Raw genomic sequence first — 72,089 nt, 5'->3', positions numbered from 1 at the left:
TATCCCTTAGAAAGTTATTTATTCTTCTCAATTAGAAATCCTGCTTCTATCCAGCTATCCTGCTCCTCGACCATGTCTCTTTCTCTTTACCTGTTTATCAAACTGTGGATTAACTTAGAAAATTGAAGGATTTCTTTAGTGCTCCAAATCTAGTATGCCCATTTGACAGTGGACAGCATGCAATCAGATTTAACATTTTGAGAAATAGCTTGATGTTTTGCATAGGATCACTGGAATAAATAGGATAGGATTGTGTTGATTGAGGAATAAATATAATTAAGCGTATACTCTTTGCTTCCAGGGTTGAAACATTTTGAGAAAGTATTTGAATTCTTTATATTGGCGAAAAACAAACTAGCCCTGGGGTATATATTAACACCAAAATCTCAGAAGCCAAGTCCGATTGAACTAAGCCTAGTAGCCTACTATTACTAAATGTCCTTGAGAACACCAAACATTTCTGTAATGGGGGAAATTAAATAAACAAGTTAATATTTTCCAATAATTTAGAAGTTCTCAATTCAGTTCAGATAACCATTCTTTTTATGTAGAAAGATGATTATACTACATAAGTATATGTGGAAAGCACAGTAGCAGCGAACCCCAAAACCACCATACTGGTACAATGCATAGGGGGATGGCCACTATTGCAATATTATTTTTATACAGGTTATACAATTTATACTATATATAAATAAATGCTCAAAAATTTAAAAAGCAACTAAAGTTTCATGATATATTTGTAATTAATAATAAAACATCATAGATCTTAAGCCAAACATACAAGTGAATAACAACTGCAGGAAATGAAACCAACATGGCCAGAAACAGAACCAAGGTGACTGGAAATGGGCCTGAGTTACTGGAAAATGGCTGGGGAAGAGGTCTCCAAATATGGTGGGGCATCCTTCAGAGTTGAGAGAGGGTGGGAAAGGAATGAAAGCCCTAACTTTTCCAGGTCTGAAAAGTGGGTTAAATCCCATTTTTACCCTAGAATAACACTGGGAAAAAAGGAGGGTGGGGGGTTAATCCCTATTTAGCATGTGATTTTCCACGATATCACCCACTATTTCAGCCACAACGGCTGTGACCAAAAAATGCTCTGTGATGGCTTTCCAGGAGCAGGCAAGGACCACTCTGTGCCACAACAGCACCATAGAACTCCTATTGCAGGCTATTAATAACTCTGTTGGGCAGTAAAACTATTCTTCCTTTTGTTTATATAGGCTTGCAACTTTCAGTTGTTTTTTTTGTTTCCTTCCAAAAATTTTATGATCTCATTTTTTCATTGATAAGCTCATGCTTTCTTCTTCTTGTTATAATAGAAGGTACTGATAGAAAGGAAGAGAATAATCATCTATACGGGGACAAAATATTCTCCTGAAAAGAGAAAAGAAAACGGATAAATATCAAACTAGAACAATAAATAAAAAAAGAAGCGAATAAAGTTTTCCAATCTCTGCATATTTGTGTGAAAGAGAAGCCAAAAAAACAATCGTATCCCATATTAAAGTTAAGGGTAGAGAGAGATCTTTGAATATATGGCATTTCTCTCTGAACATATAATCATAACCTCCTTTTTCCTGCCAAAACCTTTTAAACGTCTCATTGGAAATTGCACCAAGATGAGAGGATGCACCCAAATCCCAAAGAGATAATTCTACCAGAAGGTGGCTAGCTTACAAATTTCACATTGATACTTACTAGGGGAAAGGACTGTGTGAAGCCTAAAAATTTTGGAAGTGGAAGATATTGTTTATGCTAATGCTGTTAACTATAATTTTAATATGAAGGACCTTTGAGTTTTAGATTTACAGTTGGATTTATCAAGCAGAAACTATTGGTGCTTGGGATAGTGGATTAAGAACTGGGGGGGAAATTACATAAAGAAAACACTAGAAAAATTTGAAGGCCAAATTGTCATATATAGATTCATGTTTGAGATTTTTTAGAACCAAATAACCAAAAGGACGCTGGGTGTTTCTAAACTTTCATAAAATTTTGATCACAGATAAAACCTTTGATCCTAAAAGATATGTCGTGATTAATAAGTGTAAGCTTTTTTATCTTTGCATGCCTAAAAGTTATGGTAACAATTTATTGATAAAATGTGGAACAGTAAAATGATGTAAAGATATATTGGAGGTCGAGTTCTTGTTAAATATTTTAAGTTTCAAAAAGAATTTCAATAGTTGTTTCTTTTCAGATCTACCTGTTATTGATCTCCTTTTTCCTTTGAGTAAATCTTTATTGGCATTGACAGCGAAAGAGATGGGGAGGATGTCTGGGTGCATTTTCTTGTTTTGGTTCACAGAAAGGTGGGAAGCGCATTGTACCTGCATCTCGCATTCCTGACAGTAATGGGTCAGCCTCTCAGCCCAATGGACCTCAAGTGGCTGGGTTGACCAATCAAGCCACAGGACTAGCTCCTTCTCTTTTGGCCCCACCTTCTTCTCCCGCATCCTTTACACATTCTGCTCTTCCTTCCACTGTGCAATCACCTAGTTGTTTCTTATCATTATCTGCTAACTCACCTGGCGGTCCTTCATCTACAATGTTTGCCACTGGACCATATGCTCATGAACCACAACTGGTGTCTCCTCCAGTCTTCTCAAATTTCACTACTGAGCCATCTACTGCTCCTCGCACTCCTCCACCAGAGTTGGCTCACTTAACAACTCCCTCTTCCCCAGATGTACCTTTTGCTCATTTTCTCTCGTCTTCAGTGGACCTTAAAAATAGTGACAAAAGTAACTACATAACTGCAAATGATCTTCAAGCTACATACTCACTCTACCCTGGAAGTCCAGCCAGCAGCCTTATATCACCAATATCAAGGAACTCTGGTGACTGTTTATCATCCTCTTTTCCTGAGCGGGAGTTCCACCCACAGTGGGATTCATCACTATCTCCTGAGAATGGAAAATATCAGAGGACTGGGTCTGGGAGGGTGTCTGGGCATGACAGCAATGCTGTCACTATGGCATCCCAAGATACAAATTTCTTTTGCCCTGCTACCTATGCACAATTCTATTTAGACCAAAATCCATTTCCTCATAATGGTGGGAGATTAAGTGTTTCAAAAGATTCAGATGTTCAATCTACTGGTGGAAATGGACATCAGAGTAGGCATACTAGAAGTCCTAAGCAAGATGTGGAAGAAATAGAAGCTTACCGAGCATCTTTTGGTTTCAGTGCAGATGAGATTATAACTACCCCTCAATATGTGGAAATTTCTGATGTAATGGAGGACTCGTTTACCATGATGCCTTTCACTTCTAGTAAATCAACAATGGAAGAGAGCATAGGGCCTTCATTTATGAAAGAATTCAAAGCTCAGGAGACACAAGTAGCATTGCAGAGTCTGAAAAATCTTAGATTAGATCCAGGTCCAGTTGGCAAGGAAGCAATTATTCAAGCCCCTATATGTCAAGGATATGAAGGTATGCTGTAAATACTTGATCTGAATATAATTTGTTTCATTTCATCTAGAGAAGTCGTTGAAATTAAAAAAAAATAAAAAATAGAGTAATTCAATTCTAAATTAATTATGATTTGGTTTCAATATTATATATACTATCACTTAAATAATTAGATCCATGGTGTGCTTTGCTGTGCTTTACTTTTAATTAGCTAAGAATGTTATAACAGTTATTTTTTCTCCAGTGAGATTTAAGGCATTGGTCATCTTTGTATATTATCTGTAAAAGATGCAGGATAATTTTGTGTGAATGATTTCGTCCATTTTACTGAGTAGGATGTCATGTCGTTTTCTGTATCTGCCTATAAGCAAATATGTTTCTTGCATATGTCAGATCATAAATCACAAGGACATTGTAGCAACAGCTCTGGACTAAGTACACCGGATAACCATACTCTCATAGATGATGAGGATATATTCTCAAAATTGGGGTCATCCAGAATCTGTAGGAAATATCAAACGGGATTGTCGTGCTCTGATGCGGAGGTTGACTACAGGAGGGGAAGAAACTTACGAGAAGGAAAGGGAATGTAATATGGCATGACTAAGAATCAGTTAATCAGTTGAGAACAGATCGTCTGTTATCTGTGTATTAATTTGTAGCTTCCTTTTCAAAAAAAAAAAAAAAAAAAAAAAAAACAGGAAAGAAACTACTTGGGGTTGTCGAATAGATGGAATGATCTAACCCAGATCTAACCGATTTCTGTCCCTCGTGTTTGACCAGATCTTACTGATCAATGAATGTAGTCTCTAATTTTCTTCAAGCGAGTTCAGAATATGCTTTGAGGGAATGAAATATGATTTTAAACAAGGCCCCCTGATCACATGCTTTTGCTCCAACTAAAGTGTTTTCGAACTTATGCAAACCTATACTTTTTACCGTCCATTGGTGCTCTATAACGCGGTATACCAAGCTGTTTCTTTCGTGGAGAAGAAAATTTAACTACTCAAACGTCTCTTTATCCAATCGTGCACAAGTGTGCGGAATAGTTTTACAAATTTTTTTTTTTTGGCTAAAAGTTTTACAAAATTTTTGTAAGGAACGTAAGTAGCTAACTTGGTGTACCAGATGTTAACATCTTTCTTTCTAATGACTGAGTTTCAATTATCTTCAGAAAGTTGAAAAGTAAACTTGAAAAATGCATACATTAGACAAAAGTAGGAGCATAATCTGGTTAGGTTTACGGGGAGGGCGGGGGAAGTTTTCCAAATCAGTTAAAATGAATTAGTTTAGTTTCGGTTAGTGTTTACATTTTCTTAGGGTAATTGTACTTTTATACTCCATATTTGGCGACTGTATCTAAATTTTTGGCATATTAAACTTTTCTATAAATGTTTATCCAATTGCTAATAGAATCCGCTCACGTGGTCTTGCTTGATCTACATAGTATAATGTTTATTTTTTAAATTTTTAAGTTTTCTATCAACGTTCTTAGTATAAACTTCACTTACATGGAGAATTAAGAATCTTACTTCCCTCCCCTATTTTCTTTCTTCTCCTAATTTCTAGTCTATCCAAACAGTGTTAAGGAATCATTTCTATTTTGGTTCTAACTAAGCAATTTTCAATGCTTCTTTGAACGCAAGCGTGGTGTCTTTTTCACATGGCATTGAAATTGATGGAGTTTTACCTCAACCCCAAAAATATCTTGCTCCCTTCAGTTCCTGTGAGCATCTTTCATTTTTTTTTAATTTCTTTATTTAACTATTATTGGTGTTATTCACATGTCATAAATGCTTCATTAATTCCTTGCATTCTTGATCAGGTGTGCAGAAAATTGGTCTTTGGAGGCTACCAAGACAGTTGCAATTGCTAATTATTCAAGATTTGTTAGCTTATTCAATGGATCGTATCGAAATGCTTTCTAAGCCTAGTGCATTTGTATTGTCTATAAATATAAAATCGAAGACTTGTTTTGAAAATTAAGAAGAAAAAAAAGGACCAAGAGTGAAAATAAAGTCCAACACATGCGCGGCTGTGCGATTGCTTAATAACAAAGATCAAACGAGTGATGAATTTGGGTTTGCTTACTAAGAAAAACGTGGCGGTCCAATAACATGGTTAAGCCTTTCGAGCAGTGAGAGAGAGGGAGAGTCAGAGACGTTGATCAACAGAAAAGGAGAATTGAGGGAGGAAGATATACAAACTCTAATCCCGAAGAATGGAGAAACTGTTGGAAGCGTAATCCTAAGATAAAGAAAACATGAATGATGTCATCAAAAATCAATTATGACAAGTATTAACCATGTACAAGCAATATGCCAAAAGAAACAGTTCAACCAGGTACGAAAAATCAATACTTTTTTGCAAATCAAATACAAATAAAATGTGTCGTCATTAATATTTTTAGAAGAACTCTTGCAATATTTAAAAACAAATAATTTACTTAACCAAATTTAAGTTCAAAAGTGTAATTACAAGTGAAGAAAGTATTAGTACTTATAAAAAATTATGACTCAATTATTTTAACATATTTTTTCTTTCAAATTTTTTAAAATATAAAAATTAAAATATTATATTTTAAAAAATTTGAAAGAAAAAATATGTTAAAATAATTTAGTCTAATAGGTTTTTATCTAAATTTCTACTTATATTTATGTATTTATTAATGACAATTTTTTTTAAAGATATTTGTTTGAAAAATTAAAATCAAGAACTCTGTGAAAAAGGAATTATAAGGAAATTAAAAGTAAAAAGTTTTTGAAAGGTATTTAAAAAATTAAAGTAAACTTCTAACAATTTTAATTTTAGAATTTTAGAATTTTTGAATGATAAATAAATTTATACATCATCATCTTTTATGTAATTTAAAATTTTATTATTATTTTTAGATACAAAAAGGTAAAAAAATATTTAGCAGTTAAAAATAAAAAAAAGTAATTCATATGTGTAAAATACTTAAATAGTGTAAGTACTTTTACGATTTTATAATATATAAGTGATAGATTAATATTATAATAAATCGTTGTGTGATTAAAAATATTATAGCAATTTATGATTTATTTTATCTCAAAAATAAAATATTATAAAATTTATATTTAAAAATATTTATTTTAATTAAAAGAGTGTAAAAGATAATTTTATAATTAAAGGTATTCATTTCAATTTTAAAATAAAGTATAGAAATATTTATTTTGAGAAAAAAAATATGAAAACACTACAAGCTTGATTTTAAAATTGACAAATGATAAAATAATTTATGCATCACCGTTATTACTCATTATATGAATTTTTAAAAAATATATATCTTAACTTTTAAAATAGAACAATCAAAAAAATATTTAATTTTTTGAAATAAAATAAAGAATAATTCATATGCATAAGATACTTAATAGATACTGTAGCAAAATTTGTACCCTTACGATGATATAACATGTGAATAATAGATTAATATATATGTCACTATTATAAATTGTTGCAAAAATTAATGTGAATTAATTAAGAAAAATAAAAAATATAAGAAATTTTATTATATTTATTTGAAATTTTACTTTAAAATAGACTTGTTTATTTTATTTTGTTATAATAGTATGAGAAAATTTTATGTCTTAAAATTTATGACATATAAATGGTAGAATAATCTATGTATTACTATAATAAATTGTTATGCTCATATTTTCTCATTTTATGTTACTAAAGATTTGATAAATGAAGTAGTTTAAGCTAATTTCATATGACATGTTCCATAAAAATGAATTTAAAGGATAAATTAACTTTATCAAATTAAGATTCATAAAAAAATTAAAATATAAATGACATTAGTGATCATATTTGATGGCAATAAAAATTGATAATTTAATTTATTTATTAATTAAAATTACTAAGTACTCATATTTTATAATCTAGGTACTATTAAAGTAATATTTAGAACTTCACACTTATCACAATTTCTTTTACTTGGGCTAATACTAATTTTAGTGAAAAGCTACTGAATTAAGATAGTTTATGTAACCCAAAACTTACATAAAGAAAAACTTTTTACATAATGATGAGGTTTACCCTAAACCTCTTGAATTTCAAACCTACTAGGGCTAAGATGTAGCTCAAGTTACGAAACTCATAATTGGATGTTTCATAAATGAGAAGGAAATTTTGGGCACAGTCTGAAGTTTCTTTGGAAGAAAAGGTTATGAATCATAAAATTTAGAATTGAAGAAAATGAACTTGTTACCTTGAGAACTGAATAAGACGGAGGAATTATGGTAAGGATGGCACCACAAACAAGGATGCTTGATAAGCCACAGAAATAGTTATAAGAATGAGTGAATTCTTGATAAGATTAAGATAAAAAATTTGCAAGGAAGAACCCTAGCAGAGAAAATACTCTCTATATTCTGATTTCAATCATGTAATTGTTATTCCTTTAAATGATTTCCAAGTGTTTTTATACAATTCAGTTTAGGGGTTTGTCCACGTGGACTTGACATATGAAAAAAACAAAAAATGCCTTAGCACAAACATAATGTATATGTCCTAGTGGTTAAGTGTACATATCTTAACCATAAGTGCATGGGTTTAAGTCTCATTATAGACAATAATATATATATATATATATATATATATATATATTACACATAATATCAAAATAAATAATAATAATAACAATAATAAAAATTTTTCCAACTTCATATTAAAGTTTTGTGCTCTTCTCTGCTCAAAAGTACATGACCAAATACATAGGCGTGTACTTGCCTATGTAGATCTCTGTTTAGAAGTACATAGCTATGTACTTGCCCATGTAGATCCCTGGTCTTGTTTAGTTTACTTTCAGAAAAATACATGAGCAGATACATAGACATGTACTTGTCGTGTAGACCTCTCATTCCAATTGGACTATGCATGTGTATGCCATATAATTCAAGTGTTGGGCCTCACATTGAGGTTGGGCTTCTAATAAAGAGTTCAACGTGTTTCATGACTTCTCGGACCTTCCTTGTTCTATCTCTTGCCATGGGCCCTCCTAAGCCTTGTAATGGATCTTGGGTTTCTTGTAATGCATGAGCTTGAGCTTAGAATTGGGCTTCACTCTTGATGTTATCATCATTCCCTCATTCTTTGGAAGCATTTGTCCTCAAATATTTTAATTCGTCACCTGCATCATATAAAGACAAATCAGTTGCATTAAAAGTTGTCCTTACTTCATACTCAATTGACAATGATGAATCCACATTTTATGGGATTTTTACTTTTCATTTTGATGTTTCTTAATAGAAAAAGTAAACTTAGGAAGAGTAAATAACATAAAAACATCATTTTGGTCAAATATCATAGGTTTTTTAATTTTTTGTTAATTTACATTGATTTACATATATATAGTTTGCAATTTTGATCATTTGAATAATTGTGCAGGAATTTCTAGATTTTTTTCATGGATTTTTAGCATTTGAGAAAGTTTGAGACAAAAGTGATCACTTTGGATCCCATAGTGAACACTACAGCAAGCTAAATCCAGAAGGGCAGACTAAAGTGATCACCATGAACCCATAGTAACAACTACATAGACCCATTTTGAAGAAGTGTTACGCGTGCTTACTTTGGATCCATAGTAGACACTTTGGAGCAGCCAAAGTTATCACTCTGATACCAAAGTGATAACTCCAGAGAGGCCCAACAACACTAGATTTGCGCGTGGCTACTATGGGGCGAGAGTAATTACTATGGAGCGCTGCACGTTATCACTATGAAACCATAGTAGTTACTATGGACGAAAATTTCTGCACTATAAATAGAATTTGAGAAATTAGGGTACAGAGCTTTTTCATAACTTTGGATTCTTTTGGCCACTTTGGGAGCATTTTGCAGAGCTTAGGATCCTTAGGCAACAGCCAAGGCCAATCTTAGGGTTTGATTTACAATTTCTCTTCATTTTCCTTTAATTCTTGCATTACTGATATTGATTTCCCTTTGTTTTCATCTTGAATTTGTAAGACCCATCCTTATAGAGGGCTAAACTTTCTTGTAATCCTTAGTGAGTTCATGGATTCTTGAATTCCTGGGTATGAATGTCAATATAATTTTTTTTTCTTAATGAATTTACATTTCTCAACTCTTTGAATTGAATTAATGGTTGAATGAGGGGGACATTGCTTAATTAACCCTACTTCATTTTAATGAAATTCTTAACTTGGTTTGCTTAATCCTAAGTTAATTTCTAAGATTACATAATCTTAGGAAAAAGAGTTGGAGCCCATGTAAATTGTTTAATTCGTATGAGACTTTAAGGTTAATTCTTGCTTTTTGAGTTACCCTAATTCAGAGAAAGAGGAAAAATATTGAATCTTGAGAGGGATAGGGATAGAATTACATGAACAAACTAAGAATTGCACATTTCATTGACTGGACTCATTAATTTCATCACTTGCCTTTACATTAAAATTAGAATCACACAAAACTCCCTTGTTTTAATTGCTTTTATAGTGAATGTTTACAACATGTTCAATATATGTTACAAACCAAAGTCATTCGAGATAACCTAGGCTTGCATCCTAGACTACATAAATTTTTCTGCATATTTGATGAAGGTTAACAACAAATCTTTTTGCAAACAAGAAAATTATCGATCCTCAAATTGGCGCCGTTGCCAGGGACTTTGGTGTTAATTTTACATTGAATTTGTTAGTTACTCTGTTTTAGTGTTCTGTTTTTAATTTTTCTGCATTTTGCTCTGTTTTTGTTGCACAATTCTGCAGAATTTGTGAGTGTGTTACGTTTTTCTTGCCATAGTTTGCAACTTCTTTCTATTTTTGCTGTTTAGTGTTATTGCTTTATTTTATTGCACATAGACACTAGTTTTATGCATAATTGTCATCTGAATTTTTCTGTATTTTTGTTGTTTCATTTAGTTTACTTCTTTCCATTGTTCACAGCACGCATAACATTGAACAATTTATTATCCATTTTCCTTTCTATTTGATTATGGCATGAAATGACTTGAATTCATTTATATATGGATTGTATGGTTGCTGAGTAAAAAGCTGATGCATGTTGTGTGAGTTTGGTGGGTTTTGGAATGATGTAGAACTACAGGGTATCTCGCTGTAGTGAGAACAAGTCGTCTAGAGTGAGGCTCTCTGGAGCCCTCTCACTGTAGCGAGAAGTGGATAAGGTCATCTGATTTTTTCTGTATTTTAGCTATTTCATTTGGTTTACTTCTTTCCATTGTTCATAGTTAGTTTTTAGTGCATGACCAGATTGAATCCTGGAGACTTGTATCCACTTGATGCAGAGATTGATAGGACATTTCATAGTAGCATTAGAACACATAGTAACAGTTCTGAACATTTTGAGGAACCTTCATCTCCTTCATCTATCTATTCATCACCTCATTCATTAGAATCTGAAATTGAAAAAATGGCTGACAATGAAAGAACATTAAAGGAACTGGCTGCACCAGATGTAACATATCAAACTTTATGCATACAGTATCCTGACATTGATGCTCTTTTTGTACTAAAGACTGGACTGATACACTTGTTGCCTAGATTTCATGGTCTTGCAGGTGAAGATTCGCACAAACACCTCAAGGAGTTCCACATTGTTTGTTCAACCATAAGGCCACAAGGTGTGCCTGAGGAGCATGTCAAATTGAAGGGCTTTCCGTTCTCTATGATGGATGCAGCCAAGGATTGGCTTTACTATCTTCCTCCAGGATCTATTGCTAGTTGGGATAACTTGAAGAAACTTTTCCTGGAGAAATTTTTTCCAGCATCACGAGCTGCATCCATAAGGAAGGAAATCTATGGGATAAGGCAGTTTGAAAGAGAAACCCTTTATGGATATTGGGAAAGGTTCAAGAGACTATGTGCTAGCTGCCCTCACTACCAAATTAGTGATTAATTGTCGATACAATACTTTTATGAGGGATTGCACCCTATGGACTGAAGCATGATAGATGCCGTAAGTGGAGGGGCGTTGGTAGACAAAACTCCAGTTGTAGCCCGCAACTTGATTGAGATCATGGCTGCCAACTCCCAACAATTTGCAACAAGGCAAAATTCTTGTGTTACTAGAAACGTAAGTGAAGTACAAGTTGCTGAATCTAGTAAGCTGGAACACAAGCTTGATGAATTAGCATCCATGGTGAAGCAATTGGCTTCCATGCAAAAGAGTGTTGTTGCATCTTCACCTTCTCCACCATCCATTATTACACTGATAGCTGCCCCATACTACAAGAGTCTGACACTCTAGAAGGTAATCCTCAGGCTTATGCTGCAACATTTACACTAATAAAATTCCTTTTCCAAATTTATAGCAACAACCCAATTGAGATCTATCTTCCAATAGATACAACCCAGGCTGGAGGAACCATCCAAATTTGAGATGGGGGAGCAATTCTCAACAGCACAACCAACAGCAAGGCACTCAATATCAAACACATCATGCTGGCCCAAATAGATCCCATCAATCCCAACATCAACCACAACAAGCCCAACACCATCACCATCACCAACCATCTTCTTCACAACCAAGTGCATCCCAGAAAAATGAACCATCATTGGAGGAGCTCATGAAGCAATTAACCATGAACAACATCACTTTCCTGTAGAGAACCGAGTCTAGTATCAAAACACTAGAGAATCAAATGGGACAGTTAGCTTCCTTTCTGAACCAGATGCAATCTCAAGGCTCAGGGAACCTCCCTGCACAAACTGTTGTGACCCAAAAATGTCAGTGCAATCACCCTGAGATCTGGAAAAGTGATCAAGAGCCCACAATGCCCAAGGAGAAGGAAGACTCAAGCTGTACTCCAGCTATAGTTGGTCAAAATGAAGAGGAAATGACTCAAGAACAACCTGAACCTACACCTGCCCAACCAAAGGTGGCAGAAAATGTTGAAAGACCAATTCTTCTACCATTTTCTCAGAGAGTTATCTAGCCAAGCAAAAAGATTGAGGAGACCGAGAAAGAGATTTTTGAGACCTTCGGGAAGGTAGAGGTGAACATACCTCTGCTAGATGCAATCAAGCAAATACCCAAGTACGCTAAGTTTTTGAAAGACTTATGCACCCACAGGAGATGACTTAAGGGTAATGAAAAGGTAAATATGGGTAGGAATGTTTCTGTACTCTTTGAAAAACAAAAGTCCACAATGCTTGAGAAATGTAAGGACTCCGAAACATTCACTATCTCATGCATTATTAGTAATAATAGGATTAAGAATGCCATGCTAGATTTGGGAGCATCTATAAATGTCATGCCTTTATCCATTTTTACTTCACTGTCTCTTGGCCTTCTGCAGCCTACAGGTGTGGTTATTGAGTTAGCCAATGATGATGGGTTTTTTCCTTTTGAGTGTTTAAAAGATTTGTCGCAAATCCTCATCAAAATTTAAACAAATTAATGTAGTACTAGGGTTACCCTAGATTGTCTCCCGTGAACATTGGCTATTAATCTTCATTAAACATGTTGAAGGCATTAATTGAACAAACAATTAAAATGAGGGGTTTTGTGGTTTCAAATCAAAATAAAGAGCAATGAGCAAACAAGTTTAATTAATTCAAACAATAGAAAACAACAATCCTTAGTTTATCCACAAAGATTCTATCCTCATTCCACTCAAGATTTAACATTCATCCTCTCTCCCATGAATTAGGTTAATTTAACAAGCAAAAATCAACCTTATTGTCCTAACGAAATTACGCAATTTCCTAGGCTCTAATCTCTCATCCCAAAGTTACGCAACCTTAGAATTAAACCTAGGATTAAGCAATCCCTAGTTTAGAATCTCTTTAAAACGAATTAGGGTTAATTAAACAATATTCTCCTCATTCACCATTAATTCAATTCAAGAGACAAGGAAGAAGTAATTCATAAGAAGAAAGAAATCATATTATCATTAAAATCAAGGAACTTAAGAATTCGTGTGAACTTACTAAGGATTACACAAAATTTAGCCCTCCATGGAAATGGGGGTCAAAAACGTAGTTGAAAAATGCAGAAAACTCATTAACATTAATGTAAAAGTAAGAGAAATGAGAAACCAAACCCTAGGTTGGACCCTTGGCTGTCACCTAAGGTTGCCCTAAGCTCTGGAAAATGTCCTAAATTTAGTAAAGAAGAGAAAAGTTTCAAAAAGTATAAGAACTCCCTACCCTAATTTGGTAAAAATCTATTTATACTAAAGTTGGCGCCCTCCAAAATAATTACTTTCATTCTTTCATAGTAAACACGCGCAACATCAGTTGAATTTTTCCTCTCTGGAGTGATTACTATGAACTTTCATAGTAACCACGCGCAACATCAGTTGAGTTTGGCCTCTTTGGAGTGATTACTATGAAAGTTCATAGTAACCACGCGCAACACTGGGACATTTTAGACTTTCTGGAGTTGTCACGCGCAGGTTTAGTGGATTCTAGGCTGCTGTAGTTGTCACTTTAAGCTTTGAAAGAGATCACTTTGGTCCCATTACTGGAAGTGGCTTGCTGTAGTTGTCACTATCAATCTTGAAAGTAGTTACCTTCACCTCAAATTCTTCAAAAATCCAATAATTCTTCAAAATAAGCTTGGGGATTCCTGCCACATTATTCAAATGATCAAAACATGTAAAATAAACTATCTAAATCAATGTAAATTAACCAAAAACTAAGAAACCTATATTATTTAGCCTAATTGGAATATTTATCTTATTTACACTATCTAAGTCTATTCTTTTCTATAAAAAGTAATAAATGATATTTAAAATTTAGTAAAATGTGGATTCATCACAACCCTAAACTTAAACTTTTGCTTGTCCTCAAGCAAACCAAAATTCAAGGACTTAAGTAAAAAGGGTTGGACTTATCCAAAAAAAATTTTCTCAAAATTTTTCTATTCCAATCTTTCAACTCTAATATACACTTTCTCCATTTCAAAATCATGGAGTCATTCAACAAAGAAAGCACACTCATATCAATTAATTTTATGCAAAGTCTCATACAAGTTAAACAAAAATTCAACAAGGTTCATCATACTTCACACAATGCAAATAAATTATCTAGCTCACAAGGTGGTGTTTCACTCTTCACTCGTCAATGTTTCAGGCTAGGTATTTTCTCTCAATACATGCAAATTGGTCTACCCTACCATATGCTTACCCATACTCTCAATCTCATTTGCCTTAATACAAGGATTTACCTATCAAAAGGACTTGGTTGGTCACAAATAGGGATATGTAAGGTTCAATTTGATCAAGGAGGGTCAAAAGCTCAAGTGGATTTTCAAGATAAGGGAACCCTTTTGAGTGAGTGAATACAACAATTAGAATGAAATGCATCAAATGAGGTAGCCTAAGAGGTTCAAGCATTTTTTTCACCTTGTTTTTCATCATTTTTCATTATGTGAAGATCTCTTCAATCTCTTGGACCTTGCTTCATTTTATTTTCTTTTCTTTTTCATTCTTTCTTTTATGATTTCTTGGACTTTGGCAACCACTTTTTTTTTTACGTGTATTAGTAACATGTATGATGTCCACCACCCCAAACTTGAGAGTTGCTTGCCCTCAAGCAACTACCATCAAAATCAACACCCCAAACTTAGTGTTTGCATTCACTCTTGATGTTACTCAAAAGAAATACGTTCTTGATGGAAGAAAAAATGTTTGGCAGACTAAGTTTGACAAAAGAAAGGGATGTAATGCATTGAGGTGCAAAGGTGGACAATGGTGAGTGGGGTGTGTGTGTGTAAAGGAAGTCTCAATCATCTAGATAAAAAATTGCATAATGCATATTCAACTAAGAAATAGGGCAAGTTCTAGAAGATAGATGCAAAATTACATGAAACATAAACATAGAAAGGAAATTAAGGGCTCAATTTTCTACCATGGTAAAAATGGTGATAACTACTTAACATCATGTGAGGATAATTCACCTTGCAAGAAAAGATATTCAGCATGGCATGGAGAGAAAATTATTTACAAAAGTAGAGTATGTTCATGACTTGAATGAAAATTGCAGTAAAGGTCTAGAATTAGAATTACAAAATTGGATTTAATGAAAAAGAAAAAGAACAAAGATATATTTTTATATTTTGATGTATAATTGTGCAGGAAAAATGAGGTTAAGAGTATATGAAATAGAGGCAAAGAACTTCACCCCCCTTTCATGAATGATAGTGCCTCAACTCAAGGGCAAGAAAACCATGATGCTCCTCTTGATGGAACTGAGGGCATTCTCTGCACAAAGAGACAATAAATTCAGCACCAGCAGAACATAATAACTCAAACTCAGATAATATATATATAGCATAAAAGAGTTAAGTTGTTGTTCAGAGTAGAAGCAATAAAGGAAAATTAAAGGCAGGGAAAATAAATGAAAAAGTGTCTTAATTATAGGGAAATTAGCAGAAAAAATATGTACAATGAAAAAGAAGGTTAAATAAATAAGAGAAATAGAAATTTTAAGCTAAATTGCATCCTCATCAGAGCTGGAGGAGAGATCATCATTAGCTGCATCAGTGTCGGTGTCCTCATCATCTTGCTCCTCTGTTGCTGCTGGATCTGGTACTTGCTCCCCCTCTGAGCTACTATCTTCCTCTTCCTCCTCCTTTTCTGCTGTAGGTGTGAAAGGGGGAAGATCATTCTAAGCAGCTGCTCGAAGATAAGGGGCTGAGAAGGTGGGGGCATAGTAGATCTGTTCAACAGTCATCCCCACCTTCTTCCCTATGTTGAACAACATAGTCTCTGTGAGGGTCATAGCATCTTGTCGCAAAGCCATTTCCTTCAGCTGGTCCTTCATGTTGGAAGGGAAGCCTTTCTTTCCTGCAGCTTGGGGAGGCATCTTTGGGCTGAGCTCTTCTTAGCTTTAAACAACTCCTTCACTATAGCTGTGGTGATGCAGGGAACTGCTCTGATTTTCTGCTGATATTCCCCAAAGTCAACTCCAGCATCCTGACAGAGCATAGTGATGATGGAGGGAAAATCCATAGAATCCTTCTTCCTAGCTAGGATCTCCATGATGGCATTGCTAATAACATCGCCAACATGGATGGGCATCCCTGTCATGATAGCATAAACTAGCTCTGCTCTCTTCACTGCCAAGGTAGATGAATGCATGACTGGCATGAAGGAGCTCAGGATGAAGATGCTCCAGACTTTGGCAGGTGGAAGGAGGTGCTTTGTAGTCAGATTCTTGGGCTAAAGCTTCATGTCAAATTCCCAATTCTCTCCAGCCTTGCATATTTCTTGAAGGATTGGCTTGTAGTCTTTCTCCTCCAAGTAGCTGAAAGTAGTGTAATCCAGCTGTCCAGGCCTCTTTTCAGAAAGAGGAATGTTGAGGATCCTCTGGATGTTGGCAGGGTTGAAGTCCCTTGCCTCTTACCATGGAGTACCTGTAGGGGAAATCATCTCCCTTAACCCTGAAGGCATTGGCATAGAAATCCTGGGGTGATATCCTTCCACCCATGCCCAGCACATGTAGTGAACAAATCTCATCCCCTTTTCTAAATTTTCTGCTTAAATTGAGGGTACCTCCCTTTTTGCAGGTCAAAATTCCTGTCTTGCACAATGTGTCGCCTGAGAATATTGGCTTTGAAGAAATTCTCGTGAGCCAGGGACCTAAATCTGGGATCATGTGCAGGCTGAGGCCTAGATGAAGAAGCAGCAGCTGTCTTGGCCCTTTTGGCCCTGGGTTCGTTCTTTCTAGGAGTGTTGGCCATTAATCTGCACATAGAAAAAGGAATAAATGAGTGATAGTGCAGAATTAACCATGTAGCAAGAATTGCACACCATTTGAAAATGAAAGAGAGAAAATGCAAGCAATTTACAGCATTGTTGCAGAAGAAAGTAGCTACTATGATAAATAAAAGTAGTTACTTTGGCAATAAAGCATGACAGAATGCAGAGGTAATGTGTGGGCATAATTTCACAGCAAATGTGCAGGAATAAGAGAAAATTGAGACAAACAGAGTAGTTTTGCATACAAAAGTAACTACTATGCTAGTAGATAGTAACTACTTTGACAGTGACAGAACAGACATTTAGGCACTTGCTGAGTGGTCACTATGAAATGGACTATGCCAGTTTTTGCAATATTGAAATGATAAAAGTGGCCACTATGATTTCAGTGAAGCTTAGCAACATGAAAATAGCATGTAGACACATAACACTTGCAAGTTCAAGCAACAAATTAGGTCCAGTGTAGAAGGAAATAGTTTTCAGCTCAAAGTGATCACTATGTGTTGGCAGGTAACTACTATGACAGCAAAAACAATTTCAAAATGAAATCCATAATTCATGTGTTTAAAATGCAGAAAAGCACATGTCATATATTGAATCATGGTCTGAAAAAGAGGTTCATTTGATAGTAGTTGAATGTAAAATTTAAACACAGAGTGCATTTGGATCCAACAAACTAATTACCAACTTCTGAATCAATCAGTGACATGTAATGTATAGAGAACAGCTATGCATAGGATGAATTCAACTAGATTAGCTAAGGTAAAAAGCATGTGCAACAATATGGGTCTAATTTCAAATCAAATTTCTAGAATTCAGAGCAAGGAGTGAGTGAAAATGTAATTACATGGTAGTGCAACTGAATCAGATCAGCAATGAGTGTATGAAATGTGCAGAACACAATATATTCACAGAGAGTGGTTACTATGAATGTTCATAGTGACTACTCCAGAGCAAAAACACTTCAAATTCACAAGGAAAAATGCAAATTGATTTCTAATCATGAGAATTGGAATTTCAATGCATAGAAATCACATTCCAGACTAAAACGAACATAGGGGAAGCAGAATTTCAGCATTATATACATAGTAATCACTACGAATTATGAAAGTAGCTACCCTAGGGTTCAAGCATGTCAATTTACACACACAGAGTCAAATTAATCACCCTACTAACTTAAAATCATGTAATTATCCCTGCAGAAACTAATTCTAACCAGTAATTTCAACTAAAATTAGTTCTAATAAAAAATCCCCAATTGAAAAATGAAGAACCCTAACGCAGAGAGTGAGGAAAAGGAAATTATCTGGATTGGAGTTCAAATCAAGTGCAAAAGTGCAGGGAATTGACGTTCAAATGCAAGGAATTGAATTCGAGGGAGTGAGTGCTCAGGAAATTTGAAGAAGAGTGAAAATTTCTCAGAAATGAAGAGTGAGAGTGAATGTGAAAGGGTCCCTATTTATATGAAAATGTTGGGCGTGGTTACTCTCAAGAATCATAGTAGACACGCGCAAGGGGTTTAGCAAAAATGGGGTGTGCATGGCTACTATGAACTTTCATAGTAATCACTCCAGAGATGCCTTTCTTAGCTATTTCAAAAGAGGTTGCTCGTGGTTACTATGAACTTTCACAGTAACTACGCGCATCAAATGTTCAAAAATGGTTTCTATAGTGGTTACTATAAAAGTTCAAAGTGACCACTACAGAGACGTCCTTCATGTGTATTTTCCCAGAGTGCTGCGCATGGATGAACTTTTATAGTAGTTATGCGCAGACCAATGAATTTAAAAGCCTTCAAAGTGATCGCTATGGAAATTGAAAGTGAAAACTACAGAGAGCAAAGTCACATGCCTTGGTAGAAAGTGACCACTATCCATGAATATATGCATAAATTGAGTCCAAATAAAGCAATTTTTCCTCTACAAAAATTATGAACAAATCATCAATCAAATAATGAGTCAAGTGTTGAACAAAATGTTTGTGCAGCATGAACTAAACAACATGACTAGTAACACAGCTCAAATGAAAGAATGCTTATTGAAATCAAAAGAGAACTAGAAAGTGCTATAAAAACTGTGAGTTGCCTCTCACAAAGCGCTTCTTTAACATCACTAGCTTGACGTTTTATGGAGCTCTCATTCCAAAATAACTAAAGAATCAAGAACAGCTGGAGGTTGCTCTAGGAAAACTTCCTCAACATTAGCCTTAAGTGTAGGATTCCCATGGAAAAGCTTTAGGCGATGGCCATTCACTTTAAAAACTTTGTTTGTGGATTCACTTTTTACTTCCACTGCTCCATAGGGAGAAATGAAAGTCACAATGAAAGGTCTGATCCACCTAGATCTAAGTTTTCCAAACATGAGCTTCAAACGGGAATTGAACAGCAAAACCTTTTGACCTATGAAAAACTCTTTCCTTGCTATTTTTGCATCATTAAAAGCCTTTGTTTTCTTCTTATAAATTCTGGAGTTTTCATATGATTCAAGGCGAAGTTCTTCTAATTCTTGCAAGTGCAATTTTCTTTGTTCTCCAGCTTTGTCTATGTCCATATTGCAGGCTCGCACTTCATTTTTTTTTTTAAGGAAAAATATGGTGAAAGAGTGCTTGAATCTCACTTGCTGCATCATTTAATACACTCCACTCTTAGTTGTTGTACTCACTCACTCAAAGGAATTTCCTCCTTTTAAAAACTCACTTGAGCTTTTGACCCTCCTTGATCAAAATTGAACCTAACTTAATCCACTTATGACCAACAAAGTCCTCTTGATAGGTGGTTCATTGTATCTAAGCAAAGGAGATTGAGAATATGGGCAAGTATATGGTAGGGTGAGGCAAAATGCATGAATTGAGAGAAAACACTTAGCCTGAAACATTGATGAGTGAAGAGTGAAACATCATCCTATGAGCTAGATAATTTCTTTGCATTGTGTGGATTGCATGAAACCTTGCTGAATTTTTACTTCAGTTTAGTGGGACTTTGCTTGAAAATAATTGGTTTGGGCATGATTTCTTTGTTGAATGAATCCATGATTTTGAAAACATTGAAAGTGTCAATTAGAGTCTGATCTTGGAATAAAAATTTTGAAAGAAATATTTTGGATAAATCTAACCCTCTTGCAAGTAACTTTCTTGAATTTTGGTTTGCTTGAGGACAAATAAAAGTTTAAGTTTGGGGTTGTGATGAATCCACATTTCATTGGATTTTTACTTGTCATTTTGATGTTTCTTAATAGAAAAAGTAAACTTAGGAGGTGTAAATAACATAAAAACATCATTTTGGTCAAATATCATAGGTTTCTTAATTTTTGGTTAATTTACATTAATTTACATAAATATAGTTTGCAATTTTGATCATTTGAATAATTGTACAAGAATTTCTAGATTTTTTCCATAGATTTTTAGCATTTGAGAAAGTTTGAGACGAAAGTGATCACTTTGAATCCCATAGTGAACAATACATCAAGCTAAATCCAGAAGGGCAGACTAAAGTGATCACCATGAACCCATAGTAACAACTACAGAGACCCATTTTGAAGAAGTCTTGTGCGTGCTTACTTTGGATCCATAGTAGACACTCTGAAGCAGCCAAAGTTATCACTCTGATACCAAAGTGATAACTCCAGAGAGGCCCAACAGCACCAAATTTGCGCGTGGCTACTATGGGTTGAGAGTAACTACTATGGAGCAGTGTGCGTTATCACTATGATACCAAAGTGATAACTTCAGAGAGGCCCAAATCACAAGACTTGCGCGTGGCTACTACGGAGCGATAGTAACTACTATAGAGCGCTGTGCATTATCACTATGAAACCATAGTAGTTACTATGTGTGAAAAATTTTGCACTATAAATAGAATTTGAGAAATTTGGGTACGAAGCTTTTTCATAACTTTAGATTCTTTTTGCCACTTTGGGAGAATTTTGCAGAGCTTAGGATCCTTGGGTGACGACTAAGGCCAATCTTAGGATTTGATTTACAATTTCTCTTCATTTTCCTTTAATTCTTGCATTAATGATATTGATTTCCCTTTGTTTTGATCTTGAATTTGTAAGAGCCATCCTTATGAAGGGATAAACTTTCTTGTAATCCTTAGTGAGTTCATGGATTCTTGAATTCTTGGGTATGAATGTCAATATAATTCTCTTTTCTTCATGAATTTACATTTCTCAACTCTTTGAATTGAATGAATGGTTGAATGAGGGGGACATTGCTTAATTAACCCTAATTCATTTTAATGAAATTCTTAACTTGGTTTGCTTAATCCTAAGTTAATTTCTAAGGTTGTGTAATCTTAAGGAAAAGAGTTGGAGCCTATGTAAATTGTTTAATTCGTATGGGACTTTAAGGTTAATTCTTGCTTTTTGAGTTACCCTAATTCAAAGGAAGAGGAAAAGTATTGAATCTTGAGAGGGATAGGGATAGAATTACATGAACAAACTAAGGATTGCACATTTCATTGACTCGACTCATTAATTTCATTACTTGCCTTTACATTAAAATTGGAATCACCCAAAACTCCCTTGTTTTAATTGCTTTTATAGTGAATATTTACAACATGTTCAATGTATGTTACAAACCAAAGTCATTGGAGACAACCTAAGCTTGCATCCTAGACTACATAATTTTTTTTGCATATTTGATGAAGGTTGACGATAAATCTTTTTGCAAACGAGAAAATTATCGATCATCAGACAAATCAATTTAATAAGCATTATCATTGAACTTAGCCAGCATTTGAAGAGGTCCATCTCCCCTTGGCATCAATTTAGACTTTCTTTTGAGACGAAAATCTTTCCTTTCTGAAATGTACCTATACCCAATTGCCTAGTTCAAATGTTAGCTTTCTCCTTCCTTTGTTGGCATGTTTGGCATACCCTTCCATTTTCTTCTCTATTTTGGACTTAACTTTTTTATGCAACTTCTTGACATGCTCAGCCTTTTCTTGTCTAGATTTATCCTTCAATTAAAAACTAGTAGGCAAAGATAACAAATCCAAAGGTGTCAAAGGATTAAAACTATAAACAATCTCAAATGGAAAGTAATTACTAGTGCTATGAACAACCCTATTGTATGCAAATTCTGCATGAGATAAACACTCTTCTCATGACTTAATAATGTTTTTCTTTATTATAGTCCTAAGGAGAGTGAATAAAGTCCTATTAACAACTTTAGTTTGTCCATCTATTTGGGAATGACAAGTAGTAGAAAACAAAAGTTTAATGCCAATCTTACTCTATAATGTTCTCCAAAATTGACTTAATAATTTAGAATCTCTCTCACTTACAATGCTTCTCAGCAACCAATGAATCCTTATCAGCCACATGACATGTGTCATCTACTTTCTTGCAAGGTATGAAATGAGTCATCTTGAAAAATCTATCAACAACCAGAAAGATGGAGTCTTTCCCTCCCTTGGACTGAGGCAAATCTAGCACAAAATTTATAGAAATATCAATCCAAAGACAATCAAGAATAGGCAAAGGAGTATAAAAACCATGTGGCATGACTTTAGATTTAGCTTTCTTACATACTAGACACCTTTCAGATAACTTATGTACATCATGCTTCATATGTGGCCAATAAAAATGTTCATGCAAGATGTCTAGAGTCTTTTGAACTCCAAAGTGTCCCATTAAGCCCCCTTCATGTGCCTCTTTTACAAGCATGTCCCTAATTGAACTTTTACGCATACAAAGTTTTTTATCTTTGATTAACCATCATGCTTAAAATAACCATCATGAGCAGTGTGTGAACATGTATGATAAATATGAGAGAAGTTAGTTGTAACATCCTTCTCTCAAAATTCGTACAATATATGAATTATTCTTAATCATTTAAAATAATACATCTTTACTCATAATTCAATGAATTGATTATAGCAAATTACTGAAATTTTTTTTAAAGTTCTGTATGTAAATGAAAATTTTAAAACTTGAAATACTAATATAACAACAATAATAAATATTGGAAAGAGTAAATAAATATCACAAATACAACTTAGTAATCTTCATGGGAAACTTGAATATAAAGTACATATTTCATCCTTAAATTTTACAAACTATTTGTCAAAATGAATGGGACTTAAAACAACATATACAAAACCATAATATTTACAATACATAAACATATATACAAGTCCCAGAGCAGTTTTCCCCTAAACCAACTACTGAAGACTAATCCTACTCATCCACCCCATGCCAACTCTCTATTTCGGCCAAATCCTCTGAATCAAGATCATCATCTAAACCCATATAACGATCTCCTGAATTTGCTCTGACCTCTGTACCAATAACGTGCTCGAAGGTCCATCGAGTCAGTCTTCCAAGATGGTCGTGATCGTGATAGGTGAAAAGATAAGTGAGAGCTGCCGAAGTTCTAAGCGTACCTCTATACATATATACATATAAAGTCTGGTGTATTCTATTCCTAGGAAAATCTAATGGAATACTACAAGAGAAATTCATTTCTATCATAACAAAAATCCTAGGTTCATCTTCTACAAGTACAGCAAATTTAAAATAACATGCTCTTTCATATTCATTAAATACATAGTTTAACCTAAACTGTACGATCTATTTATTAGTCTAATTCTTCCCTAAGGCTCTATCATCCTGATTTCCTGAAAATTTTACTAAGGATGAGCGTATATTCTATCCTTTACAAACATTTAGCATACAATCAAAATTTTAATATAAATATAATACATTCAATTTCATAAATTCATATTACAAACATATTCACATCACACATAACATTCAACAATTTATTATCCATTTTCCTTTCTATTTGATTATGGCATAAAATGACTTGAATTCATGTATATATGAATTGTATGGTTGCTGAGTAAAAAGCTGATGCATGTTGTGTGAGTTTGGTGGGTTTTGGAATGATGTAGAACTACAGGGTATCACGTTGTAGCGAGAACAAGTCGTCTAGAGTGAGGCTCTCTGGAGCCCTCTCACTGTAGCGAGAAGTGGATAAGGTTAAACCAACAACCACCCTCGTTGGAGCGAAAAAAATTTTTGCTAGAGCGAGAAGATTCTCGCTGGAGCGAAGAATTCTCGTTGCAGCAAAAATGACAAACAGCAGAAGGGTTCCACTGTCTAGTATATCTCGCTGCAACGAGAGATGCTCGCTGTAGCGAGAATATCGCGAGCTGAGGTGTATTTAAAGGTATTTTAAGCTAAAAACTTCCATTTCTCACCAAATCACTATTCTTCCTCACTTTCTCTCTGTTCTCTCACCCTCTTCATTAAAAAAAAAACCCTCCCAAGGCCAAACTTCTTCCAGATCCAAGTGAGCACCCCTACCTAGTGTGGATCTAGGGGGATCTGAGGATTTAGAGCCTTATTTTCTCTTAGGAACTCACAAAAGCTGAGAAATCTCATTCCAAGTAAGGGGAGCTTACCCTAGTTGACTTCATCTATTCATTTGATACTATATATATATATATATATGTCGTTCTGGCTAAGAATAGGTTGATGTATGGCAAACCTTAGGGTAGAACCCAAAGTAAACATGGCTGAGCGGATTTACTGTTGTTGATGTATGTGATGAGTCTGATGTGTTTGTGATGGGTTTTCTGTTGTTTTGCATGTGTAGTATAAATTTATTATGTTTGAGATAGTCGTTGAAATGCGGTAGTATATTATGCTAAGGCTGGTTGATAAGTGTTATGAATGATATGTTTAAATGCTTACTATATGATGGTGTTAAAACTGTATGAAAAGTTGTAGGCAAATGTGCCGGGTTGTAGGTTCCTTCTAGATTTACTAAGGCTATGATGCCAGTTGGAGTTGAGTCGTTATTATTATGGTTGATAATCTTCTTGTTATTGTTGTTATCATTGTTGTTTGTATTAATGAGTTGATAATGGGTTGTATTGCTGAGTGAGGTGTTAAGAATTCAATAATAAGTTGTTCAAAAAAATTACGTTCGTAATATGATATATATACATATTTATATGATTGTGATTTCTATTTTGTAAGTTCACTCTTGCATATTGTCTATGTTGGTGTGTATGCATTTTGCAATGATCGTACTGTAGTACGTGAGCAAATGGGACAGGTACTATAGTTACTTCTCATACTGGAAGGTTTAGCTTAGGAATATTAGAGTCAACATTCTTTTGGGGGGAATTCGTAGGTTTAATTATTTTGTCAATCTAGGTTTAGATGATAGGCCTAGACACTTTAGCTATAGTTTTCTAGCAATATATATATATATATATATATATATATAAAATTCAAATCCTTGTATTTTGAGCTCCATGCAGAGTAACGATTGTAAATGTATACATATAATTTTTGTATTTTAGTGATATCAGAACATAGTCTAGGTAAACCCACCTCACTCAAGCGAGAATTTGAGATTGACATAGGTGCTCTTTAGAGGATTTTTGCTCAAGCGAAAAATCAACTCGCTCAAGCGAGATTTTGAAAATGAAAAAGGTGCTCTCTAAAGCATTTTTGCTCAAGCGAAATGCGCACCCAGTTTTAAATTATATGTTAGGGGTTTATTTTTCATATTTTTAAACTCAAAAACCTTCCCACTCTCAAAGCACTTTTCTCTCTACTTCATAAACTTAATTTGCCTTAGTGTGACAAGCTCACTCACCTCTCTCCACTTATGCCCTAACTCAAATCTGTTGTATAAGGTATGTTGTCCTTTCACTCTGTGATTTCCATTCTGCGTTCATGGTGAAAGTCCCTATGTTCTCTGTTGAAACTTGAATTTCTTTTTGTGTCATTTGGTATTATCTTAGGCATTATGATGATGGGCATGATGAATGTATGATCCATATAACAATGAAAGCTTAGTTTGAAATTCTAAAATTTGGCATTCTAAAATTTGTAAAATTGCTAGAACTCACAGGCTCTCAGTTACAATGCAGTAGTTGTTATGTATTTCTCCTTTTTGCATTCACACTATCATACATGTGCATTTAAACAACTTTGATTTTTTGCCTAGTCTGTTAGCTAACAAATTCAATTAGTTGAGTCTAGCCCTGCCTTATAATTATGAATTATGAAATGGTTTTTGGCTATTTGTAAGATTGGGTAAAAAGGCTTTAGCTGGGATTAATAAGCAACCAAGCTCTAAAGCTGCTGGCAAGAGACCTAGAATTGAGACTCCTAAGGTTAAATCCTCTTTAACACCCAACACAAACCTTTTTAGGGACCCAGAAAGGCAAAGAAGATATGAAATCATAAAGAACTGGTCTTTCATTCCTAAGAGAAAGGTTAACTTAATTCCAGGGGAGTTTTCAGAATTTATTGAAGAAGTTACCTACTGGAGATAGAACAGGTTAATTGGCCATTACCCAAATTTGATCCTGAAGTGGTGAGGGAATTCTATGCAAATGCTTGGCATTTTCAATTAGGTGTTATGGATAAAAGATTCAAGGTTCTGGGGCACTAGGTACCATATGACAGAGCTGCAATCAGTGACTTTCTCTTCATTTGGAAGAAGAGGAAATGTTCACATACAAGAGGTTGAGAAGATAGATTCAGGGCTTCAATGAATATAGGGTTGTTGAAATGTTATGCTTGTCTGGACGCTCATTTAAAACAAACCATGCAGGCAAAGCAATAAGGATATTAAGAGGGAACATGAAGTCCTTCACTCAAATTTGGATGACCTTCTTGTTGGCCAACATAGTACCGATCAAGCATAACTCATATTTGAACATGCGACGCTGCTACTTGCTGTACTGCATCCTGAGACGCTATTTTGTGGACATAGCCACCATCATTAGTTTGTCATAGATGAATCAGGCAACCAGATCCTTGGAATTTTCAGCCATCATCATTGCATTATGTGTTGCTCATGGTGTTGATGTAGCACCTTCTAAGAAGATCAAGCCGACCATTAAGAAAAATTTTATAGAAAAGAACTACATCAACCTTGACAAGCATCTACAAGATCCCAATGCACCACCCCCACCAGCACCCTAACCAGCAACTGTAGCAAATCAGGCACTACCCTTCTGCCCACACCCACCATCCATGGTAGCCATGATGGAATACCTCCAGAGACTTGAAATCCACATGTACCACTCAGAGGACCAACAAGCAGCCAATCATAGAGGCAAAACATAACAACTCATTCTACAACTTTTCCACTCAACATTTTCCGAATCAAACTCCAAGCGCATGGCCTGGGGACAAGCCTATCTTTTAGGAGCATGCTAGGTTCTATACAATTGAGATTTATGACAATTTGCTGCATTACTACATACATTTGTTTGCAAAAGAAACAATATTACCCATATTATTAGAAATATCTTTAGGTTGAACAAAGATATTGTCAAAAGCATACAGGCCTTTCCTTAGATGTACATGAAAAATAGTTTTACTGTCTTGACATTTAAAATAGCATGTGTTAGGATAAAATTCAAAGAACACATTGTTATCATGAGCAAACTGAAATACACTTAGCAGATTTATATAAATAAATGGAACATGCAACAATTTATTGATATAAAGAGGTTTCAATGATTTAGATGGAAAAAAGACGAAATTACCTATATTCTTGATGGTAGAGGACTCACCATTGGCCATTTTGAGTTTACCATTACCTGTGTAAGGAGCTTTAGTCATCAGATTTGATGAATTAGTAGTGATATGGTTAGTGCACCCATGTTAGGGTACCAAGAAGGATCATGAAGGTTTCTGGGACAGTCATCAATGTTGTCATGTTAGATTGATCATCCAGAGATGCCTCAGCCACCATTGCTTTATTGGTTGAGTCATTGTAATTTGATGCTTGTGGAGAAGAAGTATCTTGATATTGAGGATTGAACTTGTGATAGCAATTAAGAGCTATGTGTCCATGTTTGTTACAAACTTGACACTGAGGTCTGTCGTGGCTTCTCTCATTGCCACGAGCATTGCCTTTAAAACCTCCATGACCTCGAAAATTATCTTGGGCTTTGCATCTATAGAAACCCTGATGCTTTCCTCTATAATTATTCTGAAATTGAGCATAATAATTGGCCTTAATACTGATATTTTCTTGTTCCTCATGTTGACGCCTTTCAAGCCTATTCTCTATAGTAATTAATAGTGTTTCAATTTCAGTAACAAAGTAAGGGTCCATTCTTGAGGTTATGGATGTGACCAAAATATTATATTCACTGTGAAGACCAGCAAGCATGATTTGGACGTGCTCACCTGAATCAATGTGAGAACCCACAAATGCAAGAGTATTGATAATCTTCTTTATCGCAAGAAGATAGCTATTCAAAGAAATCGATCTTTTTTATCCCTTTCAACTGAATCTTGAGTTGAGAAACACGTGCACGAGTTTGAGTCTCAAAGTAAAGATATAACACTTTCCAGATTTCATAGGCATGATTACAACTAATCATCTGTGAATGAAGGCTTGAAGACATAGATGCAAGAAGCCAAGCAAACATTGTTTGATCTTATTGCTCCTAGGTAGAATATTCATCGTAGACTTTATCTTCAACCTCGTCATCCTCATTCTTGTATTGCGAGTATCCCTCCATGATTAGCATGATCAACATACTTCTGTAATTTGAATGATTTCAAAGCGCCAATAGCTTGCATTTTCCAAATGAGGAAATTATCATCATCAAACTTCACCAAGACAAAATCATTGATTGCATAACATTGGATTGAGTCGTGGTCACTATTGGTGGATCATGAACTTCTTATACCATGAAGGGATCAAAGGAACAACAGAAGAGAGATAAGATAGAGATAGAGGGAATTGTGAAAGAATACTTAATATATTGAATGATAAAAAGATAAATGTTACAAAGGAGTTTAATGTATATAAAAAGAAACTAGTTTAGTAACAAAAACTAACAGAAGAATACATTTGTACAAACTTAAAATAGAAGAACTTAAGTTCTTTCTTATAGATATTATTTTTATTAAGACATAAATTTATTTCTAGGTAAAAAATATTAAATAAATATTATATTAAATTATTTTTTATTTTCTCTATTTAATATATATAATAAATTTTTACTCTATTAAAAATATATATTTCTTATATTTTTTAAAAAGTTATAAACTGTGAAAGTATTAAAAAAAATAGATGATCAAATTATTAGTGCCTATAGTATTGTTAGATTTTTAAAATAAGTCCTCATGGATTAAAAACTTTTAATCAACTCTTTACAATTTAAAAATGTTTAATTACATATTTTTTTCCTCTGACGTAAGCGAAATGCGATTTTGATTGCTCAGAAAAAAAAATGAGCTGATTAAATTCTTCTATATTTAAAATCATGCAGTTAGTTTCCGATTAATTTTTTTTACCTTTAACTCTTAAATTTCAATTTTTCTTTACTTTTGGTGAATGGCGAGGGACTACGCCCCTTTAAAGCAAAACTACAAGGATATATTATCCGAGTAGTAGAAACTCCAATTGATTCCTAACAACACTGATGACAACTGGGAGGAGACATGAATGATGATCTGAACATTCTGAAAACATCTAAAATTAGCCAAAAGATCAGCTCACGTATTCTCTTTCCTGTAAATATGCTTAATTTTAACAAATTCGCATTTCAAATATTTCTTTTTACTGCTGTTGACGAGTACACTTTCCTATAGCCAGAACTCAACACAACTGTAACCGAGTTTTAGAAGCAAAAAAAAAAAAATCAAATTCCAACTAACGGAAGTTGCAAGAAAATGACCTTAAAACCATTAAGCAAGTGCCACCCTAACCCTAACTGAATCCTACTCATCACTCACGTAAGTTAAGTAGCACGCATCCGAATCCGATATATGTCATAAGTATTTTGTCCAAAACTAGATAGTATCAGGCAAAAAAATAAAAATAGTTTCTTTTATATTCAGATTTGACTATTGGCTGTGAAGGGTCCATAGCTATACCATTCTGACCTGAATTCCCTCAGCAAAATTTGTAAAAGAGCAACCGAATACCCGTAAATTCCTATAGTATTACATGAATACTTTCACGAGGTTGAGGGAGTTCAGCAAGTTGTCGTGGAAAGGATCAGAGACGTGATCAATAAGGTTCTGTACCGGACCTTTACCCGTCATAGCTGCTTGCACATAAAAGCCTAACCAGGCAACCATTGCTAAGCGTCCATTCTTTATTTCTTTCACCTTCAGCTCTTCAAAAGCTTCAGGATCTTTGGACAGATTCAAGGGATCAAACAAAACACCTCCAGGATAATTTATATCACCAGGCAGATATATTCCTAAAGGCTCCAACGCCGCAGTCCCACAATATCTAGCATATTCTGGTCCAACCTGTTTAAGAATCTAGTAAGTATACCGGGCACATCCATCTGCGGACGCAAATGACTGTCCAGAAAGAACAAGTATTGTAGTTAGGTGGCCCCAATAAAATTTGCGTGGGAGACAACTTTCAAGCATTCAAGTATGTCAAAAGAACACCTGTGAAGGATTACAGGCCATATGAAATGCCTGGAAAGGTCGTTTAGGATTACAGGCCCGTTCCATTTGCAGAATTAAAATGAACCACTTCAACCAATGCAACCTAATTGAAAATCTGAAATCATATATGCTGTACAACGTCACCACTCACTTCTCACGAGCCCAAAACCAATCTAAAAAGCACCCTTTCACTTTATTTGAAAAAAAAGTAAAATTTAAAGAAACCCTCGGAGCCCCCACCCCTCCTTATTTCCATTTCCTACCAACATCCCCAGCCCCTCTTCGTCCCTCCTCTCATCTTTCCTCCATTTTCCTTACCCTAAGTCATCCTTTTGAAATTCTAGAGACAAACTAGTGACCCACTTATTTTTCTCTTCCATATAGATAGATAACTTTGAGTAATTTTCTAGAATTGGGAGTGCTCTAAGGAGTAAAGGGTGCTACCTATTACTTGAAAGTTAAAAGTTTAATATTTGGATTCTTGAGGATCCACAACTCAAAAACTTGAAAAAAATGTTCTTGGCATGCTTTCATATTAAGGAATTATGTATTTGAGAGCTCTAAGAATAAAGCTAAAAAATTCATTTTTAGATAATTTGTTTAATCATTGTTGAATGTTGTTCATGTTCGAATTCATTGGCTCACTACTTCCCCTGCAATTTAAGAGTAGTCATTGTTAGCAGGAAAAAATATTTGAAGAGTAAGAAAAAGAAAAAGAAGAGATTTGGAGAGAAGTGTACACAATGCTGTCAAGGCATAGATGAACGCTTTCTTTTAAGTTTAATTCAACCCCATCAATAACAAAACTATGCAACTTGGATTGATGGTGAATTTCTTTACAATACAACAAAGACCTTTGAGTATGATTTGCACTCCAAAATCTAGTAGTAAGAATAATGGGTGTTTACAAAATAATAATTTTATCTTAACCTCTTGAGCATGTGTGAAGAAATCAAGAGAATGGAGGGAGAATTAAATATTAATTGTGGATGGAGAATGTCCTCATTTACAAACACTTTATGTCTATCTAAATGTTGTTACTTGTTATTTTACAAAAAGTAGCATCAATTTAAATAGTGTATATTCCATGAAAAATCATGTCATTTCATTATTTGTCTTACAAAAAGTCACTTCTATTCTAATGTGTTTCCAAAATGGACATCTCATTTCATTTGCTGTCTATTCATGAATCATGTATAAGTAGTTATATCATTTCACTTGATGCCTATTCATGTAAGATATGTCCTTTGATCTACATATTTATAACTAACTTGTATGAAACATTATAACTTCTGAATTGAATTAAGACTTTTTTTTAAAGATGAAATAAGACAATTCTCTTCATTTGAATAAACTAATACAACTTTTCATTTTAAATGAAGAAATACAATTTTTCATGTTTTGATAATTTCTTAGTTCTGAAGGGTGATTTAATCAACTCTTCACTATTGTGAGTGGATAGTGATTATATAGACTTGATAGTAATATTTTATAATTATTATTTGATATTATTTTATAAAATTATTTACTTGAGAAAACAAGCTTTTATATTATTTTTCATTCACTTCAAAATTATGCAAAATGAATTTTTGTTGAATACCAGGATTATATTTGTGAAATATAACCATGCACACACATGGATAACCATGCACATACCAAGGTTATATTTATGAAATATCAGATATCATGTGCTAAAGCTTGGTCATCTAAGGACTGGGTAGTGGTGCTGGAACATACATTCAAAGAAAGGAATTCATGTGCTGATTGGTAGCTAAATACGTTGAAGGAATAATGCTTCTTATGTTATGGGACTCTTGTCCAACTGATATTCGTGTTAACATGATATCAGAGATGATAGGTATGCCATATAGGCGTGAGCAGGTGGCTGTTTGTTGTTTTCCTTTCTTCATCTCTGCGTGTGTGTATCTCTTTCTCTCTCACACAATTTTCAATGTAATTAACTTGACCCTATAAATTTTTAAGTGCAAATAAAGTAACTGTACATATTTTCAAGTGTAACCTACTTACCTACTTATTCTTGTGGCTTTCCTAGTACAATCTACCTGATCCCCCTACTTTTCAATGCAATATTAAAAGCAATTAATCCTACAATCTTTACACTCCAAACATCTAATCTAAAGCATGAGAGGTGTGTTAAGATCTCACATCAACTATAAATATGATTAAAGTTCATAAGGACTTAAATAATCCTCACCTCATGAAACAACTTTCCAGGCTTAGTTACCCCAATCCAAATTCAAGAGATATTTAATCAAGAAAATATAAGTATCAAACTTTTATCTTTGAAAATAAATTTGGTTCATGTTTGAAAATGATTTTCTATGAAATATTTTCTTAAAGAACTCATATTAGAATCTCAAAATCATTAGTGATAATAACAATTTAGGTCCAGCTAATAATATCTCAAAAAGAGATTATCCATTACTTGAAACTGGTAGTACCCAAAAAAGGCTATCAACAAAATAAAGATGCTTCCAAGGACGTGCAATGAGATAACATGACATAACATAATTTGAGAGAAGAGAGGATTGCCTCTTAGATAGAGTTGTTCACAGGGCAGCACATAAGGGAGAGACCACCATTAAAAGAAGAAGACTATCAATGAGGTGGAGCTAACACACATTCATGTATGATTCATGTAAATCTAGAATCCTTTAATTTTATATTGTTTTGGCACACTTATTCTACTTTAATCTATAAATATTTTATTATGATAGATGTAAACTTGAAAAAAATTAGTACTTAATTGCATAAATTTCTTAAATTATTATTCATACTCAAGTCTTTAGAATATGATTTGATAAAATTATTTTTATTAATTTAGCATGTTATAACCATGTTCTATAATTATGAACCATTCATGCACTAATTATTTCCTTCTTGCTCATTCTGGGTAAAGTGTTCATCTCGAATCTGTGACTCACCACTTTTTTACTCTCTTTTCTTTTTCCAGATCATTCGATAGTTCAATTGCAAGCAATTGAAAGTTTCAGTCCATACCATTAGAGTATTCCATTCCGTTGTTTCAGTGAATTCTTTTTATTCTATATTGAACTTTGGACATTTTGTAACTTTACAAAGTTAGTATTGTCATTTTGAAGACGGAATAGATACCTAGGTATTGAAATGATGTGATATTATTATGTCCTTTTTGGCTATTGATGAATTGGGATATATTCTAACGTATTCTAGTTATTTTGGGAAGCTGTAATTATGGGGGAGACTTTACTAAAATTTTGATAGATTTGAAGTTTTTGTATGAAATATTGATTTCTGTTAGACCAACGTGCATTTGGGCTAATGAGTTGCTAGTGCAAGATAGTGGACCTGGCCCAAAACCATGGGTAGTTTATGTGAGAAAGAAAAAGACAGGCACAGGAAATGTGGGTGGAAAAGAGGATGAGCTGGATAGTTAGTTATGCCAAAAGAGGGAGAGAATCGTTTCTGATATGGGGGAATGATTTGTTTAGAGGGGCATCTTTTGCAGTTACCCAATTTGTAAGAATGGAGAGCCCCTAAGTTTCTTCAACGGAGCCAGGCTCTGAGGGTAGGGAGAGAGTCTCTCCTTGCATTTCTTCTTGTTTCAGTAATTAAATACAATCTCCCCATTTTTCTTCTTTCATTTGCTGCTGCTGTTCTGTGTTTTCTATTCTGATTCTTAACAATGGTCCGACCTGTCGGATGCTAATACGCCGCAAAATGACAAACAACAAGAAAGGGGGAAATTCAAAGAAAGGAGGATCAGAGACATCGGTGGACATGGATGATCGAGTGGAGGAGGTAGAGCGTGAATTAGCTCTGGTGCGTGAGGCGATGGAAACTTTAAAAACCAAAACAGAACAGAGTCGTGAGACGTGAGACGTGAGACGTGAGAATGCGGAAAATCAATCCGAGATCCTTTCCCTTTTGACCCAAGAGTTCTGAAAAGGAAAAGGGTGCAGACGAAGAGTCAAAGAAGTTTTTGGAGGAAGAGGGAGAGAATTCCGGTGACCCAAAAACACCGTGGAGCAAGACATGGAACTCCATTCTGCATAAGCTTGACGGCGACGCGTTGATGGAATTCCATCAGTCCGTAAAGAAAATTGAACTTCTGATGTTCAATGGGGAGGATCCCGCAGGGTGGATATCTCAGGCAGAGGTATATTTTCGTGTCCAAGAGACGAGTGATTCCGTTCGGGTAAATCTGGCGCAACTCTGTATGGAGGGGGAAACCATCCATTTTTTTAACGTGTTGATTAATGAGGAGGAAGACCTGTCTTGGGAGGGTCTAGAGAGGGCTTTGATCAAAAGATATGGTGGCTTTGGTGAAGGGAGTGTGTGCGAACAGATTACGTCGTTGTTTCAGACGGGCTCCAGTTTTGAGTATTTGATAGCGCAAATGGAGAAAATCCCAGATGAGCACTATGAAGCTTTTTTCCTTTGCGGGGTTGAAGGATGAAATTTGAGGTCGTGTGCATAGTCTATTGGCGGTGGGTCCGCTTTCTCGCGGGCGATTGCTGAACGTAACTCGCTCTGTAGAATCAGAGCTATGTAACAAGGAGAAGATGACGAACACATTTGGAAGAAGGGATTTCAAGGTTGGATCGGGATCGGGTACAACTTGGACAATAAGGTCTAACCCGATTCATCAAACCGCAATTTGGTAGGTCAAGAAAAAGGGTTTAGGCAAGGAAATGGGCCTGTTAAGGGGGTGTTACACTAGGCCCAATTTTCGTGATGGAGTGATAGAGCAAAACAAATATGGGCCTAGAGACAGGGGAGTGAAGCATATGTCATACTAACAAGTCTTAGAAAGGCGCCAGAAAGGCTTGTGTTTCAAATGTGAGGGCCCGTATGATTCTATGCACCAATGTCCAGATAAACAATTGAAGTTTATGATGATAGATGATGAGGATGAAAGTGATGGAGGCGTGGATGAGTCACCAAACCCAGAAGCTGAAAATGTGTTTGACGGAGAGTGCAGTACTCTTTGCTTACAAAGTCTAGAAGAGGGCAAATGGGAGAATCCAAAAACCTTGAAGATCGCAGGTTCAATTCATGAAATTCCTCTGTGCATGCTGGTGGATAGTGGGGCAACTCACATTTTCATCTCTAAAAAGTTTGTTGACTCTATGGGATGGAAAGTAGAAAAGACCAAAGACCTGCGAATCCTAATGGGTGATGGACATAAAGTAGTCACGCAAGGGGTATGTCCGAATTTGCCAATGCAGGTCGAGAATGAAGTATATCTGATTGATGCCTATCTTTTTTCTTATCTGATATAGACATAGTTTCGGGCGTGTCCTGGTTAGCATCACTTGGAGAGATGTCGGTGGATTGGCTCAAATAGGGCATTCGCTTTAACAGAGATGGTCGCGAGACGTTGTTGCTGGGAGCGAAGCAACGTGAAAGATCCCCATTTTCCCTTGAGACCTTGGTACATATGGTGGAAGAAAAATCAGAAACGGGAGAAGAGTTACCTGATAACTTATAGAGGGAGTTGGAAGCCTTGCTTGGGAGATTCAAGGTAGTCTTTCAAGAACCAAAGGGCCTGCCTCTCAAGAGGTCCAACGCTCATGCAATCACTTTACTGCCAGGACAAGGGCCGGTAAATGTTCGTCCATACATGATGGAGACCAAGCCTTGAGAGATCATGAACAAGAGTCAAAGGACAAGGAGCCCAGTGAGCCCAATACATTTCAAGGACTTGGAAGCCCAATAACAAGAGCAAGAACCAAAAAGATTAAGGAAGCCCTTCAACAAGCCATGATCACATTATTTGGAGAGGAGCCCAACATGAATCAAGAGAGGCCCAAGATGGTGAATTGCATTCAAGAGTTAGAAGAGTGATGGCTTAAAGTATGCAAGGAAGGCCCAATGCTTATTTTTGGCGTGCACATGTTTTTGTTTTGGAACTTGGTTTTTTTTTTTTTTTTAATAATGGGCTAATATGTTAAGTGGTTCAATTCCTTTAAGTTTGTGGCTGAACTAGGAGTGCCAAAAACAGCCATTGAGGGTTATTATTTTAATTAATTATGACTTGAATAATGCCTAGGTGGACCATCCGTTGATTGGCTGTATTATTGAGAGAGAGAGCGGTGCTTTTAGTTACCTATTTCAGTTACAAAATGGTCATTAAGTGAAGCTTGATGAGTGGAGCTTAATGGGACTTTGAATGAACATTATTGCTGTAATAATTTCAGCCACTGACTCATTGCTTAAGGGTGGGTGGCACAAAGTTGTATTGATGATCAATTTGAATGAAAATTCAGCCTTGGCAAACTTAGAGAGTGATTCTCTAGATTTCTTAAGTGATTCAAGAACCTAGGTTTATCAAAGGATATTCACCCCTTTTGTGTGCATGCCTAACCTAGTGAAAGAGTAATTTTTTCATTCCATTCCCAATTTTTCCCAATTACTACCTGATTGAACCCTAATTCCCTTTTTTTCCCAAATTCGAATTTCAACTAGAAAGGAAACCTAAACTTTCTAATTTTTACAAATTCTGCATTTTATTTCCTTAATTATCATTACCACATCATTTTCTTTCCATTTTCGTTCACCCTAATAAGGAAACTCAAAATTTTCATTTTGATAACTCAATTTTGCTTTTTTTTTCTTTTCAACTTAATCCCAATCAATCAAAGACTCAATTACCGTGAATAATTCTTCCCCAATTCTTTCAGAATTTTGAATTTCCTCAAGGTTCAAACCCTAAAGGTCCAATTATTCCCAATTTTCCATTGAGGAACACATCAATACCGTTACCCACACCACCAGAAGGATGAAATTGAGAAACAAGTGCGTGAAATGCTAGAAAATGGGTAGATAAAGAGAAGCAACAGCCCCTATTCAAGCCCGGTAATTTTGGTGAGGAAGAAAGACACTTCATGGAGAATGTGTGTGGACTATAGAGCTCTGAACAAAGTCATAGTGCCTGACAAGTTCCCCATTCCATTGATAGAAGAACTCCTTGATGAGTTGAGTGGAGCTACCTTCTTTTCAAAGTTAGATCTAAAATCCGGATATCACTAAATCAGGATGCACGAAGAAGATATTTCAAAGACCGCATTCTGCACACACGAGGGCCATTATGAATATTTGGTAATGGCGTTCGGATAGATGAATGCGCCATCAACTTTTCAGGCTTTGATGAATGACATCTTCCGTGAGTTCATGAGGAGGTTCATGCTTGTATTTTTCAATGATATTTTAGTATATAGCACGGGCTGGGAGGATCATGTGCAGCATTTGACAAAAGTACTGGAAGTTCTAGAAAAACAGCAACTCTTTGCCAACAAGAAGAAGTGCCAATTTGCACAGAGGAAGGTGGAGTATCTGGGGCATCTGATTTCAGAGGAAGGAGTGTCAGTGGACCCTTCAAAAGTGGAAAGTATTGTAAAATGGACAATACCTACAAATGTGAAGGGTGTCAGGGGCTTCTTGGGATTGACAGGATATTATCGTAAATTTAATAAAAATTACGGGCTTATAGCTAAGCCTCTCACAGAGCTTATGAGGAAAGATGAATTCCACTGGAATGATAGAGCACAATCTGCTTTTGAGGAGTTGAAACAAAGATTAACTATAGTTCCTGTATTGGCACTTCCCAAATTCACTGAAGAATTTGTAGTAGAGTGTGATGCATTGGGATTGGGTGTTGGGGCCATTTTAATGCAGAATCAATGTCCTTTGGCTTATTACAGCAAGGCTCTAAGCAAGATGAATTTGGCCAAATCTACATATGAAAAAGAGTTGATGGCTTTGGTACTCGCCATTCAACATTGGAGACTGTATCTCATTGGGAGGCATTTCACAGTTCGTACTGACCATCGAAGCTTGAAACAACTTCTACAGCAAAAAGTGTTGACCGGGAATCAACAGAACTGGGTGGCAAAGCTCCTAGGCTACAATTTTGATATACAGTTCAAGCCTGGGGCACAAAATAAAGGAGCCGATGCTTTATCACATCTTGCAAAAGAGGGGCAATTGTTTTCCTTAGTCTATTATCCTTTTTGCATGGACATTCAGGCAGTAGTAGCAGAAGTTCACAATGATCAGAAATTGCAGAAAATCATATCTGATTTGCAGCAAGGTACAGTGGTTCCTGCTGGATTTTTGTACAGAAATGGTATTTTGTTGTTTGAGGATCAATTGGTCTCCATGGATTGAAAAATTAATGAAGGAGTACCATGAAACACCTCAAGGAGGTCATTCGAGGTATTTTCGAACTTACAGGAGATTGGCTGAAAATTTGTATTGGAAAGGTATGAAAGGGTCAGTACAGAAATTTGTGCGTGGCTGTGATGTGTGTCAAAGGCAGAAGTACTTGACTTCTTCCCCCAGGGGTCTTCTCCAATCCCTTCCCATACCAGATAGAGTGTGGGAGGACATATCAATGGACTTCATCATTGGTTTACCACGATCCAAGGGGTATGAGGCAGTATTTGTAGTGGTGGATCGTTTGTCTAAGTATAGCCACTTTATCCCATTGAAGCATCCATACACAGCACGGTCATTAGCTGAAATTTTCACCAAGGAAGTGGTGCATCTACATGGAGTGCCAAGCTCAATTGTGAGTGACCGTGATCCAGTATTTACGAGCACCTTTTGGAAGGAATTCTTTCGTTTGCAAGGGACTAAGCTTCAAATGAGCACTGCGTATCATCCTGAAACGGATGGCCAAACGGAAGTCATTAATAGGTGCTTGGAAACGTATCTTCGTTGCTTTATAGCGAAACAACCAAAGGGGTGGGTAAATTGGCTGTCCTGGGCTGAATATTGGTTCAACACAACATTCAACAGGTCAATTAAAATGACCCCTTTTGAAGCTGTTTACGGGCGCAAACCACCTACTCTCATTCATAGCATTAAGGGAGGGATTCGTGTTGAGGCGGTGCAAAGAGATTTGAAAGATCGAGATGAAGCATTGAAGCAATTAAAGACTCATTTAGTCAGAGCCCAAAACAGGATGAAGGCAATTGTTGATGGCAAAAGAACTAAGAGGAGCGTTGCTGTTAGGGAGTGGGTATTTTTGAAGCTTCACCCACATTGACAACAGTCGGTAATGACGCGCATTAATCAGAAACTGGCTGCTTGTTTCTATGGCCCGTTCGAAATTCTGGAGCGTGTAGGGGCTGTGGCCTACTGCCTGAAGTTACCTGAAAATGCGAAGATACATCCTGTGTTTCACGTGTCTTTACTGAATAAGGCCATTGGTAGTTATCAAGTACAACCGGAATTACCTGCAGATTTGGTAGCAAATGGGTCTGAACCATTAGAACCGGAATGTCATTTAGCTTCAAGGAAGGTTGTGAAGCATGGGGAACAGATTGTGCAGTGCCTAATACAGTGGAAGGGAAAATCAAGCGAGGAAGCCACTTGGGAAGATGAATCCCAGATCTGTAGTCAATTTCCTGAATTCTGTCTTGAGGACAAGACATTTTTTGAGGAAGGTGGAATTGTTAGAGACCCAAGTGCATTTGGGCCTAATGAGTTGCTAGTGCAAGATAGTGGACCTGACCCAAAACCATGGGTAGTTTATGTGAGAAAGAAAAAAAAAAGGCACGGGAAATGTGGGTGGAAAAGAGGGTGAGCTGGCTAGTTAGTTATGCCAAAAGAGAGAGAGAATAGTTTGTTATATGGGGGAATGATTTGTTTAGAAGGACATCTTTTGCAGTTAGCCAATTTGGAAGAATGGAGAGCCCCTAAGTTTCTTCAACGGAGCCAGGCTCTGAGGGTAGGGAGAGAGTCTCTCCTTGCATTTCTTCTTGTTTCAGTAATTAAATACAATCTCCCCATTTTTCTTCTTTCATTTGCTGCTGCTGTTCTGTGTTTTCTATTCTGATTCTTAACAATTTCATTGCAAATGATTGTTTTGGCTAAACTTGTCAGGCAAGGTTATATTTCTAGCACTGTGTTCCTCACAAATCCAATTTTGAGTCGTGACATGATCAAATATTGGAAGACAAATGTCACAAGAAATAAATGCTAACAGAGTTCATAAGACAAGTAAGGTGGATAGTGGATATAAGCAATACCATAAGTAGTGCTTGGCAAATAGCAATCACGACCACACCTTGACTTCCAGCAAAGTGAAGACCTTCGATGCCAAGGTAATCTAGAGTATCTCCCTGTCAAAATTGAAAAATTCATACCCAAAGAGTGTCGTTTAAATTATTATAATTATCCATACAAGTTTAATCAATATGGAAATATACATGATCATAACTTCATAACTAGGCCCAACAGGGTATAAATATGCAACTGAATTTTCTTACCTACCAAGTAAAAACTGATCAACCAATTTCATTTAACAAAATAAAGCACAGTAACAGAATAAAGAGAGTCAAAGAATTATAGGCTTAGTTTAGGTTAGGGAAAGGAAAAAAGAGAATAAGAGTTGTATGTGATATGATAAAAATATAATTAAAAGGTGAAATGCAATACGAAACACTAACCTAGTTCTCCTGTTTATTTGTACAAATAATTTGGTTAGCGCTAGAACTACTAGTAACAGTCCAAGTCAATAACAATAAGACTAATAACCTAACAATCCTATAACTAATATCATACGACTAATATTGTAGCTTAAGCTAGTTACATGTAGGAAACCAAAAATAAGAAAACAAAAACTAACATCTAAATCAACTCAGCTGATGTCAACAAAGAACTTGGGGAACTAGTATTTACCCTCAAGGTAGTCAAAGCCAAGACACAGTTACGCTTTGTTTGGTTCAGTAGAAAATAAAAAAATAAAAAAATAAAAAGAAAGAAAAGAGAGAGGACAGATTATGTGAAAAATGGTGAACTTCCAATGTTTGGAAGCCCATAGAAAACCAGTAGGAAACAATAAAACACACATGAGCCCTACCGAAACGTTTGCTTTGCTGAACAGCAAAGAAAATTGAAGAAATGGATGTTTCACCATTTAAAATATAATTTTACCTTTCAAAAATCCTTCACGCTCAACTTCCTATTTCTTTGTTGTTTCACATTAAACAAATTTATTTTATATTTTAGTAGTTGGTTGTCTTTTATAATTAATATGATACAATAAATAATATTATGTTTTAAAAATTATAAAATTTATTTAAGAAAAGGTATTGAAAATAAAAATATAAAAACATCAATTTTATGTATCATATAATTCATATCTACTTTAGGGACCAAATTGTCAATTCATGAAAAAATCACTTTCTTTTCAACCAAACAAGTGGAAAAAGAATGTTACTTTTCTTTTTCTTTTCTTTCTTTCATATTTCTCTTGCACCAAATAACCAAAAAATCAACCCATTTTCTCATCACTTTCTTTCTATCCAAATTCTTTCTCTCCTGTTTTTTCTTTTTTTCTTTTTTTCTTTCTTATTTCTTTCCTAAAGGTGCTACCATGCTAGGGGCCTTTAACACTTGAAGTGAGAAGCCCCAAATAGTCTATACCTCAATGAAGATATGTGTTAACACACACATATATATTACAAACACCTTGTTAAGTAACTCCCATTTGTAATTAGTTATGATATGTTAGTTAGGGACTCATTAGTAGATAGTTATAATATATTAGTTAGTTAAACTGAATTAGTTAATAGTTAGGTAGGCTGAGATTGTAGAAGAAATAATGCATAATTGCTCCTGTAAATTAGAGGGAGGCAGAGAGAGAGAGAGATCAAGTCTTTGTGAAAGGATTAGGGCCTTTAGGCATTGGGAGAAAATAGGGTCTCTCGAATAACCTGAGTTGTACTAGAGAATAATACACATTTTGTCTCTTTTCTTCATCTATTTTCTCTATTCTTTCCTCTGTTTTGATCCAGTTCCAACACTTCCAGAGCTCTGATAATTGGAGCTATGGATATTGAGTTCTTCGAAGATGATTCAACATTTTATGGAAAGGAGAACTACTGGTGGGTGGTGGCTGATCGAGGTAGAGCTGTTTTTTGAAACCACAGGAACACATGATGAAGAGAAGCTATGAAAGGCAGCAAAGGCTCTAAGAGGTGATGCTCTCAATTGGTGGCTTACATGAAATGGTGCAACCAATATGCAGAGTGGTGGACATTTGTGAAGGCACTGATTAAAAGATTCCAACCAGAGTATGATTTTGATCAAACAGTGTGGGAAGAGGTGCATGAGCATGGGAAGCCAATAAATAGAAGCAAAGATGACAACTAGAGTATGAGTATGGGGGTGCACCAATTATTTCTCATGCTAATTATAAATATTGTCACTTTTATTGATGATTATAGTCATTTTACATGAGTCTATTTCTTGTGCTTTAAAGAGAAGTATTCTCTGCTTTCAAATTTTTTTATGCTTATGTTACCCAATTTTCCTCCAAAATTAAAATTCTTCATTCTGACAATTGGGCTGGGCTGGGCTGGGCGGGAGGGAGTACATTTCTCATTCATTTCAAGACTTCTTGCAAACTAATGGTGTTTTATCACAAAGGACATGCCCCATGCCCCTCAACTCCCCAACAAAACAGGATAGTAGAAAGAAAAAACCGCCACTTGCTTGATATTGCCCACACCTTTTTGTTGGAATACCATGTGCCACCAAGGTTTTGGTGTGAAGCTCTCTGCACTGTGGTTCACCTTATAAACCGCTAGCCATCTCCATCATTAAATAATAATTCTCCTTTCACTCTTTTATTTGGTCAGCCACCCAATTATTACTCTTTCGTACCTTTGGTTGTGTGTTATGTCAATTTTCCTCCTCAAGAATGTACTAAACTCACTGCACAATCTATTGAATGTGCTTTTCTTAGATATTCTTCTCACTAAAAACAGTCACCATGGCACCGCCATCCAAAACCCGTTAAAAGCCACCATGCTCGTGGCGCCACCATAACCATCATTTGGTAACACTGATTTTTCCCTCTGTTTTTATACAATTCTAACACACCTTGTAGTGAGAACAAAAAGTTTATGCCTTGATTAAGACCTGTGTTGCACATACACACTCAGATGTGTGTATACATACACACTCAGATGTGTGTATACATACACACACACACTCATAATGCGTCAAGATCTATTGACACCAAGTGTCAAACTTACACACTTACACCACTTCTTAATAATCATGTATATATATCAAATTTTACATAATTTAGACATTTGTATGTATGTTATCCAAAATTTGATATTTACTTATATTTTAAAAATATTATCCGTTAAAACAAAACAATGTGTTGAAGTATCTACTAATTTTGTTTTTGTATGAAAATTTATAAAGTTAATTTAATTAATAAGAACCTTTAAACCAAAAATTGGACTGATTAATCTTCCATTCTATAACAAGTTATTAAGTGGGATAAGTGTGCAAATTTGTTATCTAATGTTAATGGATTCTGACTCTCTCTCTCACTCTCTCTCTCTCTCTATATATATATATATAGTGTGTGTGTCAAGTGAGAGCCTGCAAGGTAATAGGAATTGATCTTAATCATACAGTCTTACGTGTAAGAGCCTCTATATTCATTCTAATTTTGGTTATTAGTTGTATTCTGCTACAGAGTGCAAATTTCTGTAGCATGAAACAAAAACACAGCGTGCCAAAAGTAAAGAAAAAGCAAAAAACTCAATTATCATCAAAGAAAATTAGGCAAATCAACACTGCAATACAACATGTGGCATGTAAACTAAGCATACCATCTAGAAAGCAGAAAACCAAACCAAAGATAGAATAAAATGACCAATACATTGTAAATAGGTATGAAGAGGAGAAAATGAATTAAAAACAAGTTTAATCATATATATTAATTATACAAAAAAAGAAAAGAAAAGAACAGATTGGAAGCAAATCTAGACAAGAAAACACAGCATGTTGCTTTCTTGGTGGTGCAATGTAATCAAATCAAAAGAAAAGGAGTTTAAATACAATAGAAAATGCTAAAACACATTGTCAATGGGGAAAGGGAGAGAAACAACAATATGATCCAAGAAACTATTACAAGATACAAAAGATGTCAAAAGTTATAATAAACTCTTTTTTAACATCTGAAATTTATCAGGACCCATTACGGAATATTCATTTGTCATTTAGCCATGTCTAGAGATTGTTGACCAACATTTTGAAAAAGACATAATGCCACCCTTATAATTAATAGATTCAAGAAGTGGCTAATGGAGAGCACAAACTTGTGTGATAAAGCTGAACAAATTGACAGGCAAGACTGCACAAGAGATTGTCAAATAGTCAGGAGTCAGGACATACTAACCTTGAGCTTTGAATAACCAACACGCCACCAAACAGGTTCTACAAAGTGAAAGGCTCCCAATAGGTCTAATATTTCAGGAAGCAGAGCACCAACTGATGCAAGCATAGCCCACCGAGCATGCAATATCTCAAAGCTTATTGATATAAGAGGTTAAAACTGATCATTTAGCTATCTAAGTTCAACAAGGCTTCATGCAATATAAAGATATCATTAATAAACATTTTTATTTTTATATAACAGGTTTTTCTGTCAAAATTTTGAAAACAGGCATGAGAGATTATTGATAAACTGTTTAGAAGAAACAAAAACTTAGTGTCTGCAGTTCATCATAATAATAACATATTTTAAATTTTCTACCAGTGCAAAATACCATAAATAAAGAAAAATTAAACATTTCATATGAGAAAAATCATACATGACAAGCAGCAATAACACATGCACAATGGCTTCCATGAAAAAAATTCAAAATATGACATACTTGAAGTATTTCTGCAGTGCCACAGGATCCTTGCCAATCCCAGCAATGTTAAAGCCATAATCCCCAGGCAGTTCCCCAGTAAGATATGATGGGTAGTCATATGAAATAGGACCAAGCCAACGAGGCCGATCTTCTCCATACCAAAAGCTGAAAAAATTAGTGAATGTTTAACGGAAATAAGCATAAATTATAGATACAAGCAACAATGAGAATAATTATCGTGTACTGAAACGTCATTTGAAACTCTTTTCGTCTCTTAACTATTTGTATAAATGATATGACATGAAGTAACATATTAAGAGTCAGAATAGCATTGCTTGAGAATTTCACTGTGGTTGAGGGACAGACAATGTTGTGATTTTTCTAGAACTAGGAAGAGTAATCTTCGAAGAACAAGAATGGAGAAGGGAATCCAAGAATTGAAGGATTCCGATGTATTATTGAAACTGAGAGAAAGTGATTACAAGAGGAAAAAGATACAAAACTGATGGAATTTTTTCATCCTCCAATCTATCTAACTAACTGCTATTAATAGCTACTTAACCACTCAGAAACTAACAGCTTTCCCAAAAAAGGAAAGGCTTCAACCAACTTGGGTTGCCAACTCAGCAATCAACCACTAATCATTTCTCAACCACAGAATCTATAACTACCTAGTGCTGACTTAGCACTTACAATCTCAGCCCATATTCTTGAAAATACTCATATCAATACCCTTCCCTTGCAGCATCCTTGTCCTCAAGGATGAAAAGATGGGAACTTCTTCAAATCATAGTAGAACTCCCAGGTCTCATCCTCTGCCAATTGGTGCTTCCATTTAACCAAAACCTTAGGCACTGCTGCTCCCTTCCTTCTAACTGTCATCCTATCTAAGATAGCTTCTAGTTTCTTGTCTGCAAAGGCATCTTCTGACTGATATGGAAGAACACTCGAAACTGGTACATTTCCCACGTTTCCTAAGCTGTGAAATGTGGAAAACATCATGAACCTTGGACTGAGATGGTAATGCAAGCTTGTAAGCAACAGCTCCAATTTTATCAACAATCCGGTAGGGACCAAAATACTTAGGACTCAGCTTCATATTACTCCTATGAGCCACAGAAATCTGCCTATAGGGGTGAAGCTTAACATATACCATGTCACCAATCCGATACTCCTTGTCAGTCCTGTGCTTATCAGCCTGTTGTTTCATCCTTTCTTGGGCTCTTCTGAGGTGGAACTTCAACATCTTCAACATCTCTTCTCTCTTAAACAAACTTCTATCCACCAACTCAACTTTGGACTGACCAAGCAGATAAGGGAGATGTATGGGAGGAGGCTGGCTGTAAACAATCTCATATGGGGTAGCCTTAGTAGCAGTGTAATAGGTGGTGTTATACCACCACTCAGCCATTGGCAACCATTTGCTCCACTGCTGAGGTGAATCACAACATATGCACCTCAAATATGTTTCAAGACATTTATTTACCACTTCCGACTGGCCATCAGTTTGAGGGTTGTAACTGGAGGAAAGTTGAATCTGAACTCCCTGAAAAGCCATCAAGTCCCGCCAGAAATTACTGATAAAGACAAGATCCCTGTCACTAGTAATTGTGCTTGGGAAACCATGCAACTTGAAAACTTGGTCCAAGAAAACCTGTGCCACATCACTTGCTATATAGGGATGAGAAAGAGTCATGAAATGAGCCACTTTACTCAGTCTATCAACCACAACTAGAATGACTTGCTTCCCAAAAGACATGGGCAACCCTTCAATAAAATTCATAGTCACGTGCTGCCAAACTTGGTCCGGAACTGACAAGGGTTGCAACAGTCCTGGACTAGCAACAGTAGAGTACTTATTTTTCTGACACACATCACATTGAAGCACAAACCTCTTCACATCAGTAGTCAAACCCTTCCAATGTAGAACAGCCTTGATCCTTTGCATTGTTGCATTAATGCCAGAATGACCACTAGCACCTGAAGAATGCAACCACTGCAATAATTCTTCCCTCAACTTACTATCATTTCCAACCACTAACCTTCCCTTCCTCCTTAATTCTTCATTGTGCCATATATAGTGTTTATGCACAGCTGAACCTTCTTGAATTTCCTTGATCAACTTCATCAAATTCACATCAGTTAACCAAGTAGCTTTGATCCTATCAACCAAATCAGACTGCAATTGATAAGTACTCAAACTATGGCACTCTAACTCCTCAACCCTTGATAATGCATCAGCTACCACATTTTCATGCCCCTGCTTATATTCTATGGAAAAGTCAAACTCCATGAGCTTGGCTAACCATTTCAGTTGAAACACAGTGGTGAGCCTTTGATCCAGCAAGTACTTCAAGCTATAGTGGTCTGTTTTTACAGTGAAATGCCTATTGAGAAGGTAGTGTCTCCATTTCTGGACTGCAAACACTACCGCAAGTAACTCCTTCTCATAGGTAGATAATGTCTGCTGCTGTTTATTCAAAGTTCTGCTAATGTAAGCAATAGGATGGTGTTCCTGCATAATGACTGCCCCTATTCCATAACCTGAAGCATCAACCTCTACTATGAATTCTTTAGAGATATCAGGTAATGCAAGAACAGGTGCACTACTAAGCAGGTTCTTTAATAACTGAAAAGCCTCCTTAGCCTGTTCACTCCATACAAAACCATCCTTCTTAAGCATTTCAGTTAAGGGCTTAGCCACCACTCCAAACCTCTTCACAAACCTCCTATAATACCCTGCTAAGCCTAAGACGCCTCTTAATTGCTTGAGGTTCTGAGGCAATGGCCAGTTTCTCATAGCTTCAACTTTGACTAGATCAGTTGAAACCCCTTCAGCAGAAATGAAATGACCAAAGTATTCTACCTTGTCAACAGCAAAGAAGCATTTAGATCTCCTAGCAAATAAACTATTGCTCCTAAGAGTCAACAACACTTGCCTTAAGTGATCCACATGGCTCTCCAAATCCCTGCTATATATCAGTATATCATCAAAGAAAACTAGCAAAAACTTCCTCAGAAATGATTGGAACACAGGTTCATGAGGCCCTGAAAGGTGGCTGGTGCATTTGATAACCCAAATGGCATCACCACATATTCAAAATGACCAGCATGTGTCCTAAAAACAGTTTTTGGAACATCATCAGGAGCCATTCTCACCTGATTATAACTAGACCTCAAATCTATCTTAGAGAAGATTGTAGATCCATGAAGTTCATCTAGCAGGTCATCCACTAAAGGAATGGGGAATTTATTCTTCACAGTGTTTTTGTTCAGCTCCCTGTAGTCCACACACAACCTCCATGAGCCATCCTTCTTTCCAACCAACACTACTGGACTTGCATAGGGGCTACAACTGTTCTGAATCACACCCTTTCTCAAATATTCCTGCACCAATTTATCTATTTCATCCTTCTGATGCTTAGCATATCTGTAGGGCCTCTTATTAATAGGATTTGCTCCTTGTACAAGAGTAATCTTGTGGTCATGCTCAGGTCTGAAGGGAGGCAGGGACTCAGGTTCCGGAAACACATCATCAAATTCAGTCAAGAGGTCAGCAATCATAGGAGGCAACTGAGGTTGATTGGCATGAGCAGTGAGGGATTGCAGCAATCCTTTTCCCCCTTCACAAAGATGTATCATGGAAAAATGGACTCCCTCGTCTAAAACTTTCCCAACCTGCTGTTTCCTTATCGTTTTAATTCCACCCTGAGCAGAACCTCTAAGACGATGCCTCTTTCCATTAATTTTAAATTCCATCTGCAACTTATCAAAATTCCACACAATATCACCCAAGGTGACCAGCCATTCAATGCCAAGCACCAAATCACATCCACCAAGAGGAATAAGCATCATGTCAGAAGTGAAAATAGTATTTTGCAACCTCCAAGTAAAATTTCTGACTATAGAGGAAATAGTAATCTTGTTCCCATCAGCCACAATAACACAAATAGGGTCCAAGTTCTCTATTCTACAACCAAACCTCTTAGCAAATCCAATATCCAAGAAGTTATGTGTACTACCCCTATCAATGAGAATGTGAACAGGATTCTTTTGATAATGACCAGTAACATGCATGGTTTTGAAATTAGCCACACCAGATAAAGCATGTACAGAAATTTGCAAGTCATCAGAATCAGAAAATTCAGCAAGCACACTAGGCTCCTCCATAATTTCCTCTTCCTCAAGCACCTCTAACACATGCACCTGTAGATTCGTGTGAGTCAAGCTATGCTCAGGGGAGTATGGTTCATCACAGAAATAGCACAACCCCTTGGATCTTCTTTCACTCATAAAGGCTAGAGTCAAGGTTTTACCAGTCTTGAACTTAGAATTCACAACTTCCCTCGGAGAGCTTGTATTAGAGACAGGTTTAGGAGCAGTCATAGGCTTGGCCCCCAACAATCCTTTCTGATTCTTGGCTATCACAGCATTGTTTGAAGAGCCAGCAACATTCTTAGCATTGCTTGTGCTTGTAGGGGTATTGGCAGCTTCATACATTTGAGCTAATTGAAAAGCTCTCTGAACAGAACTGGGGTTAAACTTTCTTACCAACATCTGGATATCTTGTTTCAACCCCCCTAAAAAGCAACTTAAAGTGTAATCCTCAGACAAAGATAATCAAGTGATAATAGAGTCAAATTCATCATGATAGTCAGCAACTGAAGCTTTCTGCCGAAGCTTCATCAAATCCGCCATGGGGTCATCACAAACATCCCCAAATCTTGCAATTACCAATTCCGCATAATCAGCCCAACACATAGAGGAACAATTTCTAGTTTTAGACAAAGCCGTGTGCCATTGAAGAGCTCGACCCTCTAAATGAACTATCGCTAATTGAACACGAAATGAGTCAGGAGTGTTATCGATCAAGAAAAAATTGCTACACTGATACAACCACTGATTCACGTTTTTGCCATTAAATCTTGGAAAGTCAATGCGAGCAAGACGGGTACCACACGAATACGAACGTGAATTGCGATCATCGTCACGATTTATCCCTATAGAACCTAGTGGACGCTGCTGTAAGAGATCCTCCATGGTTTTCTTCAAAGATTCGTCAAGTGTTCGCTGCAGTGTCCCTGCGAGCTCTGCCAAACGGTTATCCAAACAAGCTGAGACACGCTCTTCTATTTCCTTCATCGCTCGAGCATTTCTTGTAGCTTCTGCCATTGATGAAGACTCCGATATGGATCGAACAATCTGATACCAATTGTTGTGATTTTTCTAGAACTAGGAAGAGTAATCTTCGAAGAACAAGAATGGAGAAGGGAATCCAAGAATTGAAGGATTCCAATGTATTATTGAAACTGAGAGAAAGTGATTACAAGAGGAAAAAGATACAAAACTGATGGAATTTTTTCATCCTCCAATCTATCTAACTAACTGCTATTAATAGCTACTTAACCACTCAGAAACTAACAGCTTTCCCAAAAAAGGAAAGGCTTCAACCAACTTGGGTTGCCAACTCAGCAATCAACCACTAATCATTTCTCAACCACAGAATCTATAACTACCTAGTGCTGACTTAGCACTTACAATCTCAGCCCATATTCTTGAAAATACTCATATCAGACAATGCCAGCCATTTTACTCCATTTTTCTATCATCAAAATGTCGCAGCAAGAGCAAATGCTATCAGCGCCACTTAAAAATTTTAACCATGGTTGCTGGAATAAAAAACATACCGTGAAGAAAAGAAAACAAACAAAATAAAAAGTTTATACAAGACTAAATTATTAAAAAGAGAAAGTGCTTGAATTTTGGTTTATTTCACGTGTATGGAATTAATAATTATTGATGATATCTCACAAAATACAATAAATTGATCGTCATTTATTGAATTTATCAATAAAGTGAGTAAAAAAGTGATAATTTTTGTCATTGACTTTAGATGCTTTTAAAATTTTAAATTTAAAGGATTGACTTCAGTGGGTGTTTGCCAATTATCGCGATGGTTGAAACATACACGATGAACAAAGTAGCTTACCGAGAATTACCTATGCTTTCTGGCCTCCTCGGCTGCGGCCTTGAATTTAGACGAGTTTTCTACAGCAAATTTCTTTCTCTCCTCCATTTTCCTCTGAAGCGACTCTCCTAGCGGACTATTAGCTATAGCTTTCACGACAGTAAAAGGAACCGCTGAGAAAAGTAAAACTCCCGCAAGCTTCAGTAGGAACATTTTCTTGAATGAATCATCTGATGAAAGAATGGAAGCAGTGTGAAACTACAAAAGGGAATAGTGCGGACCTCTTGCCACGAAGCATTGCAGAAGAAAGAAGAGTGCTCCGGTTTGAAGCTGCTTCTTTGTTTCCGGGCAGAACTTACGGAGAGGAAGCGGCGAAAACAAAGAGAGCCGCTAAGAAAACCAGAGGATGAAGAGGAAACCGACAAAGGACACACTAGTGGATGAAGCGAAACCATGGCCCCTCCCCGCTTCGGATCAACCGTGCCTTGTCCTTGGGATTGTTCTACAATTCTTCTATCCAACAAGTGTTAAATTTGTTTTACACCAATGATTACTACTTCGGTACATTTTATTAACATTTACTTGTAATTATTATAAAAAATAAATGATAAATTTAAGATATATTAATTATTAAATTTTTATATTTTTTATTAATATTATTAAATATACAAATTATTAATTATATTATTTAATATTATAAATATTTTTAAAATAAAATTTATATTTATAGAAAATATAACAAAATTAATTACTTTTTTTTAATAATTTAGTCTTTTATTTTTTATAAAAAAGACTAAAGAGAATAGTAAATTAAATTAAAATATTTAAATAATTAATTAAAATATATTATAGATTTATTTTTAAATTTGATTAATTTTTTAATTTAAATAAATATTATAATTATTAATAATAAATTAAAATAAAGAGAAAAATTTTACACTATATAAGTTATCAAAAATTATAATTTAAATAATATTAAACTAAAAATAAATGCTAAATATTAAAAAATAATTGACATGATGAGAAAAATTATTAATAATATTATTATTCAAAAAAATTCTAAAAATATTTTCGTTTAAAAATTGTATTTAGATATTAATTTTAATAAAACTAATGAATTTTTATTAATGTTATTATTATATTAAAATAATTTTTTAAGTTAAAATATATTATGTATTTATTTTTAAATTTTATCAATTAAAATAAATTGTATAATTAATTATACGTTTGATTAGGCAAAATAAGATTAAATTGAAATAAATTTTTCAAAATTAAAATTGAATTTCAAAAAATACTTTTGTTAATATTATGAGTTAAAATAAAATTGGTCTTGTGGTTGAAATTGTTCAAATGTTAAATTTAAAAAATCAGCAATGCAGTTGGGCGTCCTGAAAAATTATTAATCATTTGTGATCTTTAATTTGAACCAATTTTTGTGTTTGTCTTTGATGAAATTAAAAGCTTTTTTTTAATAGTGACACGCAAGTCCTTGTTGCTTGCTGAAAATTTTCAGTTATTGAGGAAGATTGAAACTACAAGCCTCAATGCTTGCACCGATTATTATTTTATCCAAGACGTAATTCTAGTGCATCAAATTGAGAAGGTTGTCTAGATGTACTTGCAAGTTTTGGTAATGTTTGTCACAAATAAAAGCTTCAGGTGAAAATATTATAAGCTACAACAACTAATTGATGCTGTTGCATATATACCATTGCAGCACTTCATGTGCAAGACACCAATCAAATTTATTTCTTATTTTATTTTTCATAACTAAGATCCAAACATCATATAGATTTTCTACAGAATTTTACTAAAACCATCTCCCATTCAAGAATTTAAACTAAATTATCTAAACAAAAAGTATACAAGGAATATAATAAATGAATGTTAAATATGCATTTCACTTTGTCTTGCAGATGCATTTCACTTTGCTACTAGTGTTGTTGCTTTACTAAGTGCAACTTAAACTTCATAATCCATAGAGTCCTTCAAATAACAGAATTGTTCCATCTTCAAATAGACACACTAACCTCTGTAAGCATAAGTAATATTGAAAGATTAAATAACGGGAAAAAAAAAAAAAAAAGGAACGTTACTTACTCTAAGCTACCTTTTGTTTGCAAGTTGATGAAGCCATATTCTCCACATGATTTGCATGCTCTCCTTTTAACTGTTGACTTATTTATTGACAATTCAAGACCACTTTTAAGCCTTGTTGTTGGAGCTGCTTTGCCATACTCCTTCCTTTTTCTACCTTTTGTCTGTGACATGCACCGATCCTTAATATTGAAAGTCAGATCATTATTCAATGTGTCACATTAAATATTGTTGATCTCACTCTAGAAGAGCTTGATTAACACTGGGAATTTCTATTTCCATTGTAGCAGCCATGTTATAAACACGATCAAGTTCTTCCATAATGAACTTGTAAGCATCTTCTGATCTTTTTGCCAAATTAGAAAATTTGAAAAACTGACGTTGCACATGCATACTTCTCAAAATTTCTGATTCATTATTTTGAATATATTGTCACCCACCTTAATATATTTATTGGCTTCTTTTGTCCAGCGCTGCAAAATATATTACTTAGGAATTTGAATAATATTTTTTTTCTTGAAAAATGAACAAAATGTGTCTACATAGTATCTCCATAAATTCATAAAGTTGACAATGACATGTTGCCCGTCTGAGTCTAAATTTATGTCGAATAATGAATGCACCTCTAGTATCAAAACAATTAGATATTATATACTTATATTGTGAACCATTTTTCTCAGTCTTCTCTCTCGTAAAATGGCTAACACATGCGAGCTCCTTCTGCAATTTTTCAAACACATTTCTAGTATAAATTGATGTGGCATATTCCTCAATTTTGGAGCCAAAACTCAACGCGAGATTTGTGTCTAGAGTCAAAGTCTTCTCTTTTTTTAGCCTCTTAACCGTTATAATTGCCTTCTCAAATTTTACCACAAACTCTTGTAACGCTGTGGATGCATTAACAAAGGAGTCAAAAAAAGATTTGATACTCTCACGGTTGAATGTTGAGTTTTTGTGATATATGTGCACCTCTTTAACTCAGGAAACTTGTTTCTAATATGCCATAAACATATATGATGACGACTTTGCGGAAATACTTTGGCCACGGCAGCTCCAATAGATAAATCTTGACCAGTTATTATAGATATTGACCTTTTTCCATTCATCGCTTGAAGCTAAGTTTCAAACAACCATATAAAAGATGTTTCAGATTCATCTTGTAATAATGCACAGCCAAATAAAATTGATTGAAGATGATGGTTCAATCCAGTAAATAGGGCAAATAGCATGCTATACTTGTTTGTTTTATATGTGGTATCAAAAGTAACATCTCCAAAATGTTGATAAGCTAACCTTGTTCTAGCATCCATCTAAAAAAGATCTATCATTCTAGTATTATCATCACATTGTATGGCATAAATAAAAGAAAATCCTGAGCTTGCTTTTGTTTGAAATAATTCAAAACCGCTTGTGGATCTCCAACATCCAAATTATTTCTAACATTTTTCATGTGATTCCAACAATATTAGAAAAAGTTAAATCAGTACTGTTAAATATATAGCAGCCTTTCTAACAGTAAACCTTCTTCACTAAATTTTTCTACAAGACTTATTGAAGCAAAGTTCATTTTTCTATGACACCTCAAATAAGACACACTCTTAGGACTAGCCATAACATGATATGTTTTTTGTCAAAAGATTTTATAATATAAACCATACATCTCTTTTCTTATTCTTTGAAACAATTAAGTGATGTAGGACATCTCATCCACATTGTTGAACACTTTCTCTTAACTTCTCCCATGCATATTATTTTTCTTTTTGCTACTTTTTACCTTATTTTCACCTTCTCTAACACACCAAAATGCAATAATTCTTTTTACTTGAGCAAATACAAATTCCAAAGCTATTTACCTCAGCAAATACTCTATCAAACTCTTCAACCTTTTTCAATGAATCAAACTCCATTCCAACATTAGGATCAATATTTTGTTCTTCAATATTAGAAGATTGTGGCACATCAAAAGAGTAAGAATTAGTTACCAATCGATGATCTAAAGTAAAATGAATCTCTGCATTCATATGGGAGAAATTGATTGTGTTTATATCCATTATTTAATCTGAAACATAAACTAAATAAAAGCTAGGATTGCACAAATATATTGTTGCTAACGCATAAACTAGTTGATGTATCATAGTATGCTATTGAAAAATTTCTATACCTGTCTATTTCAAAAAATTAAAACAAGAATTGGATCACACCAATATATTATTGCTAAAACAGGGGGTGCGGCTATGATCTTTTTGTGTTGCTAGGATTGCAACACAAAGACAAGAGAGAAGAAACAAATTTTGGAATGAAAACGGATTGATGTGAGAATGAGAATTAATAGGAAAAGAAGTAAAGAAAGAAGGACAATTCCAGAGCGGGAAAAGACAAAAGAACAAGAACAAGAATTGGATCACACCAATGTATCGTTGCTAAAACAGAGGGTGCGGCTATGTTCTTTTCATGTTGCTAGGATTGCAATAGAAAGACGAGAGAAGAACAAGTTTTGGATGAATTTCGACTGAACAAAATTGGTATGAGAATACGTAAGGCGGATAGCAATATGAAGACAAGAGAAAAGAAACAAGTTTTGGATGCTTTCAACAAACCAAATTAGAATGAGAACATATTGATGTCAGAATGCGAATCAATAGGAAAAAGAAGTAACAAAAGAAGGAAGAAAATGACCAAAGAACAAGAGCAAGAAAGTAAGGGAAGTGGTACAGGAGTTGGTCACCTGACTTAATAAATTTAATTTGTCTTATAAATTATAATCATCAGGTATAAACAAGACAATGGCTAATGATGGCTATATATATATATATAGGTTATAATCATCAGGTATAAACAAGACAATAGCTAATGATGGCTATATATATATATATATATATATATATATATATATATATATATATATATATAGTACTTCAAATTTTTAGTTGTCCATGAGAATCATTTTTATATATTAATTTCATCCTTTTGAGCATTTACTGTTACTAGTAGTAAGATAACATTGAGTCCTCAAGTTAAGTGATATATAAGATTATACATCTAGGGACAAAAATATGTCATTTTTATTGATGATAAAGTTATGTTTTTTCTTATCTTCTTTTATCATCTTCTACAATTGTTCTTCATACGTTGGTGGTGGTAATAGAGCTAAACAATCAATCTCAACCAGAACAACACCGAAGAATTCTAACCACCTGTTTCAGAAAAAGAAAATTTTGCTAAATTATAAAGTTTTATTACTAAACCTCTACTCCGAAGATTAAGTTCACCTCGAAAAATCGTTAGTATAGATATGTTTTTAATTAAAATTAGTGTAACCTTGAGTTCCCCATGTCAATCAAATCGTGACTGGTAGAGGACCTCAAAAGTTTAGAATTTTGTTGAAAGGAAACATTTTCGACACACTTCACAAGGGAATATAGAAAGCCATATTTTATTTTATTTTATTTTTAAATAAGGTCAACAATTTGAGCAATTTTAGGGTTTTAGAATCCAAGACTGAGAGTCAAAATCAGTTGAAACTATGGCTCTTCAATCCATTTCTTTGTAAAATTGTTGAAGAATGAAGAATAGTAAAGAATTTATAGATCCAGAAGACGGGAAAGTAAAAAAAAAAAAACTTTGTTGAAAAAGTGTTAGTCTGAAAATAGTTTCCAGAAACAGCCAGAGGTTACCTGTAGTTATCAACAATTATTACATCAAAAACATGTGAAGCTAAATTGTATCAAAGACATGTGAAGCTTATCATGGATTGTAGCAGTTATAGAAGAAGTATGGTCGTAAGTGATAGTAGTTTAAGAAAAAACAAACGCCAAAGACAGTTACTAAGAGGCCTCCAAAAGATGGATAGGTTAAGCTACATTTATTATAAATAGTATCAAGTTAGAGATTAAGCTACATTTATTTATAAACAGTATCAAGTTTTACATTTTCAAAGAAGAATTTTGTACAAAATACCAGAACCCAAATTTTATGCAAGTCAAAGTTCTATACACAAACTGTTAGGCGCAGTAATCCAAAGATCAATAAAGTCAAAATAGATTAACGCACCTAAAATTTTTGATAGATAAAGTTCTACACATAAGTTACTTTGAGATCAACAAATTTGTATTGATCGTTGCTAAGAGTTATATGATACGTTTTTACAAATTTATTTTTTTGTCAACTTATTTATATACTTTCTTGTGTTTGTTTTCATATTGTTTCTTTGTACTTCAACTATTTTTGTTTAATTTGTTTACTTTAAGATGTTGATTTCTTAATTACACTAATATATTTAAAAGAACTTAAAGAAGATTTAAAATTCAATCTTAGATTATTTTTATATTAATTTTTTTATTATTTACAATTTTTACCATAAACACTACCACTAACTTATGAGAAATTAAACTGCTTCTAAATCTTATCATTTGAAACATTATGGCTATGAGAATAAGAATGATTTGCAAACTTCTTGTGCGAGCAAAGCGGCCTTCGATGACCGCAACAAATTGAAGTCCAACGCTAGAATCAAAGATAAAAAAACATCAATCTAAATGGTAAAGTCGATGAATCAAAGAAAAACAAGAAATATATAGTGAATCCAAAACTTTAGTGGATACGAAAGAGAGTGAAGGAGCGACAACAAAGCAAAACAAAGAGAAGAGAAAATCACAATCAACTAAGATCAAGTTGAAACCATGATAAAAATTATAGATCAATAATGTTGGAGGACTTTAAATAGAAAGTTAGGTTGAATAGAAGATTCCTAAAGCTTAATATGATATCCTTTTGCTCACGTAGATAATCATATATTTCACTTAATATAACAACTCTTTTATTACTATTTAGTAACTGTGAATACTTAAAAAATGTACTAAAGTTTTATATTTAAAATGTAGTGGTGTTCTTTATTAAATAAAATAATTTAAATTATCAAAATTCGCTTTTAGTCTTTATAACAAAAATTGTTTTAGAATTTAAGATTCAGAAGATAAGAAAAAAGAAAAAAAAAGTTTGGTAATGAAATAATGAAAGTAAGCAATGGGTGTAACAAAGTGAACTCTCCATTTAAGAGCAAAAAGTTTAGTCTAAGTAATTGATGGAAAAAAAAAAAACCATGAATACTAATCCAAGCTTATAAATTACGTAGACTTATATTGCCCTAAGCATACAGTGAAACATTGTTATTGACTCGTACTAATGTGTTCTTATGTTAATTTTACTCAATGTGTACTTTTAAGTTTCAATTGATGACAACCAAGTGTGTCGAGATGTCAACAAAATAATGGCAACACTATAAAAAATAGGTATAGTGATCTGTGGTGTCTCTCTACGTCAATGAGCTTAGTGATTGCTGCTTCATTGAACTCCAACAATAAATGGTAAAAAATTACATTGTCATAAAACATGTTGACGAATGGCCATCACAACACTAGTGAAAATGAAAACAATGTGACAGTTTTATAATTTAAAATAAAAACAAAAAATAATTTGTATAAACTAATCAGGCTCTAAAATTTCTTAAATTTTCTATATATCGCTTTGGTTTCTATTTGCTATCATTGATGACAACAAACTAGTTAGGTTTTCAACAATGTTTTGCTTGATTGTTACTTTCATGATCAAGTGTGAATTTTTTGCATATTTGAGTTGGCTAATTTTGTTTAATTATAGTTGTATGGTTATGTTGATGGAATATTCAATCGACTCCTATGATTTGGACAATACAAGATTCAGATGTTAAATTAATTATTTATATATATCTTCAATGCAACTTAAGTATTCAATTAAGATAAGATATAGTCAAATACTAATCTACGTTGATATACTTTTTTCTTGAAGCGATAATTCACTATTTAATTGGCATTTTGTATATCCAAGCTTTTATGGGACTTTTATTTTAACATTCATTTTCAAATCTATTTATTGATATCTATAAATATCAATTTTGCTGTGGAAACTTTTTGTAACTTGAATTAATTTTTTTTTTTATCAAATTGTGATTTTTTTTATGTCCTCAATCAAATTATGGTTAAATATTTCACTTTCGACTTTCTTATGTTTTTGCTAGCTTCGTTTGCCTTTTTTTTTTTTTACCGAAATACTTTAAGAGGAGGAGATAGTGCCACATTGTAAAGGAAGACTCGAACCAAATGAGTCGTGATTTGTGAAAGGCATGATCCTACCTCGACAGGATGGATTTGTTTGCATTTTCTCTTTTTTTTGTGAACTCTATTTTCTTTATCTTATTATTATTATTATTATTATTATTATTATTATTATTATTACACATTAAATTCAAAAATATTAATAAAAGACAATTTAATTATTTAAAATATTTTATTTATTAATTTTTTTACATTTTATTTTTCTAAATTTGAATGTCTTTAGGTTAATTATGTGTATTTATTTATAATAAATTTTTTTTGTTTTGATGTATAATATTATACATTAATTTAATATTAATTGTATGTGCTGTTTTATAATTTTAAATATCTTTATTTTTAATTTACTTTTAATAATTTAATTAAGTTTAAAATGTCCATATGATATTTAAAGTGTTTCATTTTTTAAACTATAAATAAATAAACATAAATAAAATGATTTTAACCTGAGATCATGGAACTTTTAATTTTGTAAATAATAAATTATTTATTTTATTATTATTATTAGTCGGGCTAAATTTTACTTGAAACAAAGGAACAAATCAATTCTAGTATTTTTATATAATAAATTTGAGTATTTTAACGAAAATTTTTTTATGAATGGCTCTATTTTTATTAAGTTTTGCAACTTTTTTTCTACTATGCATTTAATTGTATTTTTATTTTTTATTTTTTATTTTTTATTTTTTATTTTTTATTTTTTATTTATTACTTAGTTAAACTTTCAAATTGAAAACTTGATTTAATTTAAATTTGATATAACGACTAGAATCCGAGTTGCTTGCCAAAGTCGGAGCAAAATCTTAACTACTTAAATGAGAAGATCGGTGGAATTAAAAGAAGTACCAAAGGTAGATGAAACTATCTCATATGGCTTAATATGCCCACATCAACACTTTTTTCCAGCAGGAAAAGCATGCATACTAAATTGAAGATGTTATTATTTTGTAAATAAATTAAGTTTTAAACTCGAACTTAAGATTCTATTGTGTAACTTATTTTTTATTTTAAATATGTCATCTAATTATTTTTGTTTAATTAACCTATTAATTTTTATTTTTATCTCATGTTAGTCAATTTGTTATAATGTTGATAAATTTTATCAAAAATTAGATAATGATTTAAAATTGATCAAAAAATTCTTTTAAAACATTGCATTAAGATTAATATATAAATTTTTTGGGTCATTTTCTTAAGTTAAAATGAAAGAGTGAAGGGTAAAGATTAATCTTCATTTTTCATCAAACTCTAATTTTGGAATTATATTTTTTTTTATTTCAATAAATATTGAAATTGATTGAAAATTTTTTCAAAATGTTGAGTTGTGATTAATATATTGAATTTTACGTAATTTCATGAGAGATTATTTATGAAATTTTTATATTTTGATGATAATTAATTTAACTTTATTTGGAGCTTTTATTCATTATTAATAATATATAATTGTTATCTTAAAATCTTTCCTAAATTTAAGGTTATTATAATATTAATTGTAATTGTAATTTTAAATTTTAAATTTTAAATTTTAAATTTGAACACAAAATCGATATAGATGAGGATGTTAATTTTAATAATTAGTTTATTTTTATTTTTAAAATTTATTTTTAATTTAATCATATTTTATATATATAACCATTGAAAATATTTATTTTTCTTTAATTTTGTATTTATAAAATTATTTAAATTTAAAAATAACAGTATTTATACTTTTATGTATATTTAAAAAATACTTACATAATATATAAAAAAAATCATTAATCTACTTCTATGTATTGATTTTGATTTCTGTTTTTTAAAACGTTTTAAGGATTATTTGAAGTAAAAATATGCTTAAGAGTTATTCCATTTTTTGTTTTTTGGGTACGTCACGTAACTTCTCCCATTTTAAAATTTTTTTAATTTAATTTAAATGTTAAAATTTTCAAAATGTGTTTTAAATTTTTAAAATGTTAATTTAATCTTATTTAATATAATAGATTATTAATAAAAAAAATATTTTTTAGTCATAAACGTTATTAAATTATATATTTTAATTTTTTATTTAAAAGTTGGTATCCTATTGACAGTTTACAGTGACAAATCGTAATTTGCTGATGAGAAGAAGAGGGGAGCGGGATTTGAAATTCAAAAGGGAAGTGTCCGTTGCACAACGATTCGATTTCTGATTTCTAAATTATTATTATTTATTATATTCCAAATATTGCAACGGGTATATAGGATGTTGAATTCAAGGGCGATTGATTCATCCGAGTGAGTAGAACAGAGAGAGAGAGAGAGAGAGAGAGAGAGAGATGGAGATGGAGATGGAGAAGACAGGCGTATTATCAGCGAAAGAGGCATTCGAGAAGCTTGAAAAGGTTGGAGAAGGGACATACGGGAAGGTGTACAGGGCAAGAGAGAAGGCTACTGGGAAGATCGTAGCACTCAAGAAGACTCGCCTTCACGAGGACGAAGAAGGTGTCCCTCCCACCACTCTCCGCGAGGTTTCCATTTTGCGAATGCTCTCTCGCGATCCACATGTCGTCAGGTATACATTTCATTTTCCATCCAATCTTCCAAAGTGAGATGGATATTTAGATTAGTTTTCTTTCGTTAGGTTATTGGATGTCAAACAAGGTCAGAACAAGGAAGGGAAAACTGTGCTATATTTGGTCTTTGAGTACATGGATACCGATCTCAAGAAATTCATTCGCTCTTTCCGTCAAACTGGAGAAAACATTCCACCCAATACCATCAAAGTAATGATACATATTTTCAGATCTCTATCCATCTACGTTCAATATTCTCTTCTTTGTAATCAATTTTTGTGGACTTGTTACAGAGCTTGATGTACCAGCTTTGCAAGGGCGTTGCTTTCTGCCATGGTCATGGAATCTTGCACAGGTAGCAAACCTTTCTTATTTCCTTTTCATTTCTCTCACACTTGCACATAGTATAGTCTTGCATCATTCTGATGGAATTGGATCCTTATCAAGGGACTTGAAGCCTCACAATCTCTTGATGGACCGAAAGACAATGATGCTTAAAATAGCTGATCTTGGACTCGCTCGAGCATTCACCGTGCCAATTAAGAAATACACGCACGAGGTAAAAGGATAAGAGAAATTATATAACCCTGTTTTTCTCTGCCTTAATTAATACTTTTGTACCCTATCCCTATTTTCAGATACTAACCTTGTGGTATAGAGCTCCTGAAGTGCTTTTGGGAGCCACCCATTACTCAATGGCGGTGGACATGTGGTCCGTTGCCTGCATATTTGGTAAGGATTTGACTGCTATTTCCTGATAGTTTATCAAGCACTGGGCTTCTAATTTTGTTTGCGTCTTCACAATTGCAGCCGAACTTGTCACCAAGCAAGCGCTCTTTCCCGGGGATTCCGAGCTGCAACAACTCCTTCATATATTCAGGTGATCCGTGTAGCAATAATAACAGTGTGTATATATATCACACCCACTTCGTTGCCTTGTCAGGTATGAGTAGGACGGTATATAATTCTGTCTAGTCAATGCAGGCTATTGGGTACTCCTAATGAAGAGATGTGGCCAGGCGTGAGTAAACTAATGAACTGGCATGAGTATCCCCAGTGGAGCCCTCAAAGACTGTCAAAGGCTGTTCCAAATTTGGATGAGCTTGGACTGGATCTACTCTCTGTGAGTTGCCCTGAACTCTTTGAACTCTTCTACTAGCCGCTGCTGATTTTACTTCAATGTTTGTTTTGTTTATATCTCTCTTTTCTTGTCGCAGCAAATGTTGAAATATGAACCTTCCAAGCGGATTTCTGCTAAGAAAGCTATGGAACATCCTTACTTCGATGACCTGGATAAGTCGCATCTTTAGAAAGACCACGTTGATTGAAGAATCAATGAAGATTTGGATGTAGGAACTCATGATTTTCAATCTACTATGCTTCTCTCGAGCGCACCTCGTAGTTATATAGTATGTTTTAGGACTAACTTTTGTCGTTTTATTTTTCCTTCATATTCAAGGAATTATCGGAATCTTTAAATAGATCATTTTAATGAAAATATCAAGGTTGCTTTCGTTGCTGTGGATACCTTTCTTACTATATCCTCTCATGGGTCGAGTTAGAACATCCCTCTCCTATTCCTATTCATATCATTACATGGAAAGAGAATTTTCTGTATCATCATCCCCGTCGACGCTGAATCCAAGCCTCAACATCCTATGGAACCTGTTACCAAAAAGTTTTCGTCTGTCACAAGACAACAAGGGAGAATCAACACCGTTAAATATAACTTTCTTGACCTAGAGATCATCGAATTTCTCTTACATTTATTCCTTTTTCTTTTCTTGCTTGACTTTCTGCCTCGGAATTCCTCGGTATGAAGATGAAGACGTTAACATCTAAACCATTAATCATATTTAAGTATGGTTAACACGCCAGACTCTTATCGTAATCAAACAATATATAAAATCTGATTACAATGAAATTTCACATTGACATCAAAATTAAAATTTTTAGAGTACCGTGAAGCTCATTTGTAAAAAATTGAAGAATCTTTTTCTATAAAGCACTAGCCAATTTCTTCTAGTCACTTACTCAAATTTGTTTTTCTCAAAATCATAAATTAATTTCTCAATTTTTTTATCTTCTATTAATCATTAAATATATAAATACATTTTTTATTGACCAAAAGAATGTCAATTTAGTCTCTTAAAAAAGTTGTAAGATTTAAATATATAAAAAAGTTGTAAGATTTAATTCCTGACAAAATAAACAAGTTAATTGGCAAATGGAGTTCTATGTAGAACCTTATCAAAGATGTGAAAGATTTTTATTATGATTTAGTGTGTCTGATCATGATTCTTTTAGTTTACTGTATTAAAAAAATGTAATTTTAAAATAATATTTAGTATTGATATGTGAAAATGTTGAGTCGAAAGCTTATTTAACTTACCTGTACTAGATAGGTTTTAGATAGGAATTATTTTTATTCACTTAATTTAATAGAGAATTTCACTTAATTTAATAGAGAATAAATCTTAATAATATTTTTAGGACTAATTTTGAAAGAAAAAGTAACGTTCTTTTATTTGTTGGACATGTGGTAATGTTGAATAAAAATTTCATTAGCTAATTAAAAAAAATAAAAATATTAAGTAAGAGGATTAATTTTTCACTCAATTTATTAAGTAATAAATCAGATAATTTTTTTAATATGAGATTTTATGTAATAGAGATATATGACCTTTGAAAACTTGTTAGCAACAATATTTTGCTTACTTTAAGGTGAAGCTGCTATAAATAGTGTTTAGAATAGTTGTATACCCTTAAAAAAATTGTCAATGACAAGTTTTACTAGCCTTTTTCATTTTCCTTTAGCTTTAATTGTACTAGATATGTCTTATCATTAAAAACTTGCCTATAACAATTTTTACTAGCACAAAAACTTCAATTGCAGCTTTATGTAAAGCAAGGAGGAGAAAACTTCAAGGCTTCCATAAAAAATTGTCATCTAATAGGAGCCTATAATCTATTTTAAAGTTTAACTTAACTTTGTCTATTTAATTAATAAACTTAATTTAGACTTTTTAAAAAATTTAATTAATAAAATAGGTTAGGTTTGAGTTTAAGAAAAAACTTATCAAGCTTATTTAAAATTTATAAAATTTATAATAATATATTAAATATTTTATATAAAAATTATAATATAATAATATATTAAATTTTAAATAATAAAATTTTAAATTAAAAATTCTAATATTTTTTGTTAGAATCGAAGAATGTCTATATTTTTTCTAAGAGAGAGTCCTATTGAATCTCTTAGTATGACATACATATTTAGATAGTTTAATAACTTATTTCTAAAGAAACTTAATAACTTATTGAATGTCTCAATACAAAGTAGACTGTTAAAAAAGTTAATAAAGCAAATCAAACTTTTAAAAATGCTCGACTAGACTTAATAAAAAACTTATGATAAGTAATAGAAAAAACTTAGGCTTCAAAATTATTAAACAGACCTATTTATGCGAAGTCTAGCCCAAACGACAATTTTTAAGGCTATAAATAAAGCCTGAAAACACTACCTTCATGTACAAAAATAGGAGAGAAATTAGGGGAAAAAAATAGGAAGAATGAAGCAGAAAGGGGGGGGGGGAAGAAACAAAAATTACAAATTTTTTTTAGAGAATTCTATCATTCATGATGGAGCTATGGATTCATACAAATGTATTTTAGAATGTGTACTTATTTATTCTAAATGTAAGTAAATATTTATTTATTCGATTAATGTAAGCTATTTTAACTAATTATAATTTTTTAATTATTTTTATAGATATTAATTTTAGTTATTTAATCATTTAATATTAGAAAATGCTTATATAAAAATAATAATTTTATTAAAGAGTGAAAAGTTAATATTGTAGGTTAAAGTTTTTAATGTTATAACAAATAAAAAAAAGATATAATAAATTTATTCAATATTGACATTTTAATTAGGAAATTGATAACATAAAAATAATAATTTTGCACAAATTTAACATAATAAATAATAAATATATCATTTTTTACTTTATCAAATACTTTTATTAAAATAAATATAATGAAAAAAATATAATAATTTTATTAAATACTAAAATTTTAATATTAGCAACTGTATAATATAAAAATAATAATTTTAGACAAAGTAAACGTAATAAATAATAATAATAGGACATTTTTTGTTTTTGTTATTTACTTTTACTACGAATTAATATAAATAAAAATTATAATAATTTTATTAAATTCTAAAATTTTAATTTTTTATAATGTAAAAATAATAATCTTAGACAAAGTAAATATAATAAATAATAAGTATACGACCTTTTTTTGATTTTTTTAATTACTTTTAGTAAGAAGTAATATAATTAAAAAGATATAATAATGTGATTAAATATTGAAATTTTAATGTTAGCAATTGTATAATATAAAAATAATAATTTAGACAAAGTAAACATAATAAATAATAAGTATGAGACAATTTTTATTTTGTTAATTACTTTTATTAAGGATTTATGTAATTAAAAAAAAGATATAATAATGTGATTAAATAATGAAATTTTAATATTTGTATAATTATAAAATAATAATTTAGATAAAGTTAACATAATAAAAAAAAGGTATAGCATATTTTTTTTATTTTCTAAATTATTTTTATTAAAAATTATGTCTTTTTTGTAAAATTATTTAATGTAAAATTTATAAATAATAATTAAAATCAAGTTTTTTACTATTAATTTTGACTAATAAAAAGTAATGAATGAAAAATTTATTAAATATGTGTGGGTATAATTTAATAGAAATATATCAAATTTTGAATAATTTTTTTTATTTTGTTTAGCGATTAATTACTATTTTTTTAATTTCAAATAATACGACGTCATTAATTATGGATAATGTCACCAAGACTTGAAATAAATGATATTTTATAGAATGTTAGACTTGATTATGTTGCACAAATATTTTAGCACTATAGGATATGTGTGAACAATTACTAGGGAGTCGGCCCATATCAAATGATATTGATGGTTCCAAAATAAGATTAAAGTGGATTAGAGAACACTTTGATTAGCTTCTTGCTAATTCAGACACTAGAATAACACAACATACTCGTAGATATTTACTTTCTTTGTTGGGGCATATTCTAATGCTAAATAAAAGCAATTTAGTATTACATGAAAAATTCATACAATTGTTGGTAAATATCCATGAAATTAGAATGTATAGTTGGGATTCAACATGCCTTTCCTTTATGTAAAGATGTATAGATTGTGGTTCACAATATGATGCTAAAGAAATTTGTGAATACCTAATATTGTTGCAAGTATAGACATGGTGTTGGCTCCTACCTTGGTTCTAGGTGAACCAATAATATTTTCACTTACACTCATATGGAGACACATTTGATATCTAACCAACACTCCATATATGGATCTTGGAAATGTTATACTGACATTAGATCAAATGAAACTTCATGAGGTACTGTGAATATATCTTAACATTTATTAACTATTTTTGTACCTCCTTTATGTTACTTATACCTATGTTTTTTGTGATCATGCAATTTTAGTGGCAACCATATGAAGATAAAGTTATTAATGTCGTTGTCTTAGATGATATCGTGAGAGAAGAACCTGTATTCTAGTCAACTGTAAGCCCATTGATATGCTTTGAGGTTGTAGAGTACTATGCAGCTGACCATGTAATATGGATTTTCTTTGCCTATTCCTCTCCCGCCCCAAAGTCTTGAGGAAGTTTATAACAAAGACTTATGTGGATTAAGAGAACCAAAAAACTGAAGACTGATACACAATGATTGAGTGACAATATGAGAACAACAAAATTAGCGTACATTAAAATGTATACCAATTGACCAGTATTAACTTTGGAGGAGTATTGGAGTTGGTACACATTGTATGTAATGAATCAGTTATGGTTGTCCCCACAAATAGAGCAGCTACCACCACAGCAACAACAATTTTGGTGTAGTAAGATCCTATGTTCCCACCACAATCCCAGCATTAACCAAATTAAGAGTTTTATTGGTCATCACACATGAACCAATGACAACCATTTCAATGGGATGAAGAACCCCAACAATAACCTTCATGAATGTCTGTGGATAGAAAAGATAATCGTCGTGGTTCAACAAGCAAGAAATTACGTCAAAAGAGATTTGTTTATTACATCAATGAAAGTGAAACATCTCGTGAGTTATTATGCATATATGACTTTCTTATTGATGATGTCAAACCCGCTTTTCTCATTCCTCAATGTGACTTTGACTAGGGGTGTTTATGAATTGGATTTCCAAAAAACCAATCTAGATCTATTTAAAATCCAATTATATGGATTAGATTTTAAACCAATCCATTTTAATTTTTTTAAAATCGATTTAAATTTAGTTTTAAAATTTGGATTTGGATTAAAACCGCTTTAAAATCTAATAAAAATATATTATAAATATTTTTATATTATTATTAAATTATTATATTAAAAATATTTAAATTTTATAATAACTAATATAAAATTATATTTGTATATATTTTAATTTATTAATAATATAATTTTTCTTATTTTTATATTATATTAAACTAATAAATATTTATATATATTCTACTTTTTATCATCTATCTATCATACAAATTAATTATAGAGAGTAAATTTTATACTATTTTATTTTATTTTTTAATCAATTTAAAAGTAATTTTAAAATTTGAATTGAATTTAAAATTAGTTTTAAATTTAATTTTTAAGATAATACTAATTTTTAATACATTTGTGAATTAAATTTTTAAAATAAAACTAATTTGTTGCTCACACTGTTGTATTAAATTAATGCATTTTAAGAATATTTTTGTAATATTTATTAATTATATTATATTCTGTAGAAGTTTATAAAATACTTATAATTGTTTTTAACTTATTTTTAATAAACAAATTTGATGATAAAAAATTTAAATTAAAACTTATAAAAATAAAAATTAATAATATAAATGATGATAAAATTATTATGTTATATTATTTTAAAAATTAAAAAATAAATATAAATATAAAAATAATAATAGTAATTAATTTAAAAATATTTGTTATATTTTAATATTTTTAATATAATAATTATATTTTAAATTTTGTTGGCAAAATAGATATAATTAGAGATTTGTGTACCTACAATGTTACGAAAAAGCTGCAATTCAATATTATAGTTTCGTACTATATTGGATAATTAGAAATAAAAGAATCTTTCTGTATCCAAAATATCCACTCATGATAATGGTCAAATCTTAATACACTTTTGTTATATAACTTTACATCTATTACAAGATAAGAAGTAACAAAAGTAAGGGAGAGGGAATAAAAAAAAAAAGTAAGATTGGAGGAATTCAACTCAACGTGCTGCTTGCGATATTGGTGGTCAGATTTAGAAAAAAAGAGGAAAGGAAAAAACTAGTTTACATGGATTAAATCCAGTTTTAATAAATTAGATTGAAAATATATCCAAATCCTTTTTTTTATTATGGATTGGACATCTCATTTCATTAAAAATCTAAATTTTTAAATCTGGTTAGATTAAATTATGGATTGGATTTCTAAATTTGAATTTTTTGCTCACCCCTAACTTTGACCTTAATGAGGAAAAAATCGTGGAAGAAGGGAATATTGATGATGAAGACGTGTATCAACCAGAACTTATAAAACTGGAGTGCGGCCAACTACTTCTCAGCAAACATTTTTATTGGGTGAGCAATGTTCCATGTCAATCATATCCTAGGAGATAACACAACAATATATTACATTTATAGGTACATTTGAGAATGTGGCAGAGGCTAAACCTACACTTAATGGGGGAGTAACTGACATGGCCACATATGAGCAAGTTGTAAGGGATGACAATCCTAGGAGGAAGACAAAGGATTTTTTTCTAATGCATGTTACATCTCTTTAGTCATGCCCCTAATAGATATAGCCACTCGTTAATCAAGAAGAAAAAAAAGGAGAAATGAGGTTTTGTTTAATGAAAATATTTATGTTTAGTTTCCATTGTCACTATTGTGTTTATGTTTAATGAGAATGTTATTTATGTTACGAAGCCTTGTTTGTCAGTTAAATATTTAATGATGGCCAATCTATATGTTTAATTATTTTCATCATTTGTTAATTAAATAACTAATATAATACAATATTATATAATAAATCAAGCACTAAATATTTTAAATTAAAAAATATAACAAATATTGAAACAAGCTTTAAACTTTCAATAAAGCAAAATCATTTCATCTTCCGTGACGACTGAAAAAAAAAAAAAACCAAGTTAATAAACAACAACAACAAAATTGTCAATAAATTAAAACAACAACATTACCATTTTGAATGAGACCCAAGAGCATTGGGACATCTTCTTTGACTATGACTTTCATCTTTGCAAAGAGTGCAACATTGTGATCTTCTCATTTCACACATATCCATTTCATTAATAAAATATGTTGATTTTGGACAACCTTTTATTATGTGCTTTAAGGTTAGGTTAGGAATAAGTTTTGGGCCTCTATATATCTGCCACGTACTTTCGTTTCCAATAACTCCAAACTTTTTATATAATTTGCACAACTCATTTATCTTATAAACATCATCAATATAACCATACCAATCAATATTTTGATTAGAGCAAGTAATAATGACATGACGACATAGATATCTATCAGTTTGCATGTCACCGAAATCACAATAATTTTGCCTCATATGAATTATATATTCTTGATTATTGGATACTTCTTGAATAAGAAAAATCTCATTTTGTATCAAATACGCTGACACAAAGGTTTCTAAAGACCCACTCATTTGATTAAAGTTGAGTCATTATAACTTTAAGGAAAATATGACCAACCTTTTTGCACATATGGCTAGTGCCCTTTATGTGCAAATAACTGAGCTAATCGAAAGTAAGTTGTTCTAACCAGTGCTGTTATTGGAAGATTAATAATAACTTAACGAACTCAACAAGATTCGTGGTCATGTGACCTCATCGATGCCCAGCGTCATATGCAAGAGCTCACTTCTCTTGTATAATTTCATTATGTAAGTTTGTATATATATACCTTTCCATGTTGCCATATCTGCTCATAATAAATAGTAAATTCACGTTTTGTTCTTGAATAACCTGCACAACACAAACTCATTCATATAAGCATGACCACCACACATCAAAATATATGCAGTCTTGTAAAATTTAAAGCATAAAAAAAATGTCAATTATCCATGTGTATGACAAGCTTATGCAAGTAAGGCGTCTTAAGTCTTCATATGTCTAATACAATATATATAAAATGCCTTTGGAAATTCTCGTTGTCCATTACTTTATCCTATTGCTACATTAATTGACTCATGTCGATCAGAAATAATACTCACATTATCTTGTGTCACGACGTGTTTATATAAATTATAAAGAAAAAAATGTCAACCATTTGTGGTTTCTCCGTCAACAATAGCAAAATCAATTAACAATATATTTTGATAAACGTCTTATGCAACTGCTACCAATAAAGCTCACTTGCATTTCCCATATAAATGTGTCTTATTAACTTGCATAAGTGGTTTCATTGTATGAATGCTCTAATGTACAGACTAAAACTCCAAAAAACATGACGTAATTTTTGAACATCAAGAATCAACTCATCATTGCGATAACCCTCAACAGCATCTAACTAAACAATTGATCCGTGAACAATATCACACATTGCTACAAACCATTGTGGCAAGGCTTTATATGAGGCTTCCTACTAACCATACACTTTTAATTGTTTTTTGTTTTGCCATCCATGCTTTCGACATGTTGTCGTGTATCCATATGAAGCCCGAACTTCACTAAGTTTTGTCTTAAAAGAAGTGTTAGATTCTACCATTGGTTTAATACATTATAAAATTGTGTTTGCATCTAACTTTCTATGATCCTACAAAATCCTAACTTGAGTACAACTGTATGACCTGTTTTACTTGGTCTTCCTCAAACTAGCCCGAACAAGTCATTTGCAATTTATGCATAGCTAACACATTCACAGTAAAATATATTTGGTTCAGACTCGAACATCTTGTAGTCCATTCTTTTTTATATATTATAATGCTTAATTATTTGTACAATAGTTTCTCTATCATTAAATTGTATT

At 33.3% G+C, this 72,089-nt stretch overlaps 3 protein-coding genes across 4 annotated transcripts in view; 2 read left to right on the top strand and 1 right to left on the bottom strand.

Moving 5' to 3' along the window:
* Positions 1-4,102, top strand: part of LOC113846973 (uncharacterized protein At1g76660) — a 5,337-nt gene extending 1,235 nt beyond the window's left edge. The window contains exons 2-3 of one of the 2 annotated variants that reach the window (XM_027475774.1): positions 2,264-3,443; positions 3,816-4,102. In XM_027475774.1, coding sequence (XP_027331575.1) covers positions 2,264-3,443; positions 3,816-4,015 — 1,380 coding nt within the window. In that variant the 3' untranslated portion in view covers positions 4,016-4,102. The other variant, XM_027475775.1, reaches the window with a different exon arrangement.
* Positions 4,103-29,809: 25,707 nt separating this feature from the next.
* Positions 29,810-51,716, bottom strand: LOC113846219 (chlorophyll a-b binding protein 7, chloroplastic). Its single transcript, XM_027474233.1, has 6 exons — positions 51,464-51,716; positions 51,214-51,380; positions 45,233-45,379; positions 44,755-44,887; positions 40,577-40,669; positions 29,810-30,389 (listed from the first exon to the last, which is right to left on the bottom strand). Exons 1-6 carry the CDS (start codon positions 51,635-51,637, stop codon positions 30,075-30,077), a joined length of 1,029 nt encoding a protein of 342 aa, XP_027330034.1. The 5' UTR covers positions 51,638-51,716; the 3' UTR covers positions 29,810-30,074.
* A 10,012-nt stretch (positions 51,717-61,728) lies between these two features.
* On the top strand, positions 61,729-63,376 carry LOC113847150 (cell division control protein 2 homolog D). Its single transcript, XM_027476057.1, has 8 exons — positions 61,729-61,952; positions 62,022-62,163; positions 62,247-62,308; positions 62,401-62,512; positions 62,592-62,685; positions 62,764-62,833; positions 62,938-63,076; positions 63,171-63,376. Exons 1-8 carry the CDS (start codon positions 61,729-61,731, stop codon positions 63,261-63,263), a joined length of 936 nt encoding a protein of 311 aa, XP_027331858.1. The 3' UTR covers positions 63,264-63,376.
* The last annotated feature ends 8,713 nt before the right edge of the window (positions 63,377-72,089 follow it).

This window comes from Abrus precatorius, unplaced genomic scaffold, assembly GCF_003935025.1.
Source record: "Abrus precatorius isolate BTA unplaced genomic scaffold, Abrus_2018 Scaffold8, whole genome shotgun sequence".
NCBI lineage: Eukaryota > Viridiplantae > Streptophyta > Magnoliopsida > Fabales > Fabaceae > Abrus > Abrus precatorius.
This window is presented reverse-complemented; position numbering and strand designations above follow the sequence as displayed.

Bases quoted from the DNA above. Each gene is read 5' to 3' on its own strand.
- LOC113847150 (XM_027476057.1), top strand. From the start codon at position 61,729: ATGGAGAAGACAGGCGTATTATCAGCGAAAGAGGCATTCGAGAAGCTT. The intron at 62,513-62,591 runs GTAAAAGGATAA...CCCTATTTTCAG, and splicing joins TTAAGAAATACACGCACGAG to ATACTAACCTTGTGGTATAG. The intron at 63,077-63,170 runs GTGAGTTGCCCT...TTCTTGTCGCAG, and splicing joins TTGGACTGGATCTACTCTCT to CAAATGTTGAAATATGAACC.
- LOC113846219 (XM_027474233.1), bottom strand. From the start codon at position 51,637: ATGGTTTCGCTTCATCCACTAGTGTGTCCTTTGTCGGTTTCCTCTTCA. The intron at 51,381-51,463 runs GTCCGCACTATT...TTCCTACTGAAG, and splicing joins GCAATGCTTCGTGGCAAGAG to CTTGCGGGAGTTTTACTTTT. The intron at 40,670-44,754 runs GTTAGTATGTCC...CAATTTTGACAG, and splicing joins TTGGTTATTCAAAGCTCAAG to GGAGATACTCTAGATTACCT.